A 69622-nucleotide genomic window follows, 5' to 3' on the forward strand; every position below is an offset into this window, starting at 1 on the left:
TTTGGAGGCAAACTACTAGCCCCTTCCTGGCTTTGCAGGCGGCTTGTCCATGGAGCTAGCCTGCCTCATTAGTCCTGCCTGCTAGAGGGCTGAGGGAGGGGTCGTCCTAGTGCTCTCAGTGAGAAACGGCGGCTGCAGGGGGAGCCTGGGGAAAATTCTTTTGGAGTAAAAGAAGACAGAGACCCTGAACAGCTGACCCACTTCCCCCAGACACACAGCCAGCCCTTGCAGGGCTGGGAGCTGAGCCCTGGTGTCCTGGTTTCCAGCCTGCCATGCTGTCTACACCCCAGTCCTGCCAGCCCCGGTTGAGGTATTCACTCCAGAGCTCAAGTTTTCTCTCAGTTCCAAGCTGTGGGGGGAAGGCAGGGAGCACGGGTGAGGAACCTGGAGAGTGAGCCTGGGCTCCTGCCCGAGGGGGCCCTCGGAGCGCCTGTGGAGGTATGGCACGGCCGAGGCAAGCAGAGAGCACTGCGGGCAGTGCGTGTCCCAGCAGATCAGGGTTGAAGTCGGCACCTGCACCCTGAAGGGGACTTAGAGGAGGGAGTAACCAGATTTGTCCAGTTTGAGAGAATCACTTCTGACAGACTCCTCCCTGAGGGGAGGGAATGGGTCAGTGTGAATATTTACAGAGGGTGGAGGGTGTTGAGTGATGGAGAGGAACCACATTTTGGCAGGACTGCTGACCCCAACAGAATGATGAAGGGCTGATGGGGGAGCTTCTAGGGTACGGGGAGGAACTTGGCAGCTCAGAGGTGGCCACACACCCCTCCCCCTCCCTGAGTGGATGAAAAGTCATTGCTGCTGCTAAAGTTCCCTGTTGGAACCCTGAGGCCCACCATTGATTGTCTGTGGCGGTGTCGGGTTTCCTCGGAAAGTCTGGTTGCAGAGATTTCTTTAGAAGTTGTGTTTGTGATGATCTCATTGCGGGAAATGAGGAAAGGAGAAGAGGTGCCAAATATGTTATTGTGCTGAAAGTCCTGTTTTAAGAAAACAAACGCAAGATTGTATTCATTAGCAACTGGGTTTGCCCGCCGCAAACGTGGAAAAAGCAGTTAAGCCAATCAGAAATAATCGCCCACATCTGATGCGGGAACCTTGGGTGAAGTGGACCAGTGGGAAGAAAGCTTGGTTTGCAGCCAGTGGGAAGGAGCAGGGAGGGAGGGACCCTGTAAGAGAACTAAGCTTGGTCACTCACTGGAGATGCGACAGCTCACATAGCTTGTCCCACGTTGTTTTTTCCCCAGGATCTGGTACCGAGGTGGACACCTAGCAGTGGCCAAGACGTGGTCCAAGAGAGGTCACTTCCATCATACACTACATTTCTCCCAAAGAAAGGGACAGTGGGCTGAGAGAAGACAGGAAGGGAAAGGGGGCCAGGACTGGTAATCAGTGGTCCTGGCCCAGCAATTGGGGATTGACAAGACCCATGAGCTGGCAGGTTAAGAATGCCCCATCAGGGAGGGCTGAATAAACTGCTCTCAGCCCTGGGCCAGCGAAGCCTTCCCTGTGTCCACACCAGGACTGGGACTACGGTAAGACGTCCTGAAGACCCCCAGGCACAGTGTCTCGAGCTTAACTAAAAACAAACAACCACAATGAGAACCTGTGACCAAAACCAGCAATATTAATATTTAAAATTTAGCACCTGGATTGAGATTAGGATTTCTGGGCTTCACATGGCCTATCCACTGTCTTCCTTGGGAGGGTCTCCGCTGCCGACTTCACATGCTGGACCCCTCATTCTCCATGCCTTATTCTTCCAGCTGGAACTCGTCCTTGTCCTGTTCTGTGCTCTCTGCTCTGAGTCTGTCAGAAGCCAAGCCGCAGAGCAGGCCTGGGGCTGAGGTGCTGTAACTGAGGCATCTATGACGTAAAAGTGAGGAGGGGTCACTCTCAGGGGCACACAAGTGCTATCTGCACATGATTAGAAGTCAGGGAAAAAAACCCAATGTGATGACAGATTTCCCCTGGCGTCATGGTGCAGTTTCTATGTTCTTGTTTTGCTCTTTAATTCTGGCCCAATCCTCCCATTGGGAGGATCGCCCTGACCTTCCAGCAGCAGGACACAGACTCTAAGATGGATTCCTAGGACTGGAAATGTTGTAAGCCTGGGCCATGGAGGAGGAGGAGGCAAGAGGGAGGAGGCTAAATGGTTCCACAGATAATGAAGAGGGGAGAGTGGATGGGATGGAGGCGGCTAACTATACAAGTCTGGTTGGGGGATATGTGTCATTTTGCAGTGTGTGTGTGTGTGTACTGAGTCTGGGGGTAAGGTGTTCTGGATGATTCTCCCGGGAGGACCAGTTCTGCTCTTGTTTCAGGCTGTCCCTGTTATTTTGCTGGCCACAAGCTTCCAGCTGGAAGTGTTTGAGTCTAGACACCTGAAGTCTACCCCAACACTCAAGTGCCAGGAATAAGAAACTAGAAAGCAGGAACCTGCAGGGGTCACTATGCATCATATTCAACCCTTCTCTGGATCCTTTCATTCGGGAAGCGTGGTTGCCTTGGACAGTCTGGGCTGGCTGGAGGACTCCAGATGGCGGCCCTGGGAGCCCTCCAGGAGTGGGCAGGACGGGTTTGGGGATGTGGCCTTTGCCAAAACGTCAAGGATTTGAGGCCTGAAAACTCAGACGACTCAGGAGGTAACGTGCAGCCACCAGCCTGAGAGGAGGGAGGCCAATACCAGGAGTCTGGTGTCACGGGGGTCCGTGGGAGAGAAAATTGCCCAGATGAGGCCTTAAACCCCCAGGGCTGCCAAGAATTGATTTTCCTTTCTTCCGGAAATGAAAGATTTTGAATATCATTCTTAGATGAAGCATACCAACCTCTCTGAGAGCTGCTTTCTCAAAGAGGGGCTGCTTAGCGCTCTAAAGAGCCAAGAACATCTGCAGAGCCCCCACTTTGAAGCCAGGTGAAGGAATCCAGCTGCTGGATTGAAGCGTGTTCAAACAGATGGGTGAGACCCTTGTCCTTTCGTACGTCAAAGGAGGCAAAAGGAAATTGTCTCTGAATTCCACCATGAACTCAGAATTTCTGTCCTGGAGAAAGTCATAAGAGGGTCAGAACACTGCCTCCCTTTGCCAGAAGGTGGTCTGATGTCTCTTACAGGCAGCCTGGGGAGGACAAGTTACTGAGGGTCATCGTTCCTCCCTCAACAATCCTGAGTTGACAGCGGCAGTTCGGGGGCCAGGCCAAGGGCTGGCAGCAACCCGGGGCCAGGGCGGCAGCTCCGCGATGCCTGTAGGAACCAGGCTCCTTCTGACGTCCTCCTCTGCTGCCCTTACTTAGCTTTTGTCCTCCCGGCGGCGGCCAGACAGCCTCTTCACTGTCTGCTTTTGTGTCTGCACTTCAGGCACAAAGAGAAGGGAGAGCGAAAGGCAAAAAGCAGAGGCTCATGCCAGCTAAGCCTGCTTTTTAAAATTTTTTAATTGAAGTATAGTCATTTTTAAATTTTGTAAATTGTGGTAAATACACATATAATGTATTTTAAAGCATATTGTTCAGTAGTAAGTATATTCACATTGTTGGGCAATCAATCTCCAGTTTCTTTTTATCTTGCAAAACTGAAACTCTGTACCCATTAATCAGTAACTCCTCATCTTCCCTCTCCCGGTCCTTGCAACCAGCATTCTGCTCGGTGTTCCCAGCATTTGACTACATTAGCTAGCTCATATAAATGGAACCGGACACTACTTGTCTTCTGTGGCTGCCTTTTTTCACTAAGTATAATGTCCTCAAGGTTCATCCATGTTGTAGCATGTGTCAGAATTTCCTTTCTTGTTAAGGATGAATAATGTTCCATTGTACACATTACCATATTTGATTTGCCCGCTCATTCATTAATGGATAATGGACTTGCTTTCACCTTTTGGCTACTGTGAGTAATGCTGCTATGAACATGGGTGTACCAACATCTCTGAGACCCTAATTTCGATTCCTTTGGATACACCCAGAAGTAGAACTGTTGGATCCTCTGGTAATTCTAGTTTTAGTGTTTTGAGGAACCACCGTGCTGTTTTCTATAGTGTCAGCCTGTTTCCCTCACAAAGGGCTTTCCCTGAAGCCCCAAGTGAGTTTTACTCCCATCTCGTTGGCCACATTAGATCACGTGACCACCTCTAGCTGCAAGGGAGTCTGAGGAAGGGTGCATTTTCAACTAGGCATAGAACAGACATTCTCTGATCTGAGGAGGTTCCTGTGTGCTGAGATGGTCACTCTAGCTGTCTGCGTCCAGGGCCAAGTGTCTGAGTCTCAGCTGAGCCTGTCCTATAGACGCTCTGTCTATCCCCTGCCCACACTGTTTGCCCTTTCTGGAGGGATCAGTGCCTCTTCAGCTGCTGCTTCCGGGGGTGAGAGCCAGTACTCGTATCTTTCCTTCCCATTTCTCTCAAGCAAGTACGATGCAAGTGTCCCCCAACCCCACACTATAAACTGACCTGTGCTGTTCCTTCACTGTCCATCAGGGCTGTTTGTGCCTCCCCTGCCAGCCTGTAAGTCCTCTGGGACAGGACCTGCATCACCACCACAGGGCACAAAGCACAGGACTGACTCTGGGTGAAGGGAAGGAAAGCACATTCCTCTAGATTTGTTCAAAGGCCCCCTCCAGGGCCCTGCTGCAGGGCTCCTGGGCCTCTCAGCGCAGGGGCCATCTCTCCCTGAGGTGCTCCTTCCCCAGGTTGTGGGGCCTCGTCGGGGCTACTTACCCTGAGACCCGGGAGGCCAGGCCCAGGCTGGACAGGGCCTGACAGAGCAGAGAGGAACAGTGTGGACTGGAGGGGAGGCTGATGACCCTCAGGGACTCTGGACTAGATGGCCTGGCCTTGATCCCCCCCACTCTCCGCCCCATCCCAAGGAGCAGTCAAACAGACACAGCCACTATTACACTTACATTCAGAAACACATGTGCACTTAGACTCAAATACAGATAGTTGCTCACAAGTGTTCACAAATACACACACCCATGCATCACTGCCCCACACACATGTCACAATTACGTTTGAAATCAGCACTTAAAATCAAGGGGGCAAATCTTGGTTCCACCACTTAATTGTTGGATATCCTCAAATAAGTTACCTAATCTCCTTGTGTCTTAATTCCTTTATTTGTGAAAATGAGGATAATAATTGCATTTACCTCACTGAGTTGTTGTGAAGATGAAATGAGATAAAAAGGTAAAGAGCTTAAAACAGCGGCTGACACATAGAGATGCCCTCATTTCCTAAGCCCTCTCCCACATTGGTGCTGCCACTTGGTAGTGGGCCTGGCCTGCAGCACAAGGTTGGAGTCCCTTTATCTCACTGAGCCTCAGTTTTTTCACCTGTAAACTGGGGATAACATTATCTGCCTGGTTGGGCTGTTGTGAGGATCTAAGGAGGCCCAACATGGAAAGCGCCTAGCCTCCACCCTGGCCCACAGGAAGCTGCCACACCTCAGCTGTTACTGTCTGTAAGGGACGGAGCGCAGGCCGGAGAACAGGTGCAGGGGCAGGATGTGCCAAGGCGTGGGCCTGACCCGCATCTCCTCCCAGGCTGGAGCTGGGTCCTGTAAGGCCAGAGCTGTGTCAGAGTTGCTCCCCTTTTTGGAGCCTGGGCTGGCCACTAGCCTGGCTTGGGACTGGGGCCGGGCTGGCCGGGTGGCCGTGGGTGGAAAGAAAAGAGGAAAACCAGCTCAGTGGAAATTACCCTGCGGTTGGCTCAGGCGCCCACGACACACTGTATTTATAGAGAGCTCCCTGCAGCTCTGAATGCCTCACAGTCGAGTTAACCCTTCGCAGGCCTCGGTACCAGCCTGGCGCTGGCAGAGAGCACTGGACTGGGGGTCAGGCGGCCAGATCTGAGCTCCAGCTCTGCCGCCAGCGGCCTGGAAGGGGAGTCGGGGCGGGCAGGGATCAGCCCCGCGCCCCTTCGCCGGAGCGCCCGCGGGGTCCGGCCGCGGCCAGGGGCGGTTCCGGGCCGCCGCCCCACGCGGCTGCCGCGGGGCCAATCCGGCCTCCGGGGCGCGGCCGCACCGCCCTTCCCGGCCCGCGGCTTCCTCCGGCCCGCCCCGCCCCTCGGGCTCCCGGGGCCGCCCCCGGCCCCCCCTTCGGGCCCGGCCCCGCGGCGGCGGCACCTCGGCAGCGCTCGGCCGCGTCCCCGAGGCCCGGGAGTCGGCGCGGCGCGGTGAGTGCTTGCGTGGCGGGCCCGGCGCGGGCGGGGGCGGCCTTTGTCTGCGGCCGAGCTGGGCCCCGCGCCGCCCACGCCCCCAGCCCTCTCCCCGGGGCCGGGCCGGCCTCCGCGCCGCCGGCACGGGGACCCCGGCTCTGGGGCCGCCGGGATCCAACCGCGCCCCGAGCCTGGCCTCGCCTTCCCTCCGGCCGGCGGGGCCTGGGGCGCTGTGGGACCTGCCCTCACCCGGAAAGACGCTGGAGCAGGCTGGCTGGGTGGTTGTGATCTGGAGGCCTGGGTGTGCAGGGGGACAGAGGCAGATGTCATTGTGTTGATTCTGGAAGGCTTCGTGAAGCCGCTAGCTGGAGCTGGGAGGGACGCGGAGGGTGGAGGGTGGGGGGCGGGCTGCGGAGGCTAACACCCTAACCTGACCACCAGCTCTGAGGAGCGGGAGCTGCCAGGGAGGGGAGGGGGAGTGGTTAGATAGGGGAGGGGGGTCCACGCTGCTTGGCCCCGAAGGATGGAGTGGGCGACTGGAGGACTGCCACATGCAGCAGTGGGCATGAGGGGGACAAATTCCGAGGACAGGCAGGGACAGCTGGCCTGGGTGAAGGGGTGAGTAGGTGTCGGGGGTGAGAGGCAGAACACGAGGGAGCAGGTGTGGGGCAGTCTGGGCTTGGAAACCTCAGGGAGATGGTGGGGAAGGAGGGGATGGAGAATGTGGTGGAGGGAAGGCGGGGGGGGGGGGGGGGGGGACCCAGGCTGGGGGCACACTAGAGCGGAGGGGATTGAATCCCAGTGTCCCAAGTTCTCAACTGCTGCTTAGCTAGCAAACTGGCAGGTCTGGGGCCTAAGGCAGTGAACTTCCAGAAAAGGGGATTTACTTCTAAGCCAAACCTGCCCTAATGAGAAATGTGTGATGGATGACTCAGATATGGATCCATCGCTGAAGAAAACATTAAGCAAACAGGAAAGCACAAATGACTGGGGAGTGGGGAGGGTTTGTTTGACTTAATTGAGAAAAACTATTTACCTTCAAATTGTACTTGGATAACTGTAAATGAATCTGATTTCACTATTAAATTAAGGCCCTAGGTCCTTTTCTTGCATGCCTGTCTTTAGCAGTTAGTTTCTATATTAGAAAGTAATGAAGCTTTTCCAAGAGAGTTCTTTATTTAGTTCAGCCTCCTCTCTGATTCTCTCTGGCCTCCCAGAAATCCCTAGGAAATCTGATGCCGTGCAGCCTTGCTTGTAGTCTGGGGGCCTGCACTTTAGGTGGGTGCTTTCGGAGGCTGAGGGAAATTGAAGTCTAAACATGTCTGATGGGTTGGGCTGATCTGAGTGGCAGCGTGGTGATCTAAGTGGAGAGGGGTGGAGGGCTCTGAGGCTGTGGGTATGAGTGGTGGCTCGCACTTCCAGCTCTTTTGGGAATAGGAATATTTGGGGTGAGTACATTTCCCTGACATCTGGAGTTCCTGAGATGAAGCGTTGATACTTTTATGTTAACCATTGAGCATCGGATCCTTCCTCCCTGTGTTACATACATAATGGTCTGATATCAGGGCGCTTCTGATGTCGGTGAAATTTTCCTTCGTGACTTCAGATCCGCCCTGTGAACACCAGTTTTTGCACTAAGGGCTTATACAGCAAGGGGACTCTTGAGGGGGTGAGCTTTGCACTAAGTGGCTTCAGTGGGTCCCACGACTGACTCTGGAGGTCTTTTCTTTTTCAATGGCATCACTGGTGGTTTCTCCTGCCTGCTTTCAGTGAACTTTCCAATTCAGTGCAGACTCCTGTGTTCCAAGAGATCAGACCATCCAGGTTGTTAGAGATGGGAAGCCTGCGTGAAAGCAAGCCCGAGGGAGAGAAGGGCGCTGGGATTTGACGACTGCTTTTGCTTCCTGTCTTTGGCCCTCTGCAGCTCTTTCTGGGCACCCGATGGAAGCAGGGTGGCTGAATGTCTGAGACACTCAGATGCCTGACAGTCGGGCCAGGTGCTTGCATGTTTGTGGAAAGGACAGATAGAAGCGTGGTCCCTTCTGAGGAGGCGGTGTCCTTATTCTGCTGAGGCTGACTTCTGAACCTTCCTGTGGGAATTCCTCCACCCTTCAATGGTACCCTTCTCTGGAGTCGTCAGTCTTCATTCTTTGGAACAGGATTTGGGTTTGATGCTGAGCTAGGCAATACTATTTGGGGTCAGAGACACAGTGTGATCATGGAGCTGTGAGCTGAGATTCCACAGCACCCAAAGAGACCCCTAGAAAGGATGGTAGAACAAGTGCAGGCCGCTTCTTGGTTGGACATGGAGGGTTTGGGCTGTGTGAAGAAAAATGACCCAAATTCAAGCAGCCTCTGTGATTAGGACCACACAGAGCCTGAGTCATGGGGTCAGGAGAGGAGGAGGAAGGGCAGGCAGGATGATGTCACTGCCATGAGCTAGCTTCTCCTCTGAGTGGGTGGGCACTTCCATCGGTGTTCTTTTCCCACGCCCCCAGGGCAGGAATGACAGGAAGGTCCACCAGCACAAGATGGGAGGCATAGTCAGGGCCTGGGGGAGCACAAAGAGAGTGGGAACTGGTCCCTGTGATCTTTGAGAAATTTCCTTTGGTCTCCATGGCTCAAAATGGACCACACATCTGGGAGAGGGCCACATGCTTTATATATCCTTTGCCTGCCACCCCTAGTTCTGCCACCCCTGCAGTACGAGGTTCCAGATAGGAACATTGAGTGTTCAGGCTTTGGGGGTGGGGCTGTGCTGGATGCTTAATTTACATATCATCTCATTTAATCATTATAGCAGCCCTGTGAAGTAGGGTATCATTAGCTCCATTGCATAGATGGGGAAACCGAGGCCCAGAAACGGGAAGTCACATGGCCAAAGGCATGCAGCTGGCCAGTACTGGAGCTGAGCTGTTTTCTGCCTCTGGAACTGGCTCTTTCTGCCACTCTGGAGGCAGGCACAGGCTTCACCCCTTGTTCTGGAGCCTGGCAAGATGTGCTAAGAGTCCCCACAGTGAGGCAGAGAGGAATCGTCTTGGGAGCTGGGAGAGAGGGCAGGCCTGACCTGGGTGTCCCAGACTAGTTGTCCCTGCAGCCCAGCTGGACCATTGCTAAGAGATCTCACTCTTCCAGAGGCCTGGTCCTCAGCACACTCATGCCTTCCAGGAGTCCCTCCTGTTCCTTCCAGTTCTGACCAGTGCTCCCAGCCAGCTGCCCCCATCATCCTTCATTCTTTTTGTGGTCCAGAGGATGGATGCCTCTCATGCCTTTGGGCCTTTGGCTTTCCTGAGCATAGGGAAGGTATGATGGAAGGAACCCACTGGGAGCAGGGACTGAGAAACATTTTCTTGTTGGGAGCCTGGGAGCAGGGAGAGACACTACCTCTGGGAGGCAGGGCTCCCCGGTCACCCTAAAGTCAACATAGGCTCCCAGGAACGGGGCCTTCTGTGGGGGAGACACCGGAATGTGTGCTTGTGGGGGGTCCCGGCAGCAGCAGGGGTAGTAGCCACTCGCGCCCACTGCTTGGTGGCTGTGTCCTGGCTTCTGGGGGGAGGAAGGGGGAGAGGACCACCAGGGATAAACCAGACACAGAGATGGAGCCCAACTGTGCGTTTGCTGCTTTGGAGCTGGGGTGCTGATGGGGTTCTAGCTGGAAAGGGGTTCGGGGACCTAGATGTTTAGGCTGACAGAGGAGGTCTTGGCTGGGGAGACTGGGTGGGAGGCAAAGGGGAGGCTCAGTGCAGAGGGTCGCAGGAGGCCTTGTCTCCATGCCCATGGTAATAATAACAAAAGCAGTAATAATTGTCACCACTGTTCATGTGCTCGGTGCTTTCCTAAGTCCTCTCTGTGTATCGTCTTATTTTATTCTCACAGTAGCCCTGTGGGGTGGAGGTTGTTACCCCTTTTTTAGGGATGCAGAATCAAACCTCAAAGAGGTTAAGTCATATGTACTTGATCATGTGTCTAGCAAGGCTTCTGAGTCAGGATGTGAACCTGGGGCTGCTTGCTCCTGAGCCCACGCTGTGCCGGGTGCAGGTGAGGTGGCCCGATGGCTCCATCTAACAGGCAAGGAGCTGAGGCCTGGAGGCACTTGTGAGCTGGCTCTCAGTCACCTCTGACAGTGACTTAAGACTGAGTGTGGGCCTCTGGGCCGCCCACATCCCCTTTCTATAGGCTCAGATTCCCATCTCTGCAACGGACTCAGGGTCCTACCTGTGCAGTGGGCATGGAAATGGGCACTGGACAGGTGAGCGCCAAGAGGCCTTCAGGCTGTGAGGTCTGGTGGAGCCGGTTAAACTCCTGAGGAGGAACCCCTGGAGGTCCAGAGGGGCTGGTGCTTAGGTGGAGGGGCTCTGCAGGCTTGCTCTGCTAGGGCGAACCTCGTTCAGGGTAGAGACGTAATGAATGTGGAGGTAGGTGTTAGGCAGAACACCTCTGGAGGAAGTGGTCCTTCCTTGAGTGAGGGCTTCTGGAAGGGATGGGATTTCCAGCCATATTTAGGTGGGCACTTGGCAGGACGGAGCGGAGGTTGAGTGACTGCAGATGTGCCCCGCAGGCCTGCCAGGGCCTGACCCGGGACCCGCCCTCTGATTTGGTCTCGTGCTCCCTCATGCCTTCCCTTCCTCTCTCCACCCCCTCCTTCAAATCCTGTCTTTTGGCCAGATGTCTTCTGAGTTCAGGGTTTTGAGCTCCTGATGGAGGGCATGTGTGTGCACATGCGTATAGCCTCTGCATACACTTGTGGTTCTGAGATGGTATCATCTGCCTTGTCAAGTGGCTGTTGAACCCTGGGGGCTGCAGACTCATTCTGTGGCGGCCCCGTAGCCAGAAGAGGGGGTGAGAGGCAGGCCAGCTGCTGCAGCAAAAGCCACTGAGATGTCTGCATTCTCTCTGGTTTTGCCTCCTCCAGTTCTGAAGCCCCAACGTCAGTGTGGAGAGGGTGCCTCGGTGGGGATGGTCTGGCTTGGGGAGGCCAGGGGCTCTGCTCTGCCTGTTTTCCCTCTTCTTTGTTCTTCCTAAAGCCATAAAGGAAGCAGGCCGAGGATGCCAAGAAAACCTTGGCCCCACTCTGCCGGCCTGGCCCTACTGACACACTGCTGTCTTGACTCACACAGAAATCACTTTGAGAGGAAGAATTGATTTCTTCTCTTGGGTGGGATCACGAGGCTGGGGATCGGTGCCCAGTGGACACCCTTGAACATAAAAGGCTCAAACTGACTCATTATCAGGAAAAAGGAAGGCCAGCAGGATTCCCAGGGCACTCTGGGCATCCCCTTGACTCTCCCACAGATGCCCACCCACTTATAGGGCACCAATACCAACGAGGTCAGTGTAGATAATTCTATTCAGTTGGGTCCTATGATCATCCTTTGAGGGTAGAGTTTATAATTCCTGTGTCACAAATGAGCTAACTGAGGCTCAAAGATGTTTTCTCTACATCTCATGACTAGGAAGTGGCAGAGTCTGGATTTGAACCTGTATCTCTTACTCCAGAGTTGTCTTCTGAAAAACAGCAGAGCTCACCTCTTCCATGAAGCTTCTTATGACTATATCAGCCTCGCATGTGATCACGGTCATAGCACAGGATGGTGGCCAGAACCTTCTATTGAGGGTTGAGATGGTGCAGAGCCCAGCGGGCTTGCTCTAGGGAGCCTAGCAAGTGAGTGGCACAGCCTGGTCTAAAACCCACAGGAATCTTTGATGTTACTCTTTCCCCTTTTTCTTGTGTTAATACAAAAGAATTAGATGCTCGTTGTCAGAGTTACAGAACTGCATCAACTAGAAGGTGGAAGTAGATACTTACCTTCATCCCTAAGCCCTAGGGTTGGGTTCACTCTCACTGCTCCAGACCCTCTTCCTGTATACAAACATCCATCCACCCAGCTCTCTATTTATCTAAACACACATGTACTTGTTCACTCACTCATTCATTCATCAAACAATGCACTGAACACTCACTATGTGCCAAGGCTTTGCTAGCAGTCAGGATACAATAGTAAATAAAGCAGACATGGTTCCGTGCTCGGGAGGTAGACGTACTATGACAGACCTTACAGTGGCAGACCTCTGACCCGGCTTTTCTGCCAGTGTGACCCTTATGATGTCATCTATGAAGAAGGAACTGTTTTCAAAAACCCTGTGAGGTAGGGAACAGGGTCCCATTGGAAGAGGCACACTGTGGCGAGGGGCGAACAGGAGGAGGTGAGGCTGGGGAGGTGGGCAGGGCGGGACCAGGCACAGCCCTGAAGGCCATGGAGGAGCTGATTAGATATTGAAAGCGATGACATGATGCACTTTCGTTTTTCTAGCAGTTTTTCTGGCTGCTGTGCAGAGTCTCGGTTGAAATGGAGAACTGGGTATTGGGGAGAAGAGAGAAGGCGGGGAGACCAGTGACGAGGCGCTTGTAGTCATGCAGGCAAGAGGTGATGGCGGATTGGCAGACCAGGGAGAGAAGCAGAGGTGGAGGGAAAGGGGGGAAGCCGTATCGGGCTGGCACACTGTTTCTGTAAAGGGCCAGGAATGTAAGTGGTGTATTAGGCTTTGTGACCATTGCATTTCCTCAGTTCTGCCGCTGTAGAGCAGAAGCAGCCACAGACACTGTGTCCATGAGCGAAGTGTGGCTGGGAGCCAGCGAAACTTGATTTACTGACTCTGAAATCTGAATTTCCTGTGATTTTCATTTGTCACAAGATATTCTTTTTCTTTTGATTTTCTAACCATTTAAAAAGGTAAACCCCGCCTTAACTGGTAAAGGGAACAAAAGTGGGTCGTGGGCTGGATTTGTAGCTTGCAGAGAGCCCTGAGATATGTTCTGGGGTCAGGGACGGCTGTTCCTGGTGATGGATTGCAAGGGTGAGAGAAGTCAGGTTTCTGGCTTGATCCAAGGATGGAGGACGGTGCCTTTACTAAGTGGGAAGGGCTGGGGAGGAACAGGTTTAGGGGAGAAATCAACAGTCTGAAGAGGGACACATTCAGAGGCAGACGGCAGTGAGTCACTGGAACAGAGATGTTTAGGGGGCACTTGGGTTTAAGTTTGGAGCTCAGATGAGAGGTGTGGACTTGGAGAAGTAAATTTGGGAGTTGCCAGCATATAAATAGTATTTAAAGCCACGAGAGTAGATGAAGTCATCTAGGAAAAAATAGTAGCTAGCAAGGAAGAAGAAGGTCTGGGAGCAAGCGCCCGGGGGCTCCGTGCCTGAGCAGGACGGGCCTGCGCTGAACGGTGGGAGATGGGGAGAGGTAGGTGACCAGATATGGGGCCACGGGAACATTTTAGTAAATGTAACACAGAAATGAGGTCATCTAATCTGCAAGATACTTTATTCGCATGACCTGGGTCACAGGCTCATTTCCATGTTAGTGCCTGTTCTTTTGAAAGGCTGTGTGCTATCCCATCACACAGATGCAGCCTAATTACTGTACCAGTTCCCGACTGTTTCCCGTTTGTGTCGCCACCTGGGTGTCTGAGAGAGGAGCTGGTGTTTCTGTTCACCGGTTCCTACCAGCTGTTCCCCGGGCCAGACCTTCTGCCGCTTGTTTTTGTACAGTCCACGAGCTAAGAATGGTTCTCACGTTACTACTGGTTGAAAAAAATCATGTGATTCATGAAAATTTAATTCCGAGTGTCCATAAAGTTCTACTGGAACCCAGGTCTGCTCATCATGTATACACTGTCCCTGGCCGCTTACCTGCTGCAAGGGCAGCGTCGAGGAGGTGAGACAGACATGGGAGGGCTGCAAAGCCTAAGACATTTTCTGTCCAGACCTTCACAGAAGCAGTTTGCTGAGCCCTGCCTGACTCGATTCTACACCGGGACCAGCAGTAGGTCCACACACTGGCCGAGTTGGCTGTTTTCAGCATGTCCAGGAAGATACGATCTAGAAAAAACTCTCTGATGCCTGCAACCTCTCCATCCGCCACCCTCTTATTTTGAATAAACCATTGCCCTTTTAAAATATTATCCTTTAAGATAAACAACAAGGTCCTGTTGTAGGGCACAAGAAAATATATTCAATATCCTATAATGAAAAAGAATATGAAAAGGAATATATATGTATGTACAACTGAATCACTATGCTGTACACCAGAAACAAACACAACACTGTACATCAACTATATGTCAATTTAAAGAATTTTTTAAATAAATAAAATTAGACATGAGAAAAAAAAAATCATCCTTTAAAATTCAAACCTCTTCAGCAAGGTTAAAATTACACATTGATCAGTGCATCAAAGGTTGGGCCTACCTATGGCAATAATGTTACTCCTCTACCTAAAACCCTTTCCCCGTCCATCACCCACAAACAAAACCCCACCATGACCTCCCGCTCTGGCCCTGGCCTGCCCCTTAGCTTCTCCTCCTTGTGTGGCCACCATCTTAAACCCCACGTCAGCCCATCCTGATTTGCTTACAATTCCTCCAGTTTCCCGTCTGCTTCCTATGGCACAGCCTTTGCACGGGTTTCTCCTGCTGCCTGGAATGGCCTTTCCCAGCCTGACCACTTGGGGAACCTCAGGTCAGTTTTTAGGGTTCAGCTTTGGGGCTATCTTGTCTCTGAGGTACTGCCCAGGAGCTCCCACTGTACTGAACTGTGGCGATCCCTGTGCACGTCCCCGTGGGAATGCAGGCTCCTTGGGGACAGACACAGCTTAGTCACCTCTCTGTCCCCTGCTCCCCTGCCTGCCTATCAGGCACTCAGTGAATAGTTAAGTGAATATTTAAATACTCGAATGAATGTATATTCAAGGACTCATTCAGTTGTGGGTAACAGAAACCTAGCTCAAACTGGCTTAAGGAATGAAAAGAAGAGATTACTCCTGTATCTGGGCGGTCTCGGTGTGCAGCTTGCTTCGGGCAGAGGGGCGCAAATGTGTTTTCAGCGCTCTGTGTCCCTCCTGCTTTCACCTCCGCCTCTGTTTATTTGTTTGGATCAGTTCTTTAGATTGTTGCTAGCTGACAGCTTCATTGCTAACAACCCCAGACCACATCCTTTTTAGCCACCTCAGCAAGAAATAGTCTTTTCTGAGAGCTCCAGCAGAAAAGCCCTGGGAATTCTCTGATTCGGTGTGGCTAGGCTCACAGGCTTATTCCCACGCAAGTCACTGGCGGGGGCAGGGCAGTGGTTCTCCAGTAAGTCAGGTCTGGTCACGTGCTGAAGCCTGAGGCTGGGGTCAGCCCCATCCGCACCCTGTGGACGGGGTTCCCTGCAGGCAAGCCGAGACCTGTTATCAGAAGGAGCCAGCCTAGAATGAGAGAGGGGCACTCTAGAATAAAGGGTGTGGAGCAAAGTATCAGTGTCAACACTGACGACTGAAGGCAGAGAAGGTCTGCTCGGCATCCATTTTGCTTCTGTGTCAAGGAAAGGAGGGCCAGAAGCTGTCAAGAAGGAACTGGAGTTCAGGCCAGGTGGGGAGGTGATAATCTGCTTTAAATGGATTTACCTTCTGGCCCCTGGGCTTGCCTGTCCTGGTGCTGAGTGGACTTGGAGGTGAGGTCTCGGAGAAGCTACTGGGAATATTTCAGGACGACTAGGGCAGACAGAAGACGGCATGGAGGTGTGGGTCGCAGCACGCCACAGCCTCCCCCGTGTACAGAATCACCCCAGGATCCCTGACCCACCCCTGACAGCCTCCCTGCCTCAGCTCCTGACAGCCTCTCCTAGCTGTCCCTGTCTTCCAGAGTGTGCTGTGGGGGCTCGCTCCCTGGGACGTGGCTGGTGCTGCCACCTGAGCCAGAGAGCTGGACTGTCTCCTGCTCTGTGACGTCCTCACTGAGCCTCCCCACTCCTCCAGTGAATTGCTCCACTCCCATAATTCCTGCTGTAAGCCTGCATCGTGTTTGTTGCGTGGATGGGTAAATGAATGCTGGAAGACTGAAGATGGCGAAGAAGGTAGATTATGGGAAGCACAGACTGGTAACCGTGCCCTTCATCCCTGACAAAGCCCTGGATCCAATGATCAGTTGAGCCCTTGAGGAAGAGCCCACCCTCTTCCAAAGAGCCCTCTGCCTGGTTCTTCTCGACTCGACTGGTTCCCCGCCAGACGCAGTGACTCTTGGGAATAAGACAGACGGGCAGCGGGGTGGCAGCACAGGTAGGAAGACCTGTGACCTCAGAGCCCTGAATAGCGGGCAGAGGCTGACCCGGGGCAGACCCTAGTGCCGCAGGGTTTTCCCATTCCCGTCCTCTCCCCGAGGACCTTGATGAAACAAAGCAAGGAGAGGAGGGCGACCTTTTCAGATGACACTCATTTGTTCTATTCTTCATCCACCAAAAAATTATTGAGCACTTTCTACGCACCAGGAACCATCAAAACAGCACTTCAAAAGATCACGGCGTGGTTACATAACACCGGACTTGATGCCAGTGAATTACACACTTAAAAATGGTTAAAATGGTAAACTTCATGCTATGTGTATTTGGCCACAGATGGAAAAAAAAAAAAAAAAGATCATAGCAGTTGGAGTGATGGACTTAGCTTACCAGGGAGAATGTAATCGTAACAAATGAAACATCCTGCACAGCTCCTCCCCTTCCCAGATCTTTCAGGAGAGGATGGCAGAGACGTGGGTCTGCAGCAATGGGAGCAAATGACTTCTGGTCGCTGGCCACGTACTGGACAGTCTATTATTTTGGGTTGTCTTGGTGAACAGTGTGGCATGGCTGCCCAGGATGCCCTCCACCAGGGGGAGGGAGAGCTGCCTGCAGGGCGGGTATACGGGAGAGGGCACCATGTTCTGTGTGGTCCACGGGGTCGAACGAGGATTGATAATGGGCTGGCAGGTTTTGTCTCCAAAAAAGGTAGAGGCTTCCACTGATGAGAGCTGCTTCTCTGGGAGGTAGTGGGTGCCCCTGCCTAGAGGGGGCACACAGAGGCTGTGGGAGTGGCTCCCGTTTGGCTACCTGACCGTTAACTTCTGCGGTTTGTCCAGAACTTGTTGGGGGAAGGGAGGGCTTTCCTCATTCTATGACCTACCTCGGTGATCCCGACTTCGGCCTCCAGGGTTAGCTCCCCCATCCCGTCTGGGCTCCAGCCCCATGTGCCCAGGGGTCCGTAGGCATTTTGGCATGGATGATTTGGAACCGTCTCCCACCCTCTGTGTGTGCCCCTGTGCACCCACTGGTTGAAGCCTTCAGCACATCCTTGGCCCTTTTCGCTTCTCCTTCCCATACAAACAACCCCAAGCCTGGTCACAGCTCCCCTTGAAATTTCTCCTAAGCTGGGCCCAGGTATCACTAAGCGTCTCTGATGAGACAGTGTTCAGTTCATACTTTGAAACACCTAGTTTAGTTTCCTTTTGCTGCTCTGAGCAGTAGCAATTTTCATGGGGTGGGAAGAGAGGGAAGAGAAGGCAGGAAAGGAAGGGAGGGAAGGTCCCCTAAATTAGCCACTTCAGATGCTGCAAGAAAGACCCAAAATAACAGTGACGCTAGAATAGATGCCTGTTCTCACCCATGTGACAGTCCAAGGATGTCCAAGGCTGATACTGAACCCCTCGGGGGCCTTCTGTCCTGGGTTCTGCAGTCTCCAGGGTATTGCCTTTGGCAGCATGGCCCTCGAGGGCTCACCGCATCAGCATTCCAGCCAGTGGGAAGAGAAGAGAAAGGGTGTGCGCCTTCTCTTTAAAGGCACTACCCAGACGTGGTACGCATCAGTTCCTCCCACATCCTATTAGCCAGAAAGTGGTCACATGGCCACACCCTGCTGCAAGGCAGGCTGGGATCTGTAGTCTTTAGCCTAGTGGCCATGTGCCTAAGGAGATGTTCTACAGGAGGAGGACAGATGTAAGGGGAACACTAGTGGTTCCTGCCACAGCCCTTCTGTACTCTTCAGTGCAGCCTGCGTGGCAGTTAGCCGGCTGGGCCTTAGGGGTGTAGTACATGAAGTTCCACCAGCATCTGGTGAAGCGCTTCTTTTATAGACAGGAACATCGAGCTCAGAGAGGGGGCGTCACCTGGTAAGACTGCACAGTAAAGTTTCAGAACTGGGGCTGGAACCCAAACTCTGGGCTCACTTTTGACTGTTCCAAAGAGATCTGGCCGCAAGGCAGACAAGCAGTGCCAGGAGGACAGTCTCTTGGGGCTGGAGAGAGGCCACCGTTCCCAGCCTGTCCACCCTGGGGAGCTGCTCGTCATTTGTCAGGACTCACCTTTAGGGTTATCATGTCCCTGAGGTGCCTCCAAATAGCCCTCACCGTTACCTTACATAGTGCGCTGTACTGAACTGGGGTGCTTCCTGTGCACTTCCTCCTGGGAACGCCGGCTCTCTGGGGTGCTTACCAGGCACTCAGTGAACGGTTAAGTGAATATCTAAATACGTGAATGAATGTATATTCAAGGGCTCCTTCAGTTGCAGGTAATAGAAACTTAGCTCAGACTGGCTTGAGGGGAAAAATGTATGATTGGCTCAAGTATCTGGGCAGTCTAGGTGTGCGGCTTGCTTCAGGCATAGCTCGATCCGGGGGCTTAGCTGCTGTTTTCGGAAGCTGTGCTTCTAGCCTACGCTGGTTAGCAAAGACTGACACTGGTTATGTGGCTTGACCCTTCTTGCCCTCTTTGCGGGAAGTGTTGTCAAACAGTCCCTGCAGGGACTGGGAAGAGGCAGGGGGTTAGGAGAACATGAGGTGCTCCTGGTGGTCATGGTAGGGGTGAGGCTTTGCTCTTGGACATCCCCAGTCCGGGGCATCTTGGTACGGAGCCGGGCCTCCGCCCTTGATTTGTGGTTTGGGCTTCATGCGGCCGCATCTTGGGTCATCTCTTGGGGGTTTCCCGGGGCTCCGTATCTGCTGGGGTTGGATGCACTTGCTGCGCCCTGAGGCCGAGGGTGGCCTGGGCCCCTCACTCCTGCTTCTCTGGGAAAGCCAGGGCACCCTGTGGTCTTTCCTGGCAGGGGTCCTTGGAGTTCCCACATTTGGCTGGGACTGGGGCAGGGGGAAGGAGGAGGGAGGACCGACTGGTGACTGACTGGGAGGGATGGCACATGCTGGCCCCAGGGGAGGTCCTGCCTGGGCATGAGAATTCCCCTTTGTAGAAAAGATGGGCCGGGCACTGCGAATGTGGCAAGAGGTCTGTGCGTCTCCAGGAGGCTCTGTGTACTGGACGACCCAACTGTCCCGATGGTCACAGGCCACGCTCTCATTCCCGGCCAGCATCCTGTCTCTGAGGTGTGTTGCTCCCTCCTGCCCTCGGCCGTGGGGGCCCAGCTGTTGGGGTGGGAGTCTCTCTGTGTCTTTGAATCTGGGCTGTCAGGCTTCTCCCCAGGGTAAGCATGAGGGTGGGAACTTCCCCGGGTCCAGAGTCTAGAAAGGGAATTGAAGGGAGCAAATCCAACGCTCACCCCTGGGAGCCCTCATCCTTCCTCTGGAGAGCAGGATAGCTTGGCCCCTGGGGAACCTGATAGGTCTGGCCAGGAGAGAGCTGCTCCCTGACCTCGCAGTTGTGGAGGTGGCAGGCAGGCCCAGGAGATCCTGGCGAGTGAAACCTAGTGGCAGGAATTAGCTTGATGGGCGGAGGAGACAGTCCTAAGGAAGGCCTTGCGTGCCAGGCAGGGGAATGAGGGTTTACTCAGGGCGTAAAAGGGGAACCTACGAGAGATTCTTGCAGGGGGAGGGGTGTGAGCAGATTCCTGCCTCGGGTCCTGAGAGGAGACACGGTGCGGGGGGTGGAGTTGGCGGGAGCAGAGTGGAGGGTCACGGGGTGGGGGGGATCAGAGGGGGCTGGCCGCACAGTTCAGGGTGGGAGGTGGTGGGCATAGGCCACAGTGGGACAGGTGAGGGGGGCCCAGGAGGAACAGACAGGCCCTGGTTCTGTCTGGGGGTGAAGCAAAGGCAGGAGACTTGGAATCTGGGAGCTTCTTAATGCTTAGTCTCCGCGCTTCCCTCAGGGGGCGGCAGGCCCGGCAGGCTGCTGCCTGGCGGCGTTTCCTCTGGGCCGCGGTGGCCCCTGTGGGCAGGATGTAGTGCCCGCCAGGCGCGGCTTTATGAATGGAGCCCGAAGGCTGCTGACTCAGCAGGCGGCAAGGCTGTGAGGCCGCCAGGTTTGGAGCGGAAGTGTCTGGGAAGGAAGTGGCTGCTCGGGGCTTCCCTGCCACCGACAGCTGGGAGCGGGGCAGGATGCACCGGCCGGCTGGGGGACTCCCTCGGCTCAGCTGCTGGTGGCGGGGGGGGGGGGGGGGGGTGTTGGAGGAAGAGGGTGCTCGCCCGGGATGGGGAGGGCTGAAGCTGGGTGCCTGTGACTGGAATTGATTCTAATGGCTGTTTGCTCCCTGGAAGGGCAGAGGTGTGGCAGAAGGTGGGGAACACTGAACCCTTCTCACCTGTGCGGGCTGGCGAATCACATCACATAAACCAAGTCACCTCACTTATCTGGGCTTTAATTTTTTCCTCTTGCAAAATGAGACAAAGTCAGGCACCTTGGCTCCCTGGGTGGTTCAGAGAATGTGAAACCCTTTATATTTTTGTCAAATCGTGTTGGGTAGCAAAAATCGACCCTGGTGGCAGGATGTGGCGGGAAAACTTAGTCAGCAGGAAGGGCAAAGGCAGGCAGCTTGGTGGGAGGTTGGAGAGGGGAACCAGGACGGGCTGCAGGGCTGGACCCCCGGAGGTCATCCCCCCCAAGCTCAGATCCAACCTGTAGTTGCAGAAAAATACCTCTCCCTCCGTCCTGACTCCAGCCTGGGGGGTCAGCCCCAGTCCAGGCCTCTGCCATGTCCAGCCAGTCTTGGCCACTCCGTATACGTGAGCTAAGCTAGCCTGTGTCCTCTCTCTTGAGCCCCAGAGTCATACACCAGGCTGTCTCCTGGAACTGTCCCCGCAAGTGCCTGTGCTAACACTAACTTCACACGCCCTGCACTGAGCCCTTCCGTCTTCTCTCTCTGTGAGCGCTCCACCCACCTGGTCACTCGGCTCAAAACCATGGGCACCGGGACTGTCCCCCCTCTCCCTGTGCCCGACAGTGCTGTCACTTCCCCCAGACCTGCTTGGTCTCTTCCATCCAGCTCTTCTCATTTATCCTGCAGGTGTTGTCAGAGTAATCTCTATGAAGCACAGCTCTGACCTCATCCTTCCTCTATTCCAGAACCTTCAGTGGCTCCCAGCTGCCTTAGGATAAACTTCCAACCTCTTGCCAATCTCTAAGTCTTACTCTCCCCTGCCAGCTGTTGTCTCAAGCCAAACTGATCTCTGCACATCCTTGCCCTGCCTTGCTGCCTTGCCTCGACTTCCTCGTGTTTACATGCCAGCATCTTATTTCTGAATGGGTGGGTCCCAGCTGCCCCCTGACCCGCCTTCCCTGGTCCAGCCTCCCTAGTGACTCAACTCGCTCCTGCCTGCATCTCAGGATATCCCTCAGCAGGGAGCTTTGTGGGGTGTGTGGGGGAGTACCTCCCAGCTGGCAGCTGCAGCCTTGCCCCAGGCTGGCCCGGGTCGGGGATGAGGTGAGAGAGGGCCTGGGGAGGACCTTTTGAGACAAAGGCCTCACTTCCTCTTCCTCGCAGGTGGGGGCAGCCTTCCACCACTGAGAGCCCAGCTGTTCAGCTGCCTCGCGGGAAGATGCCGCATCTGCCTGGCAGCGCGGGCATGCGTGTGGCCACCGCCCTGGGAGCCCTCTGGTTCTGCCTCACAGGTGAGGGGAGCAGAGTGGGGCCTGGAGGTGGGGGAGGAGGTGCCCACTCCCATCAGGGCTCCTGCCAACCCTCTCTGTCCAGCAGGGCTGGGAGGCTTTGGCTAACGTCTTCCCATCTCCCCTGTGCCTTGTCCACACTCATCCCTACCTCCAGGACCCAAGAGGCAACTTACTGTATATTTCTTGGTCTCCATTTCCTCTTCTGTAAAATGGCAATGTGAGCACTAAATGTCATAATGCTGTTTCTTGAACACACTGTATGTGTGCTTCCTCCCCAGGGCCTTTGCACGTACTGTTCCCTCAGTCTGAAACTTTCTGCCCCCACACGTGTATATGACTTGATCCCTTATTTCATTCAAGTCTTTGCTCAAATGTCACCTTCCCCAGGCTTTCCCTTCCCCCAGCTACCTTGTACGAAATAGCACATCACCCCCCCTCTCCCAGAGCTTACTCCATGCCACCTCCCAGCATTTATCCCCACTTGACAGAGTATATGTTTACGTGCTTATTGCTTGCTCTGCTGAAAGAGTAGGGTTTATCTACAGGGCCAGGACTGATGCCAGGCACATAGCAGGTGCTCTAACCATGTGGAGTAAAGGATGTAAATCTTCCCACACAGTTCTTGGCACAGAGCTGGCATTCAGTAATGGCAACTACTTTAATAACATCATCATATTTCAAATCCTAATCAGTTTCTGGGCTGAGGGAGATTGCCTTCTTCCTCCATTGGGAAGACAAAGCTGAGTTTCTGGTGCCATCTGGTGGTCCTAAAGAGGAAGCACCGCTTTACCCAGAGCTACTTTGATTTCTGTGCAGAAAGGGTTTTGTCTGGGTGATTCCTCAGGTTTTGTCCCTTAAATGCCCCATACAATGTGGCACTCTGTTGGTTTCCAACTGGAGAGCTGGCTGGGGCACCTGGCATTGCAGCAAGAGACCCAGGGCCAACTTCACACTGCAAAGATGATGATACCCCCGCCCTGGGTTACGTCACAATGAAAATTCTAACTGTAAAATGCTGTTTTTCTAAATGTGAGAAACCTTTCATGAGTGCTGTATTCAGTTACTCTGTTTCAAGACTGTTCTTCACACTTTTTGACTGCCTGCTTTGCTGATGCCCAAATCACACACTGAATCTAACCATACTCAAAAATGGTGGTGCCAGGTTAGGGGGCACACTCTACTGAAAGAAAGGCTATCCGGGACTCCTGCCTAACTTTCCAGGGCTCTCAAAGAAGAGCCGGTCTGGAGGCAGAGGTGACTGGGAGGGAGGCTGCAGGGCAAATGCACAAGGTAGAGGGCAGGGCCAAAAGCAGGGGGTCCTGCCCCCGGGGGCTTTCTCTGGCTATGTCAGACTCTACTTCATTCCCTTTAAATCTCAGCTTAATATCTCTTTATGGAGAAAGTGGCTCATCACCACATTTAAATGCATAGGTATTCTTTCTTTCTTGTATAAAACTAATCATGTTTGTTTAGGAAAAGAAGAAAGAAAAAGCACTTGTGATTCTTTCTTATCCAGAGAAAAACCACTATTAACATTCTGGTGTATACTTTTTTAGACTCCCTTTTTACAACTTATCAAGATAATATATACTTATGGGGAAATGCAACTAGCATGACAGTTGTAAAATACCTATCAGATTTGTGAAAAGCTCCCTCATTTTTTAAAAAATATTTTTAAGTTGAAGTATAGTCAGTTTACAATGTTGTGTCAATTTCTGGTGTACAGCACAATGCTTCAGTCATACATAAATACACGTATATTCAGTTTCATATTCTGTAAGAAATGAAAATGGAGAGATTACAACTAACACCACAGAAATAGAAAAAAATCATAAGAGAATACTGTGAACAACTATATGGCAATAAATTGGACAACTTAGAAGAAACGGACAGGTTTCTAGAAACATACAGTCTACCAAGACGGAATCAAGAAGAAGTAGATGACTTGAACAGACCCATCGCTAGAAGTGAAATAGAATCAGCAATAAAAAAAACCTCCCTGCAAACAGAAGTCCAGGGCCAGACGGCTTCACTGGGGAAATCTATCAAACATACAATGAAGAGCTCATACCAGTCCTTCACAAACTCTTCCAAAGGACCGCAGAGGAGGGAATACTCCCAAGCTCACTCTATGAAGCCACCATCACCCTGACACCAAAGCCAGACAGACACCACCAAAAAAGAAAGCTACAGGCCAATATCATTGATGAACATAGATGCAAAAATCCTCAACAAAATATTAGCAAACAGAATCCAACAACACGTGAAAAAGATCATACATCATGATCAAGTGGGGGTCATCCCAGGGACACAAGGATGATTCAACACATGCAAATCGATCAACGTGATACATCACATCAACAAGAGGAAGGACAGAAACCACACGATCATCTCAATAGAGGCAGGAAAAGCACTGATAAAATCCAACACCCATTTATGATAAAAACTCTCACCAAAGTGGGTACGGAGGGAACATAACATAGCAAAAGCTATTTATGACAAGCCCACAGCCAGCGTAATCCTCAACGGCGACAAGCAGAAAGGCTTTCCTCATTTTCTATCCATTAACTTGCTTTCGTCCTTTGTACCCCTAAGCACATGCGAATGAGGATCCGTGTGCTACTCTGTCTCTCTCCCACTAACATGTAAGCTCTGCAGGGGTGTGACCGTGGTGGTGTTCTCTGTGGCCTTCCTAACCCTTACACTTGGCATAGTAGGTGCTTACTATGCTGGTGTTGATTGAACCACGACCACAGGTAATAAACTCAGCCGTAAACAAGGGGTGGACAAGGCCTGAAGTTAACACGGAAGGGGAGGGGGACTAGGGAGGCTGGGAGTGTCCTGGCCCCTCCTCACCGTCCCACCCCACTGGCCCCACCCCCAGGCGCTGTGGAAGTCCAGGTTCCCGAAGACCCCGTGGTGGCCCTGGTGGGCACCGACGCCACCCTTCGCTGCTCCTTCTCACCCGAACCCGGCTTCAGCCTGGCACAGCTCAACCTCACCTGGCAGCTGACAGACACCAAACAGCTGGTGCACAGCTTCGCCGAGGGCCGCGACCAGGGCAGCTCCTATGCCAACCGCACCGCGCTCTTCCCGGACCTGCTGGCTCAGGGCAACGCGTCCCTGAGGCTGCAGCGCGTGCGCGTGGCTGATGAGGGCAGCTTCACCTGCTTCGTGAGCATCCGGGACTTTGGCAGCGCCACGGTCAGCCTGCAGGTGGCAGGTGAGCGCCGCGAAGGGGGGCGTCCTCCCCTTGGTTCACCCCGGTACTTCCCGCAGCCCCCTACCCACTGCCCAGCTGACCCGTGTCCTCGCAGCCCCAGGCACCCCTTTCTCTCCACTGTGTCCCCCTGCCCTTGCTTTACTTTGACCTCTGCCCTTTCCTCTGGCCCCCTCTAGCCCCCTACTCAAAGCCCAGCATGACCTTGGAGCCAAACAAGGACCTGCGGCCCGGGGACACAGTGACCATCACATGCTCCAGCTACCGGGGCTACCCCGAGGCGGAAGTGTTCTGGCAAGATGGGCAGGGCGCGCCCTTGACCGGCAACGTGACCACATCGCAGATGGCCAGCGAGCAGGGCTTGTTCGACGTGCGCAGCATCCTGAGGGTGGTGCTGGGCGCGAATGGCACGTACAGCTGCCTGGTGCACAACCCCGTGCTGAAGCAGGACGCTCACGGCTCCGTCACCATCACGCCCCATAGAAGCCCCACAGGTTTTTGTTTTATTTTTTTCTTAAATGTCCCGCTGAGGGAGGAGGGGTTTGGTCCTGTCTGCAGGGGCCACAGGATCTGAATCTAGGTGCTTAGCTTCAGTCTCCCACAGCAGTGAGATGCCTGGTAATGGGGTAATAATGGAAAAGATAACCAAGGGGGATGGGGGAACCTTACCATAGTGGGAGTAGGTGAGGGTGATGATCACAGGTCCTCCCAGCTCTCTGGGTCTCCTGACCCCAGGGCTCTGGAAACCTCTGGAAAGGATGGAGAAGCATTCAGATCTCAGCAGAGCGCAGGGACAGGAGAGGGACCCGGGTCCTGGCGGAGAGGGGAGTTTTGCTAGGGCTGGAGGCTGCCCAGGCCCAGTCCCCTGTGGATGGACCTTGTCAGGCAAGGCCAGGCTACTGTGATTCTTGTCAAATTAGGGAGGCTGTATGTCTGGGAGTGCTGGGACTCAATCTGTTTTCAGGTCTGGGGAGAAAATGGGAAGATGGAATGGGACCTGGGGGTTGATGGAGGAGGAGATCCGGGAGGCTGTGGGTTGTTGGCCCAGAGTGGCCCCGCCCCTCCTCACTGCCCTGCCACTCGAACCTCACCCCCAGGCGCTGTGGAAATCCAGGTTCCCGAAGACCCCGTGGTGGCCCTGGTGGGCACCGACGCCACCCTTCGCTGCTCCTTCTCACCCGAACCCGGCTTCAGCCTGGCACAGCTCAACCTCATCTGGCAGCTGACAGACACCAAACAGCTGGTGCACAGCTTCGCCGAGGGCCGCGACCAGGGCAGCTCCTATGCCAACCGCACCTGCGCTCTTCCCGGACCTGCTGGCTCAGGGCAACGCGTCCCTGAGGCTGCAGCGCGTGCGCGTGGCTGATGAGGGCAGCTTCACCTGCTTCGTGAGCATCCGGGACTTTGGCAGCGCCGCGGTCAGCCTGCAGGTGGCAGGTGAGCGCCGCGAAGGGGGGCGTCCTCCCCTTGGTTCACCCCGGTACTTCCCGCAGCCCCCTACCCACTGCCCAGCTGACCCGTGTCCTCGCAGCCCCAGGCACCCCTTTCTCTCCACTGTGTCCCCCTGCCCTTGCTTTACTTTGACCTCTGCCCTTTCCTCTGGCCCCCTCTAGCCCCCTACTCAAAGCCCAGCATGACCTTGGAGCCAAACAAGGACCTGCGGCCCGGGGACACGGTGACCATCACATGCTCCAGCTATCGGGGCTACCCCGAGGCGGAAGTGTTCTGGCAAGATGGGCAGGGCGCGCCCTTGACCGGCAACGTGACCACGTCGCAGATGGCCAACGAGCAGGGCTTGTTCGACGTGCGCAGCGTCCTGAGGGTGGTGCTGGGCGCGAATGGCACGTACAGCTGCCTGGTGCGCAACCCCGTGCTGCAGCAGGACGCTCACGGCTCTGTCACCATCACGGGTAGGAGGCAGACGAACAGCTGGGGAAGGATGGAGGGGGTCCCGCCTTTTAGCTAGCGCCTGAGCTGGAACTTAGGTAGGCTTGCGTGGCCAGAAGACTTTTTAAAAAAATTTTTCCCCCATTCATTTCAGGTGTCTCAAACTCTCCCCCTAAAACTCTTTAAGGGACTTGCTCTGTCTAGCTGATGAGAATCATGTATAGCGTTTGCCCTCCCAAGTGTCTCAGGGAGACTGAGTACCTGGCTGGGATGTAGAGGTGGGTGTGGGAGTTCTGGGAGTTCTGCTTTCCTGTGGGAACTTCTCCAGGTGCTGGGAAGGTGTTGCTACGTTACCATCTGATGCTGGGCGCCATCTGACCGTGAGGCCCCAAGAGACAGCTGACCCTCTCCTGATGGTCAGCCCCCCTCACCCCATCAATCAATGTCAGCTCTCCTGTTGGAGGTGAGCTGGACCCAGGTAGCAACTGTAATGGGTGGGCTTTCTCTTCTGCCCCCATGTGGTCAAACACTAGATCAGCGCTGCCCATTTGGCGATTCCTTCAATCTCTGGTTTTGGGGTCCTAGCCCAGACACCCTTCCCTTCCTTTAGGACCCACCTCAGTGGGCACCCCTTGTGCCTGGAGGTGTGAGGAGGGCTCAATTCCACATTCAGGCCAGGGGAGGCAGTCTCCATCTGTGTTTGGGCCTCAGTCCGGCTCCTCAGTTCCTCCCCTTGGGCCAGCAAAACTTTCCCAGTGGCCTCCCTGCATTCTCTGGGGTCAGCGCAGCAGGTCTTGTCTGTCTGGTTCTCCCGTTTTCTCTTCCTATGCCTTCCACCTGACCTGCCGCCCACCCAAGTCCTGATGCCCCTGGCGGCCGGTTTCTGTACGAGCCTCGGGATTCAGAGGCTTATTCCTTTCTTCCCGCACCCCATGGGCATCCCTGGACCTCACATGGCCTCACTTCTGCAAGCTCAGAGCCAGTGCCCATCACAGCTGTCTTCTAGGAATTCAGATTCATTCCTCCTTCTCTTTCAGGTGTTCCCTCTGCCCACCCATTCCCCAAGATTGACCCCACCCTCTTCCTGGAGACCCCCTAGGTCTGTGCTTTCTGTGGGGGAGTCCCTGCCCTGGGCTGCTGGATGTTGCAAGAGGTCTCCTTGACCTTTAGAGAGCAGCATATGGTCTGGTGCATCCGCAGGAGAGAATCCGAAATATCAGATGGAGCAGGATTGGCAGAGGCTGAAGCTTTCAGAGGAGGGAGTGGTCAGAATGGGCTGGAGTTTCAGGAAGAGTCTCCAGGGACAGGTGGGAGTCGAGGGGACCTTGAAGGATCGGTGAACTTCGTGATAATTTGTACACTGAGCTGAACTGGGTATTTGCCATATTGTGCAGGAACGGCTTGTGAGTGTAAATGTGATTATGCTCATATACCTGAAGATGCAGGGCTGAGCCCCGCTCTGTCCTGGACTAGTGGAAGGAGGGCCAGCCTGCCCTGTGTTCCAGACACGGATACCCGCCTAGGGGCGAATGTGGTGGGAGCCCCTCCCCCTGCGTATTTCTGTGGCTCTGCTCCGTGCTCCCGGGATCCCCAGGGGTCCGTCCTTGTGCTTCAAGGACGAGCCCCTCTTGGCCCCTCACATCAGCTGGTGTCCTCCTCTCCTCTCCTGCTTACCGGGGACATTTACCCCACCTGCAAGAAAAACCTTTATTTAAAGTTTTAGTAGCTAATGTTTAAAGTGCTTTCATTTCACAGATGAGGAAACTGAAGCCCAGAGATGAGGGAGCACTCCCCCAGGGCCACAGACGGCCACAGTGGCTCTGACTCCTTTTGGGAGTCAGATACCTTTTTGAAAACTGGATAAATGATAAATGCAATCATTTGCATTTAAACTTTGGGGGTTCGTGGCCCCTCTAAACTTTCCCATGGGTGTCTGGACCTTGACTCCAGCACCGTGTGGGGAGCAGATGAACCAGAACCAGAACCAGAGCCCAGCTTTTAGCCTCTCAGCCTAATTTTCTCTCGTCCCCACCACACAGCCTCCTGTTTTTGTTAGAGCAGGTCTGGCCTACTTTGGAGCCCTTGGCCTGTATTTCGCTTAGGGCAGCTCTGTGCCTGGTAAAACATTTTGGGATTCGGACTTCCAGTCCTCCAGCCTGGTCTCTCCCACACCTGCTGGAGGTTAGTGGCGTGTGCCGTATGTGGAGGGGGCTTTATGGAGCAAACACTGGACTTAGAGTCTGAAGATGCAGGGCTGAGCCCCGCTCTGACCTTGATTAGTGGAAGGAGGGCAAGTCGGCCCTGTGTTCCAGGCACCGAGGCGAGCCTAGGGGCGAACGCGGCGGGAGCCCCTCCCCCTGGGTATTTCTGTGGCTCTGCTCCGTGCTCTCCTGCAGGGCCCTACCCTGGGATTCCCGGGGGTCCCTCCATGTGCTTCACGGACTGGCCGTCCTGGCCCTTCATGTTAGCTGCTGTCCTCCTCTCCTGCTCACCAGGCTGGTGGGTCCCTTTGCTTCCAGTGTCCTGAGTGGAGGTTTGCCAGCTGAGCCGATTGAAGGTGACTGCAAATCCCTGTGTCTGTGCCGAGGCCCCCGCTGCCCAGGCGTTCATGGCACCGTCTCTGCTCTGATGGTACCTTCTGCAGGAATGGCTTTCCCCCTGGCTTTTGTGAGATTTATTGTCCCCAAGGTCTCTGCCCAAGACCCCGCGTAGGTCCTGGGACTGGGCTGGAGGGTGGAGCGCTCAGAACAGCCGCTGGCCCTGACCCAGGCGTGGGCGCCTCCACACCCTCCCTGTGCCGTGGGACAGCTAACAGGAGGGCCTCAGTGTCGCCCGGAAACAGACCCCTGGCAGGTCTCCTCTGGGGTGAACCCGGAACCTTCACGCTGGTGCCCTCAGCGCCCACCCTCATCTTGATGCAGGAGCCTGCACACATGCTCTGTCAGGGCTGGATGGTACATATTTTAGGTTTTGTGGGCCACATCTCATCTCTGTGCTGCTGCTGCTTTTCCCTTTTTTGGTAACCCTTTACAAATGTAAAACTATTATTAGCTCACAGGTTGCACAGAAAACAGGCCACAGGCCAGATCTGGCCCATGGGCTCTAGCTGGCTGAAGCCCGATCTCAGGTGGGGGGGTTTCACCAGGTGGGGCTGGGGGAGTCAGGGAGGGCCTCCCGCGGAGGAATCTCAAGCTCGGAGGGGAGTTAGGGGGCATGTTTTAGGTGGAGGAAACTGACAGCTGTGGTGTGGGGGCTGGGAGGGGCCAGCTGTCTCTGCAGAGTGGCTAGGACACCAGTTTGGCTGGTACAGTGGGATTGCAAAGGCGGGGGTTGGGGGCAAGGGGTGACAGCAGCCAGATCTCAGAGGTCCTGGAAGCATCCTGAGGAGATTGAAGCCTTATTCTCACGTCAGCAGAGAGCCCTGGAAGGTTCTTGAGCACCATCCACTGCAGACTCTTCAGCCCTCCCCGGAGGAGGCACGTCTGCAGCAGCCACGGCTGTGTCAGGTTGGGAGGGCACGTGGACGTGCGGGGAAGGGGCACGGGAACTCAAGTAAGCTCTCTTCATAGTCTGGGGGCCCAGTGAGGGAAGGAGCCCCCCGTTCACACTTTGGAGCCAGAGGTGCTGTCCTCAGGGCCACTCGGGGCCAGGCTTGACAGTCTCTCTCCCTTCTCCCCACTTCCCTCCCAGGGCAGCCCATGACATTCCCCCCGGAGGCCCTGTGGGTGACAGTGGGGCTCTCCATCTGTCTTGTCGTTCTGCTGGTGGCCTTGGCCTTTGTGTGCTGGAGAAAGATCAAACAGACCTGTGAGGAGGAGAATGCAGGTAAGTGAGAGGGGTGTGTGCGCGCGGGTCTTTGGTTTTGTTGGTGTCCATGGCATCAATGTGTGTGTCACTCTTCAGTGACAGAATGCATGTGGGTGTGCAAATGGGGCTAGAGTGTGTGAGCTTGAGGCTGAACATGTCCTGTGTGTGTAAACAAGTGTGAGCCTGCCCCTGAGTGTGCAGACGTGGCAGGAAGAGTGGATATGAGTGTGACTGGGAGTGAGTGGTGCGTGTGTAAGGCTGAAGTGTGTCAAGGGGGTGAGTGTGTCCACGCAAACAAGCATGATGGTGAGTGTAAGTCATGTGAGTGTGTCTGTGAGTGGGCTTGTGGAAGGATGGGGATCCTCATGCGGGTGGGTGTCTGCTGGAGGTGGTGGGTGACTGGGCTGATGAGTGAGTGGGTGGGTGGAGGGGTCAGCTGAGTTGGGGGCTCCAGGCTGGGGTCCCTTTCATCCTGCCACAGGGCTCTGCTCCACTGGGTCTCAGGCTCCGAGCTAAGTCTGGCGTTTGGACCACGAGCCAGGCCTGCTCAGCCCCACTCACCGGCTCCAGCGCCCCCAGGAGCAGAGGTGTGATGATGAAGGTGGGGTTGAGGAAGCTTTTTGTTCACTCTTCCAGGAGCTGAGGACCAGGATGGGGATGGAGAAGGATCCAAGACAGGTAAGTCTGAGCCAAGAGCTGGCACTGTTGGCTGGGGGATGGACACAGGGATGGGGAGAGGACTCCAGGGTCTGGAGGAGCTGCGTTTGCTTGAAGGTTTGAATGACGTGTGTCCCGCGGACTGAGGCCTCCCAGCCGAGGTGAGCCTGGTCTTTGGTCGGTGTTGGACCTGGAGACGGGTCCAGGTGCTGCTTCACTCCTCCTCCTCCCTTTACCCACCTCCCAGGGCTGCTCCACCCTGAGTGACCTGCGCTGTGGGGTCTGGTGGCTTCCTGGGGGAGGAGTGAGGGCGTGGGAGACAGGGCTCCAGCTCTTAGAAGCTGAGTGGCTTTGAGTAATCCATTTTCCCTCTCTAGGCCTCAGTTTCCCCCTACCTGCCTCCCATCATAGGCTGTATGGGTTAAATTGAATGAGATAATGCACATAGAGGGCCCGGCGTCACGGCTGGCACCTGTCAGGGCTCGGCGCTCTGCAGTCCTGGGGGTAGGGCTGGGTTTGCAGTCTGACACTGTCGCACTCTGGTTACAGGCCGTGTGACTTTGGTCCACGTGCTTTGTTCCTCTGGGTTTCAGTTTCCCGTCGGTAAAATGTCATCCTGACCTGCCCGGATGGCACCACAGGCCGTTCTGAAGCTCTCTCGAGTGACTCTGCAAAGGGCACAGCACTGTGGGGTCGCAAGCCTGGCTCTGGTGCCCTGTGGCCGCTGGAGGCCTTGCCGCCTTCCCTTTCTTGGCTCCTGGGCTGGGAGGCAGGGTCCCACTGAGCCATTTGGGGTGCTGCCAGTTGACATGGGTTCCTTCCCCAGCCCAGCAGAAGGAAGGCAGGAGACTGACCCCTGGGGGCTGCTGTAAATTATGCCAATTAATTCTGTCCTGGATGTCTGGGTGTGGTGGGTGTGGTGGGTGTGGTGGGTGTGGGGCAGCCCTGGGATGAGGCCTCATTTTTCATGCTCAGAGGCAGATGTCTTTTGCAGAAGGGAGGGAGTGGGCAGGAGAGGGTGGCTTAGAGCTGTGGTCGGTCTGGGTTCTGCACAGTCCTGGGCCCACCTGGGGACACCTGCAGCCTCCTTTAGCCCCCCACGTCACCCTTCCTTGTAGGGCAGGCTCACTTCCACACCTCTCACTCACAGCAGGGCAGGGGAGTTGTTCCCACTGTAAAGGTGCAGAAAACTGAGGCCCAGGAGGAGGCGTGATGAGCCGCAGAGTCTAGCTGGGACCTGGGACAGCAGCTGTGACATCACCCATACCCTCCCAACCCCGCACTCCTGCCTCTGCCTCCTGGGTCCGGGTCTGTCTAGCCCTTACTTCTTCCTCAGCTCCTGTCCCTCCGCCTGAGCCCCCCCCCCCCACTTTCCACGGGTCCCCCCTCACTGTGTGTTCCTTCCTTTTTTGCAGCCCTGCGGCCTCTGAAACACTCTGAAAGCAAAGAAGGTAAAGACACGTGGTGCTCACGATTGTGTATCTGTGTCTGTGCACCTGTGTGCTCACGACTGTGTGTATCTGGGGAGGGTTGTTGGCGGTGGGGTGCCCTGAGGCTCCCTCCCAGGAAAGCAGCCTAGACTTTCTGCTGGGCAGATGGCAGAAGGCTGAGAAACCAAGGTCCCAGCTGCTCTGATAGGATGCAGAGATGACAGAGGCTTAACCCGGACAGGACGTTAGGTGATCTTAAGGCTATTGATGTCCTGGAACCAGCTTCCATTTACCTGGTTTCTGCCTCCTTCTACTCAAAGCTCCCATCCCCGGGCCCAGGGTGGCGGCGTCAGCTCCCACAGCCCCTCTAGAAGTAAGGGGGAAAGAGGAGAGGGAGGGGACATTCCTTTCTAGAGCTTGACTATAAACAGCGCTGGTCACTCCTGTTTATATCCGTTAGTCGGAACCCAGTCACATGACCCCTAACTCAAGTGAGGCTCGGAAATGTGGGTTCAGCTGGGCAGCCACGTTCCTGGCACACAGTAGGCGGTTAATAAATGGTAGCAATCATTAGTATTCAGATTATTGTAACATCAGCAGTTACTTTAGGAAGTAAACATCTGTGTGTATTTTGAACAAAATATTCCTTGATGCACACTTGTCACTAAATATGAGTGGCTTCCACTTAGAAAATCAAAGGTTTTGGAACCTTAAATCTTTTGCAGGTTGCCTTGGTGTCCCTCTTAGGAAATACACTTTCACCAAATTCCTGGAGGCTCACCCCTGCATTTAGCTTTTCTCTGGGGAGAAGGGGAGGAAGGACATAGGCCCTGTGTTCAGGAAACTTCCGGAGACCGGGGTCCGTGGGGCCCTCAGGAACCTGCATAGAATTCATGATAAAAGCTGGGTGATAGACTCTCATGAAAGGCAGCATCACGCAGGAGAAAGACCCCCCCAGGTTGGGAGGGGAGACCGCGCTTTTGGTCTCTGCCCGGGACCTTCCAGGGGGAGTTTCCTGTCTGGGGAATGGGGTGAAATCCTGCCACACCTCCCGCACGAGGTGCCCCGTTCGCCAGTGCTCTGTGAAGCAGGTCCCAAGTGCTGCAGAGTGCTCGTGGCAGGAGTGGAGGCCTGCGTGGGGGTCTGCAGGGTTGGAGATAAGTTATCCGTCTCCCTGTTGTTCTGAACCAAATGAGGCATAGAAGGGTCGAGCCGATGGAGATCAGAACGTCAGTGTGGTTTCTGACGTTTTGCTGGAGAGTGTGGCCTGGGTGTGCGGAGCCGTGGGCTTCCTGGTCCTGCCCCGCAGGGTGGCAGCCTGGAGCCCCTGTCTCTGGCCAGGCTGGACAGGCACAGAGGCAGCCCCAGAAGGGAGAGCTGCTCTCCTGGGGACAGACAGAGCCTAAAGGATGGGAGAGGGAGGGGGAGGGTCACACATGCCCCCGTCCTTCTTCTAAATTCTCCATTCAGGTCAGGGAGCAGAGCAAGGCCAGAGGTGTGAGTCCATGGGGTACTGGGCCATGTGGAGACCAGATGCCAGAGGGAAGGAGGCTCCGTAGGCTCCCTACAGCGCTGCTCTTGGAGGAATCAGCGTGGGAAGGGGTCGTTGGAAAGGGTTTCCAGCTAGTGGAGGGAAGTGGGCCAGGTCAGGGAAGATGGGTCAAGGGACAGACGAGGCAGGGAGTGGGGTTGGGAGGGGAAAAGCGTGCCAGGTGGAGGGAAGTGTGCAGGGTGGGTGGACCCATGGGGATCCAGAAGAGGCCGGTGAGGACTGTGCTCTCCCCCAGGCACCTTCCTGGTCTGTCTTACGCCAGGTTCTGGAACATTCCCAAGAGTCGAATTCCTGCACTTAATGCTTTCTCCCCCTTTATCTCCCTTCCCATCATGGAATGCAGATGATGGACCAGAAATAGCCTGACCACAAGGACCAGGGAGCTGCCGCCCCTGCCCCGGGGCTCCCACCTCTGGCTGCACTGGGGCCTCAGTGTGAGCCCTGGGCTGGGGGCTTCCCTGCCCCCACAGATGGCTCCCACTCTGGCGGGTCTACTCATTCTGCAAAGGACACGATACACAGAACCACCCCGCCACCTTATTTCTCCGATGAACACGACACACAAACCATCCTGCTGCCTTATTTCTTATGGACACAATACACGGACCTCCCTGCAACCTTATTTCTCCGATGCACAAGCAACACGGACCATCTGGCTGCCTTTTTTCTCCGAAGCCGTGATCCAGTCACCCCTCACCTTGTTTCTCTGATGGCCCTGACAGTTATCACTTCTCAGCCTCTTCTCCCACCTGCCTGTGATTCTGTCTCCTCAGACAGAGCGGCTGCAGCCTGAGCACCTCCTTGCGTCTAGAGGCGCCTTCTCCCTCCCCAGCTAAGTGAAGACAGGGCCCCTCCCCCAGGCACGGGAGACAGCAGGTGCACGTGCTGGAACACGTGAGGACCACCCCTGCCCCGGCTGCGCCCTGGGAGCCCTGCCTTCTGCCCGCCCTCCCCACGGGAAGCACGTGCTGGTCACACGGGGTCTCGGCAGGCACGGCCCCCCTGGGGGGCAGCTTCTGTCCCTCTGTTTTTCCTGCCTTTCCTTTCGTTTATCCATTCAAGTAATGTTCACTGAGCACCCATGGGCTGTCAGCTCTGTGTTAGGTGCTGGGGACCCGACAGGACAAGACAGGCCCTTCCCTTAAGGAGCTTGCCCTTCAGCTGGGAAACCCGTGAGGAAAGAGTGGTCCATGAGGGGGCTCCTGCCTGCTCCCTAGTGTACCTCTCTTCTGTGCCCACAATTCCCTGGATACCTCACCCCCACCCCATCCCTAATCCTTACCCCGAGCAGAGGGTGGGGGCAGAAACCTGGAGAGAGGGACGGAGCCTCTCCCACAACTGGAGAATCTGATGGTTTCCAAAGTATCTTTCCAGGCAGGAGCAGGCAGCCAGGCCCAGCAGGGCCCCGGGAGCCTCGAGCCACAGCATGGGGGAAGCCTGGGAGCAGGGACCCCCATCATGGTGCTATTCTGGGGCTGGGCCCACACTTCCTGGCTTGTCTCTGGCTGACCTCTGGCCCCCAGGGGAGTAACCTTCTGATGTTCTGACGTCCTCCCGCTGACATCTCTCCCTTCTCCAGGAATGGAAGACATGGGGCTTTCTAATTTAAATGTGAGACTCTGAGGAATTTTGTTAACTGGGGGGGTGTATTGGGGGGAAAATAAATGCCTTTGTAGAAAGCTTTTTCTCTGCAAAATGTGTGGAAGCAGGATGGGTGGCGGGACTCTGCAGAAAGGTTCCCTCCCGGACATTTGAGGCTGGAGTCGGGACACCTGGGTCTCCTTACTCTCCCCGTCCTTAAGTCACCGGGTCTGCACGGCCCCCTCCCTGGTCTCCATTTCCCCCTTGGTAAAGTGAGGTTGGCCTCCAGGAAGCCAAGCCCCTTGGTCACTGTATGGGGCTCCACCCACTCCTACAAGTGTCATCTGATATCTTTGTCTCAGAAGAGTCAGACCCTAGGCCTGTTCAAGTCCTCCCTGATGCCCCCACTTCACAGATGCAGAAGCTGAGGCCCAGTAAGAAGCTGACCCAGGAAGGGAGCTCTGCTGGCTGTTCCTGGCTGACCTAGTGGGATGGGCACCAGGTCCTGCCCTGTGACCCTGAGCAGGGCATTTAGCTTCTCTGGGCCTTAGTTTTCTTACATGAAAAATGGGCCTGAGGTTCTCACCACTTTCTAGCTCCAAAGACCGAGAGGAGGGGGTGAACGTGGTAGCAGACAGTTTCGGGGGTTCAGGGACGAGGGAGCCTGCAGCGCACACTGCTGTCATTTGCCCCTGGGTGCCAGGGTCTCAGCACCATCTGCCAGTCAGTCCTGGGGCGGCCAGAGGAGCGGGGCCGGGGGTCAGGACACTTGACTTCTGTTCCCAGACCTGCTACTCACTTGTGACAAGCCCTTCATCCCTCTGAACCTTAATTTCCTGATCTATTAAGTAGGGGTGACGAGTCCCCTTCTGAAAAGTATGTGGCATTCTTTACAAACTGGGCTGCTTGTTGTAAAGTCAGTGTGGCTGGTCCCCTTGCTTGAAGTCCCACCACTGGTGCTCTGGGTGGGTTTTAGAGTCGAAAGCCTTGGGTTGAGGCTCTGCCTTTGCCCCTTATCTCCCCCTGTGTTCTCACCTCCCCAGGCTTCAACCCCGCCTGTAAGGTGGGGACAATACAAGTTCTTGTTTTATAGGATAGTGTGGGGACTGGACAACAGGAAGAAGACACTGTGAACTGTGAAGTGCTGGGGTGCACGCTGATGGCGTCTCTCCCCCTCCCTGCGGTCGGGTGGCATGCTCCTGCTCCCTCGCTCCTGCTCCCTCGGTGGTTTTGTGGGTGGAGCACAGCTGTCTGAACCTCAGTTTGCCCGTCTGTAAAGCAGGCACGGTGACCAGGGCTTTTTCCTTCTGAGAGGGCTGGGACGAGGCTCAGACAGGACGCTGTACCAGGTGCTCCAGGGGGGTGCCCAACAGGTGTGGGGCCTTCCTGGGGGCTGAAGGGTGAGGAAGGTGGCCACTCAGTCCCCCAGTCACTGGTGCCCCAGAGAGCAGTATTTTTAGCTGCCCTTCCTGGGCAAAGCTCCAACTCCTTCATTTTAGTGGAGAAATAATTCCTACCGGGTGACAAGCGGTAGCCTGCAGGTGTCACATCCATATTAAAGAGGGGACAGAGCAAGGGTTCGTTTTCCTGGCTCGAGGTGTGACCGGAATTCACCTCCAGGACCATTTGTAACCAAGGCCATGGAGACCAGCTAGTGGCTCTGGCTACTTAGAAGGAGGAGGCAGGTTGAGGGGTGCAAACGGAGCAGCTGGGGGGCCTGAGTCAGCCTGCCTTCTCCCCCGGCTCGCTTCCTCTTCTAGCACGCGCTCTTCTGCTCACAGGCATGAGGGGCGCCTTCCGTGGGGTCTGTGCGGGGAGAGGCACCTGACCTCGCCCATCCCTGGAGGCGCCTGCCAAGCAGGATGCTGGTACGCGTGGGCCCATGAGCAGACACCCCGGCAGAATCTGAGCTGGGCAACATCCAAAGCTCTTGTTGCAAAGCCCAAGCCTTACACTGAGACGTGAAGCCAAAGTTTGCCCCAAGGATCCCCAAACCCAGGCCTCCACGTGCAAGGCACCCACCGAGAAGCAGGACCAGAGGCTGCTGTGAATGAGCGGCGGGAATGTGGGGGGCGTAGGGGACAGCAGTCTTCACCTCCAGCCCCCCGCCCCTACTCGGAGGGGAAGCAACACGAAGGAAGGGTTCGCAATCCTTTGAGACTTTCCCCCAGGCTCACACATCGATAAAAATGAAATTGTACATACTGTCCTGCAACTTTTTTTCTGTTTTCTTTACCATTTTCTTAAGTCAGTTCTTTTTCTTTACCTTCTATATTGAGGTGTAGCATACATCTGGGGTGGAAACGATGCTGGCCCTTAGTGTATGGCTCCGTGGATTTACCCACGTAAGCATCACCCGGGGATCCCCCTGGCACGCTCTGAGGCCGCTCTGAAGTTCACGAAAACCCCCACTCCTGGGCTCTGTGTGCCTGGAGCCATTGCTGGACCCTTTGCACACCTGCATTTCTGCAGGATAAAAATGTCTCCTGTTGTGTGTTTACCCTGGCCGGACTCCTCACCCCAGAAGACAGCCCGGCTCACAATACCCTCGGTGGACAGGACTCACACTCTGCCCTTCCCAAAGTAAAACCTACTTTACAAAGTAAAACCTAATCAAAGTAAAACCTACTGTTCAGAGAGTCCCCGACAGATCTTACAACCAATCAGGGACCTGTGCACCAATTCATCATGCAGCCCCCTCTTCCTTGTGTGCAGAGCCCCCTCCCCCCAATAAAAGACCCTGCACGGCCACCCTCGGCGCTCAGTGGCACTCGCGCAGGCACCTCTTCTCTGTGTGGCCCCCTGTTGCCTATAGCAGAGTAACTATTAAACTTCCTTAAACTTTTCTCGGTCTCTGGTGATTCTTTTACCAACCCACGTCACCGGCCCATTACTGCGTTGTGAACACAGCGTCACGCAGTTCAAGACACAGAGCACTTGCAGATCCCAGGAAGCTCCCTCCTGCCCTCCCCAGGCCACAGCCCCACCGTGGACACTGCTCTGGCTGCTGGCACCATGATTTGTTTTGCTTGTTCCTGAATGTCATATAAATGGAGTCCTGCCGTATAAACTTTTCTGGGTCTAGCTTCTTCCAGAGACCTCCCTCATTCTTTTTAAATGGCTACATAGTATTTCATAGCGCTGCTGCTCTAGAATATATTTTGCCAGTTTCTATAGTTTGGATACAAATAACGCAGCCTTGTGCTCTGGAGTCCACAGTATGGAGCCCAGAAGTGGGATCACAGGGTCACAGGCCTGCACGTTGTAAACATTGGTAGAGCTTCCACGTGTTAGGGCTGCCTTTTTTTAGCCAGTACCTGTGGCAGTAAGAATGTGCGAGCAAAGAACACATAGGGCCACTAGCAAAACGGACCCAGGGCAGCAGTCGTGCTGGGAATCCCGCCCCAGCCGGGCTCTCGGGGACCTCAGCGGCGGAGCCCGACTCAGCAGAAGGCGAGGCCTGTGGCCATCTCTTCCTCCCCCACCTCCTCTGCACTGCCTTCCCCTTCACCACCTACCTTGTGGCAGCCGCTGCCTCAGCTCGCCAGGCCAGGACCTGACGGTCTTCATGTTTCCGGGACCCCTGTCCTGGAGTGGACTAGGCCTGCCTCTTCCTGGGCTGGGGAGAGCAGCCGTGTAAGCGTGGGCTGAGCCCTGCTTCTGACCACACCTGACCGCAATGAATGGGGCGCCCAGGACATTCATTAGCATCTCATTGGCTGCAGGTGCCTGAGGGCAAGTTAAATGTCCTGCACTTGTGTCTGAGGGTGTTTATGACCTGCCGTTTGGCTCCACCAGCTCCAGGTAATTATGGTGACACTGTTGCACCACTAATGAGGTGGTGCTTGTTAGAGCACAGGAAACACGGGTCTCCTGGGGTAGACCCAGACCAGCCCTAGACACAGAGGGTCTGTGACCTTTGTCCCCAGCCTTTCCCCAGCACCTGAACCGCAAAATAACCCCTTCCCCTCAACTTCCCTCACCTGACATGGTTTCTTCAGCCCCATCACCCTCCTTGGACATGTTTCCTCTTTGTCCCTTTCAGACTGAGGCCCTGGCATGGATCGAAATGTTTTAGGTCATCATAGGCCAGTCTCTCACCTCCTTGGTCCTGAGCACTATGCTCCTAGTGATACAGCCCCGGGTCCCCTTAGTCCAGTGGTTCTAAACCCTGGCTGCACCCGAGAATCACTTGGATTTTTAACAATACTGATGTCTGGGCACCATCTCCAGAAGTTCTGATGCAGGTGATTGGGATCATTGCTAAATATTTGATGTGCATACCCCAGGGGCTCCAGCCTGGCTTACAAGTTAATGCAAAATAGAATTCAGAGGAACAACCCTGAGCAGGGGCTTTTGAGACCAGGCACCTGAGACAAGCCAACTGTTTTAATTGTCACTGAATCAGACCAAGGGGTGTTTGTTTTCCGACTAAAGGAAGCACAGAAAATACAAGGACAAGGAAGGTTAAGGGAAGTGATCCTGTTTCGTGTGGAGAAAAGGGGGCCCTGTTCCCTGTGTTGTGGGGCCCAGAGGGGAGCAGGAACCCTGAGTTCCTGCCCTCGGTCAAGTCAGACCAAGCACCTGGGCTCTGGGGAAGTGAGAAAAGATGGGGGGCACCAGCAGTGATGGCTCAGCCCCCTTCAGCCTGAGTACTGGAAATAGGGGGCTCTTCCCTCTTCCTCCCACTGGCTCCCCTTCTCCCTCTGTCTCCCTCCCTCATCACCCCCAGGCTTCCAGATGTGCAGTGCCACACGGCTGGTTCCGGCTCCCTCCCTCCAGCACAGTGTTCTCTGCAAAGGGAAGGACCATCTGTCCTGCTCCTTGCAGCCCATCAGTCTGTGCGCGTGTGCCAGGCTCAAGGAAGTAGCCTTCATGCCCTTCTAATTTCTTCCATCCCTGCCTCAAATTTGCTTCTGCCCCCGGATATCCTGCGGCCTCCAGTGCTCTGTAGACATGCCGTATCCAGAATCACCTGAGCATAGCATCTCTTTTCTACCACTTCCTTCCTGCCGCCCTCCTGCGGGGTCTCTGGCCTCTAGTCCTTCCTCAGTCTCAAAACTTACCTATCTGGAGTCCACCTGTCTAGTCCCATAATTCACAGACTGTTGGGCTCCCCGAGTCCTGGTCTGCACCCTGTTCACTCCCTTCCTGCCTCTTATGTTTCAATATCCTCTCTAAACAGTTCCTACAGAATGTGACCCCTACTCTCCGAGCGTTGGGAGTAAGGACCAACGTGTGTCTCTTCCAGCCACTGAACTGTTTTGCTTTATTTGCCAGGAGAATTTAGTGTAATCTGCTGCTGATGAATGAGCACATTCCTTCTTGTTCCTATAGCTTTCATAATTGCCCTGAAGTCCCTGTGCTCACTGTGGCTGCTTCAGCAAACATTCTGAGAACCCGAAGCTGGCCAGGTGGCAGGGGGAGCTCGGCCTCCTTGGCTGATGATGCCGAGGTCCTTGGTGACCTGGGAGGCAGGGCCAGGCTGCTGATCTCCTTGGCATCTACCCGGGCTGCCCTTCAGAGTGTCCGCCCACCCGCTGCAGCCAGGAGGATCTGGGTCAGCCCCAGACTGTGCTGGCAACCAGGGCCTCCAGACCTGGGGCATTTGTGGAGCTGGCTCTGCCATGCTGGGAGAGGGGTGCAGTTTGCTCTGTCTGGAGGGTGAGCGATGAGGGAGAAGGGGACAGAGATGACTGACGGAGTGGCAGAAGTTGCACGGACCACGTTCTATCCTGTTTCTAAGCTTTGTTCAAGCTCTCCTCCCAGCGGGTCTGCCCTCTGTCTTCTGTGCCTGTGCGGATCCTACACACTCCCTCCCGTGCGGCCCTCTGGGTTCACCTCCGTGTTTCACAGCCGTAAGAAAGCACCGGCTCCTTCACTGGTCTCTGGAAATTCATCTCTTCTCCCCAGATCAGGTCTCGATTTCCCCCACCCAGCCCAGGGCACAGAGCAGCCCCTCACCTCTGGAACACTGCAGGCAGGGAAGTATTCAAACCACCTTAGTCCAGTGTCTGAATGGGATTCAGACTGAGGCTGAAGTTTGCTTCTGCACTATCCCTGAAAAAAAGGATTTTCCAGCAAATGAAGAATGTAAATGAGGCTGTCAAAGGGTGCTTAACCTAGTTAAAGGAATAATCTATTTTAAAAATCTCTTAGAAGCCCCTATTTACCCAGAAACAATTGATATGGTAATTGCAAGGCACTCTCTCTTTTTATTTACCAGAGAAGATTCCCTAGGCTCCATTAGCCCACTCCCACGCTCTGGGTGGGGGACGCTACCTGCTAACCCTTGGCGTGCTGGGTACTCTGTGCCCTTGCAGGTTGTGTCTGTAAAATGGGGGCAAGAGTAGCACCCCCTTCCCTGAGTGACTGAGATGGAGAGAGATCGCCCAGAGGACAGAGGCCTCATGGGGCCCCCTCACCTGCACTGTGCAGTGTGAACGGATGGGCCTCAACAGATGGCCTCAGGCTCAGGCCATACAAAGGAGAGAGATTTGACCTGAGACAAACAGAGAGGGGACAGGCAGGCAGTCAGAGGGTGGGTGGCGGGGGTGAGGGGGGTGGTAGAGGACAGAGGTGGGTGGGGAGGGCTGCTCACCGCTCAGCTGAAGACAGCAGTAGAAGGAGCTCCAGGCGTGAAGGGGAGGCAGCCATGGCCCCCTGGGTACCAGCACTGCAGATCAATGTAATCCCTTGGCCTGCAGATTGATTTGCTTTCTCGGGGTTTAATTGGCTTGTTGGCTTTGGCTTGGGGAAGAGAAAGAGGCTCTTTCCCAAGGAGAAGAGCTGTGTCAGAGGCAGCCATGGCACCTCCATCCCTGCCCCACCCCCACAGAGGGAAGCTGGGGCAGGAGACACCATTCTTACCCCCTCCCCAGGCCACAAGCTGGGCTCTCCCTGCCCACTGGAGTGGGGCAAGGCGAGGCTGAGAGGCCTGGGCTGAGGGGCTCCTGGGATGGTTGTCTGGCCCCGTGCACCTGCTCGGGCTCTGCTGCAGCCCTGGATGGGTATGTGCATGGGGGGAGGGGAGCAGGTGAGGGAGTGGGGACAGGAGAGAGGAGGAAAGCATCGACAAATCTGGGCACGTCAGCCTGTCCGGGAAGGGACCTCCCAGCTCTTTACCTTGTACCACTGAGTCAGAGAAGGGGAGCAACTGCCCAGCGGCTGGGAGCTGTGCTCGGAGGAGAGCCCCCGAGGCTCCTGCCCCAGCTCAGCACTGGGTCCATAAGACTCTGTTATATCGCCCTCTGGGGTTCAATCCAAGGACAGGAACATGGCCTTGGAGCAGCCACCTCCTGCAAGGGGGGGGGGGCAGCCCAACAAAGTGGGCTTCTCCTCTTTGCAGCCCCCAAAGGGCCAGGGCCCCCGAGGGAGACGTTGCGCTGGTGGTGGCGGCAGTGGCGGCTGAGGCCTCACAGGACATGTCTCCTCACAGCCTCAGCAGCCTCCTCTCTGCTCCTGTGGTTTTCCTAATAAACACTTTTAAAATATTTATGAAGGCAACTTCAATGAAGCAACACAACATTGCTTTAAAGTGAATTTCTTCTCCTAATAGGTAGCTTTGGCATGAGCTCTGAGTGCCAAGCTCCTAAGGGCAGGCCCATCAGGGTGAAGCCCCAGGGTTGAGCACTTGGGGTTCTCCCTGAATGAGCTAAGCAGGAAGGGGGTCCCCTTCCTTCCTCAGGGGGCCAGGCCTGGTGGCAGGTGAGGAGGCAGGGTGGTTTGACAAGGCTCAGGGACTGTACTCTGGGGGAAGGGGTTGATGAGCCTGGCTGAGGCCCTGGGAGAACTGACAGGGGAGGAGCCTGAAAATTAGAAGCGTCTCTGGAACCAGAACCATGGACAGCACCTCCAAGCTGTGCCCCCGGGGATCTGGGATGCCCAGGGGCTGGGGCCTAGGACTGCTGGGTCCGGGCCCCACTTTGTTGATAGGAAGAGCTGTGCTCTAGAAGGAAGTGATGGGTGCCATGGGTTGATAGGGAGGGGCCTGGGGGGCCCTGACCCCTGAACTCAGGTGCTCCCCAGCAGCCCTGGGAGGAAAGGCTCTGACAGCAATACCTTGTGTACATATGTTGGGGTGGCACTTGGGATCTGCAGCTGGCCCCAGATTTGTGTCTGGCCTTTGAAAGTCCAAGGAGTCCCCTCCTGCCCTCCTCCTTGCATGGACCCCCATGCCGCCCTCTCCTGTCAGTTAGGATGTCACCTGGCCCAACCTCCTCCTGGTGCAGACAGTGGGGAAATGAATGCTCCTCCCCACGCCTCCGCCCCTCCCCAGGCTGGCAGGAAAACCCCTGTCTGTATCTGTCCGGAATGCAGATGGAGAGAGGCCTTGACAGAGAAATCTGGGGAGGAAGGTTCTATCCTCACCCGGCTTATCCCCAGAAAAGTCTCTTTCTAACAAGAACTGTTTTCATCACCATCGCCTAAAGCCTGGAGCTGCTCTAATTACGTGTCAGGCTGGGATCTGACAGGAAGCATTTTAATTATTAATTTGAAGTGTGCCGAGCGTCGAGATGGAGGAGGGCTGCTTCCCTAAGCTTGCTCATGCCCAGCCCTGTCTGCTGGGGCCTCATTAGTGACACCCCAGGCCTCCCAGGCCTCCCTCCTCAGCCGGAGCCTCCTTCCTGCCACGGTGCAGGATCTGCATCTCCCACTCCTCTGCCCTGCCTAACCTCCTACTTTGCACGGTGCTTTCTTGTTTTCCTTATTTCCCTAAGATCTTTGGCACAGAGTCTGCTATTCCCACTGTACAGATGGAGGAGACTGAGGCTCAGGAAGGGCAGGGAGTCTGCCTGATGTCACGACATGCAACAGCCACACGCAGGGCAGAACCTCTGAGCTTTCCAGTTTGGGCCTGTTGGTTCTTGCTGGCCAGGGAGGCGGGGATGTCTTCTGCAGGGCTATCTCCCCTACTGTCCCATCTTCATATGCACGTCCTCTAAGGGGTACGCAGAGTTCCCTTTGATTTGTTGCATGCAGCTGAAGGGACAGGTTCCTTGCTCCATGTACACCCAGGCACGGGCATGCCCTTCTGGGTTCTGGGGTCAGACTGCTTGTCCCATCCCAGGTGAACTGGAGTCACGGCCTGGTCGTAGACTGAGGACATCATTTGGCCTGTTTCCTTTTTTGCCTCCATCCAAGGAAGATTCAGCCTCTGCTCATTGGTTGTTTTCTAGATTTGACCCTTCACATCCTCCTGTGGATCAGGGCCTGCCCCTTCCATCACACACCATTGTTTCTGCATTTCTGCATTCAGAGCCATGAAGTCCCAGACTGGTCAGCAGCTCTGGAGCAGAAGAATGTACTGTTTCACATCTGTTCAGCTGCTGACTTTCTTCTGTATCTGAAAATTCCTTCTGCTTTCCCTCTGAGCCCTGGGGGTTTTGCGAGGTTGAGGTGGCACTCCTATCCCAGGCTCCCCTTCTCGTGTTGCTAGCTGCCCAGGCAGCCAGGCCCCACCCTGGCTGATCCCCACCTTCCTAGGCCATGCCTGTCTCTGTCCACCCCCAAGGCTTAATGCTCAGACGGTTGCTTTCAGCTGATGGCCTCTGGTTCAGTTCTTTATGTAGCCTTCCTTTATGTTTGATCCTGTGCTGTAGTTGCACGGAGAGGTCATGATCCACCAGGGAGATTTGATCTAGGAGGAGCTGTGGGGTCCAGAGTTGGGAGCAAGAAACCTTGGAGGAATTGGGGAAGGCTTCCCAAATATGTGACATTTGAACTGAGACGTGGAGGATGATTGGTATTTCAGTCATGGTTGTGTGTAGGAAACAGAAGCTACTGGATTCTAAGCAGAAAGGGGTTGCATGCAGGGTGTTTGCAAAATTGTTGGAAGGGCTGAAGGAGCAGGCTTGGGGCTGGGTCTCCAGGAATGACTCCCAGAATAGTCCAGAAGGGACCAGCCAGGAGGCGGCTACCTTGGCCACAGTGAGAGGCACTGTGGGACGCTGGAGCAATCCCCTCGCCCGGCAATGCCCACGTCCTCATTTCTGGAACCTGTGAATATTACCTTATAATGGTAAAGGACACTTTGCAGATGTGATTAAGAGTCTTGATCTCACCAAAGTGGGTACAGAGGGAATATATATCAACATAACAAAGCCATTTACAACAGACCCACAGCCAACATAACACTCGGTGTGAAAAGCTGAATCCTACTAAATTCAGGAACAAGACAAAGATGCTCATTCTCACCGCTTCCACTCAACATAGTATTGGAAGTCATTTTATGGAATCTTATGTCATTATACATATATACACAGACACAATGGATATATATATATATATAATGGAATCTTACTCAGCCATAAAGAAGAACAAACTATTGCATTTGCAGCAACATGGTTGGATCTAGAGAATATTATATTTAGTGAAGTAAGTCAGAGAAAGACAAATACTATATGGTATCACTTACATGTGGGATCTAAAAGTAACACAAATGAATCTATATACAAAACAGAAGCAGACCCACAGGTGTAGAAAACAAACTTGTGGTTGCCAAAGTGGGGAGAGGGAGGGGAAGAGGGAGAAACAAGTGAGGAGTATGGGATTAACAAACCACTATACATAGAGTAGGTAAGCAACAAAAATGGGCTGTATAGTACAGGGAACCTTATTCAATATCTTATAATGAGTTATAGTAGAATGTAATCTGAAGGACAAACCTGAATCGCTTTGCTGTACACCTAAAACTAACACAATGTAACAAATCAACTATACTTCAATGAAAAAAAAGAATCTTGAGATGGGTAGAGTGCCCTGGATTATCCAGGTGGGCTCAATATAACCACAAGGGAGGTTAGATAGGAGGGAGGCAGGAAAGGAGAGCCAGGGAAAAAAGAAAGAAACAGGGTGACAGAAGCAGGATCTGGCTTGAGGATGGAGGAAGGGGCCACGAACCAAGGAGTGCAAGCAACATCAAGCAGCGAGAAAAGCCGGGGAAACGATTCTCCCCTAGAGCCTCCAGTGGGACACGGGACTGCCCACCTTGGTTTTAGTCCAATGAGATTGATTTTGGACTTCTGACCTCCAGAGTTAAGAGAATCAGTTCGTGTTGTTTTAAGCCTGTGAGTTTGTGGCACTCGATTACGGCAGCAAAGAAACACGGGGTGTAGGGAGGAATTCCTGGAGGCACTGGGTTCAGGACCTCGCTGCTGTGGCCGGGCCGGGAGGCAGGGGTCATGCTGCTGCCTGCCAGCACCCGTGAGTCTGAAGACTCAACCCTGCAATGTGGCTGCATTTCCACAACCAGGCTTGCAGGCCCAGAGCAGCCAAAGATGGCCTCCAAATTTGCGGCCCGGGTCTCGCCAAAGTGCCTCGCGTTGCTGGAACTGAGCTCATCCTCAGCGGTAAGGGGCCTAGTAAGTGTCATTTTTAGCTTTCCAATCACAGCAATCCAGGAGGGCCACCAGGAGAGGGGTAAGAATGGGATGCCCAGTGTTCATCAGACATAAACACAACAGGGAATAACGGAGTGATTAAAATGAGTATTAAGTGTTATACCCTGTCTGTGGTTTTAGCCCCAAACCCTGAAAACCTGACCCCGGCCCATGCCTGGGTGCTGTAACTGTCCTCTGTGCTCAGATGAGGCTAAGCTACTTGCCCCAAGTCCCACAGTCAGCAAGTGATAAATCAGGGATCAAACCCGGCTTTGCTCAGCGCTAGAGCTGGAGCTTCAGGGCCCTGCACAGTCCTGAGGGGAAGCAGAGTCAGTCCCGGGAGGGGAAGTGGCCTTGGGAACAGAGAGGCCAGAGGGCAGCAGCCACTTCAGGGACTGCGAGCAGCTCACCTGCCTTGAATGAAAGCTGCGTGGATGGGAGTGGCCAGGAAGGCAGAGAACCAGCAGAGACCAAGCTAGGAGGGTCTTAAGTGTGATCCTAAAGGCCACGAGGAACCGCTGAAGTTTTTTTTTTTTTTTCTTTTTTTCATGGGAGGTTTTAAAACAGGAGCGGGACACGTTGTTTTGCATTTTTGTATGTGAAGGATGGTTTACACTGGAGATCGGGGCGCTGAGTCAAGGAGAGCAGGCTGAGCCCCTCCCTTGCCCTGACTGTGTCCCCTCCTTGGCCTCTCCCTGAGCCCTAATTCCTAATGTAGACTGAACCTGCCCCGCAGCTGAGCCCCTACCTCATCCAGCCATCCTAGGGGTGCCACTGCTGACAGGGGCGATCCGGTGAGAGAGTGATTCACTCCACACAGCCGTTCGCCATTGTTCTGTCCGCAGCCCAGAGCTCACACCTTAAAAAAGCAGAGAAGTGTCGGCTTCCTCTTGAAGGAAGACCGGGCAATGCTTGCCTTGCACTTGCGAATCGAGGAGGACTAGGAGGAGTTGGGGGGTGGGAGGTGGGGGAGGAGAGGAAGGTGTCCTAGGACATGAAGCTCCATTCTCCATAGTGAAGGGGGCTCTCACTGCAAACCCGGAGCTTCCAGGCAGCCAGATGCGAGGGGAGCAATATATAATGACAGCCTGGGTCCAGGTGCGCTCTGCTGGGCCTCCAGGAGGGAGGTCTGACCCCAGGCTCTCCCACAGCCGCATCCCAGCAGGGTCTTACTTAGGAGAGAAATGAGAAGACCTGGTAAGCCAGGCTAGCCAAGCCCATCCCTCCCTGGCATCCACTGGGCCTTCAGAATGTATAAATGTTATGGGGGAAAGGCACTTGATGAAGCAAAAATTCACTTAACTGACATCTCACAATGTCCCATCCTCACTCCGTTATTTCATGAACGAGTTATCTCTGTGGCTAGTGCTCCAGTGGATTGATGCAACAGCTACAAGGGCTATTTGATTTGAAGATTCCTTTATTGAAAAGCATGAATTCATCCCTCAGTCTTGCAATGATGCCTTTAAATTAAAAAGCAAACAAAGCAAAACAAAACTGAGTGGATGCTTCAGTGCTTCCAGCAGAGGTTGGTGCCTTGAAGAGCCGGAGGGTCAGGCAAAGTGCCCTTCTTGCCCTTTGGCTCCTTCAAGACCCAGAATGACACCCCCTCCTTCTGGGAGGACTTTGGGGCTCAAGGCCCCCACTGTGGACCTGAAGAGGGATTTAGGTCCTGAGGGCAATGGAGGCCTACCGAGCGCCTGAGCTTGAGGCATGTTCATTCAATGTACATTCACTGAGAACCTACTGTGTGCCAACCCTGTGCCAGCTCCTGGAAGCACACTGATGATTCCTGCCCTCAAGGGGCTTGCAATCCACTGGAGGAGAGGCTCCAGTGGGGAAAATCCATCTCAGTGCAGTTATGAAGGTGGAAGGAAGGTATGTTTAAGACTTGCAGTGGGGAGGGTATAGCTCAGTGGTAGAATGCATGCCTAGCATGCATGAGGTCCTAGGTTCAATCCCCGGTACTTCCATGTAAATAAATAAATAATAAATAAGTAAACCTAATTACCTCTTCCCTTCAAAAAATAAATAAAATAAAAAATAAAGTAAATTAAAAAAAAAAAAAGACTTGCACGGGCAGAAGGGAGGGATGGCATGTTGAAAGATGAATTGGGGACAGGTCATATCAACAGAGGAATCAGACTGCTTGCAGGAGCCACTGTAAATGTATGAGGGCCCCTGGGGGTTGCTGGTGATGCCCACCCCACCTGGAGGGGCCTTGCTTTTCAGTTTCTGCTGACTGTTTCTGTGTGGGGTAGAAGCCCAATGTTGTCAGATCAATTGATTTTTTTAGAGACAGTTTTTTTGCACAAAATTGAGAGGATTTTCCCAAGAAACATGAAATCTGTGTTTTTATGTGATATCCTCTTTAAAACAAAATTATATGTGAGAAGCAAACAAGTTTGCAGGCCACCCATTTGCAATGTCTGGATGTGAAAAAGAGAAGCACCCAAGCAACTGGAGGGCAAGTAGGGTCAGCGAGGCCGGAGAGGGGTGTGTCTGGGCTGGAGAAGTTCTCGGCCCCCTCCACCTGCCGTGGGGCAGGAGGACCACGAGCAGCTTCGCAGGCAAGCCCCCAGCCCCTGGCTCGATCGAGCACAAGGGGCTCTTCTATGAGGCAGCCAGAGGGAAGGGCCTGGATGGGGCCTTCCTTTGGGGGAGGCAGGACCCCAAGGGAGACCCAGATGCTGAGTGGGCAAGACTGGACTCCATGTCTGGGCACACACCCTAAACGGCAGGCCTGGAGTGAAGTCCATCCTAAGAGGGCAGCACCTCATTCTCAGGCACCAGGGACACTCAGTGTGCCTCACCCATGAAAGGGGTCTCAGGCTGGTCTCCTGCCTCATGCTCCTGGCTTCTCCCCCAGGGACCTCCTGCCCTGCCCCCTTGCTGCCTCTGGGATCACAGACTGCCCCAAACATCCTGAGGCTCATCCTTTCTCATTGTTGGTCTTATGGATTTAACTCTCCACACTCACCCTGGGTCCCTGGGGCAAGTGTACCTCCTCCAAACACTGTCCCCTGAGGGAGTGGTCAATCTTGGGGGCAAAGGGGAGGGATGGTGCCAAGACTGCTGGCGAAGAGCAGGCGCCAGGGTTTGGGCCCTCCCTCTGCACTCCTGGGTCACCAGTGAACTCTTTTTCTCCCCAACCTCTCCAAAGGGACGCCAGCACGGTCTACTCCTCGGCTCAGGGAAAATTCTGTCCCTACAGGGGTCTCCTGGAAAGGCCCTACCACTGGCCACAAAGAAATCCCATAAAAATCAGGACCCCAGGCCTCCTACCACACTTCCTCCACAGGCTGTGCCTTGTAATGACCCCTGGCCAGGCTTACCTCCGTGGGGGTGGAGGATGGGTCAAGTAGAGAGAAGGCAGGTGAGCTGGTGTCCGGAGCGCTTCTAAGAAGGTGGTGGCGTGAAGGATGCCCTGCTGGGTCTGCACCACCTACTGTGCCCCCGGGGAAGCTTCCAGTCCCTGCACGTCCCAGCAGGGACAGGAGAGGGAGCAGCCCAAACAGGGAACTGAGAGCCGCAGGCAGGTGCGTGAGCCTGAGCGTTCCTGGCAGGGCGTCAGATCTCATCAGGCATGGGCCCAGGGTGTGGACAGCACGGGCCCGAGGTCACCCACTTTGGTCTCCTCGGCTGACACGTGTGGGGACAGGAAGGTGGGAGGGCTGGGTGGTGATGGCGGCTACGCAACCGTGTGTAGTGGAGGGCAGGGCAGGCAGGTGGGCAGAGTCAGGGCTCATCAGGATCTCCGCTGGCTCACCTGTAATGGGGCGGTGCAGTCCCAGTGCCCCCACCCCCACCCCATGGGGGGAAAGGTTCTGGGAGAATGCCTCGTGGGAGGGGCGTTTAACCTCCTTGTGTGACACACTGGGGCTTTGGCATGTCTGTTTGACTTACCAGTGTGCTGATCGTGTGATGTTCTTCCCTATTCAGTGCAGCGGGGCCCTATCATGATGGTCCCTCCTGGATAACACATTCTTAAGTCTCTTCTCCTGGTCTCAGACTAGCCGGGAAACCCCGATTCCTCCTCCCGCAGTCAAGAGGAAGGAGTGGGTCTGAGGGCGCCACGGGGCTCTCTAGGCCCTCACTGCATATCTTTCTCACTTTGCACCAACGTGCATCCTCTGTTGCAGCAAGGCCCCTCTCTGCTGTCCCCTGAAGGCCACCCCAGCCATCTTTGTAAAGTTCCGCCTGACCCCAATGTCCTTCGTTCCCACTTCCAAGTGACCAAGTTCTACCCCATTGCAAATGAATTCCATTTCAAATCCCTCCTCCCCCCCACCCCCACCCCCCAAAGCCTTTCCCAGATACTCCAGCCCCGAACTAATGCCAGTTCAGCCCAGACCAGAGAGGGGCTGGACATTTATTGGGCTGAGGACAGCGTCGTCTTCCTGGCTCTGGGGAGACATCAGAAGGGGAAAAGGACACTTTGGACCTGGAGCTGTTTTCTGCTGGTCACCTAGTCAGTGACCCAGACCCACTGGTTTTAGAAGTCTTGCTTCTGGGGGCCTGCGGCCTGGGCTGGAGGAAGCGGGGCCTGGCCCAGATGAGTGCTGGTCAGCTGTGCCGAGGGAAATCCGTGCTCTGGCAGTGCTTCTACTCCCGGGGGTTCCAGATACCCTGAAGCCAGGAGTGTGGGAAGCATGGCGAAGTCAAGATCCAGATCCCATTTCTGCATTTCAGAGCTGGCTATTTGGGGAAGGATACACCTCTCTGGGCCTCAGTTTTCTCATTTGTAAAATGGTAATAGTCTCAGGGACTTGGAGGGTTGCTGTAAAGTAGGTAAGATAATTTACATAAAGTGACTAATGCATCAAGTAATAGGTATTCCACGAACAGCAGCTTTTATGTAGTGTAAATAATAATAGCAGCGTGAACCCCCAGCTCCACCAGTTTCCTGCTGTGCAACTTTGAACAAATTCCTTGTTTGTTCATCAGCTTCCTCACCTGTAAAATAAGGATTGTGGTTCATCCATTTACTTAATGAATAATTATTGAGCAACCTATTATGTGCCGGGCACAACTAAATCTGCCATTTAGTGCTGAGATGCAGCCCAGTGCCCAGGCGCAGGTGCATACTAGGTGGCTGATAAATGTCAGCTCCCTCACACAAGCCCCAGCTGGGGGATGGGAGGCAGGGGAGGGTGGGGAGGGGTCGGAGCAGTGAAAGGGACCTCAGGAAGGGCAGAGGAGAAAGGGGTGGGAGGCTGGGCCTGCCTTGAATTCCAGCTTCCTCCCCGCCCTTTTTTCCTCCTGTTGACAGGGCCTCACCTTGTCTCTAAGAGCTGGGGTCTCTGTGTGGTTTGCCACCCTTTCTGCCTCTTGGTCCCATCAGACGGCTTCTGTAGACTGGCTCATCTGTCCCCTGCCTATAAAATAGAGACAGTGGTGCCTCCTCATTCTCAGACATTGGAGACACTGCAAGGAGCATGAGGGCTGAAAGGACTGGGAGTGGCCCAGGCTCTCCAAGCAAGACTCCACCCGGCGCAGCCCGGCCCTCTGGGGGCTGTGCAGGCCCAGCTTCCCAGCACGGAGGCCCGCCCACAGGAGCCGCTTGCTCCTTCTCTACCCGCTGAAGCAGGGCAGGGCGGGCTCGTACACATCCAGGTAAGTCTGCCTTTGGGAAGGAGAGGCAAAAGTCTGCCTCGGAGGAGAAGGCACAGGGGTGCGAGTGATCCTGGGCCCAGCTAGAGTGACGCCAGCCCCAAGCCCTCAATCCACACCGCAGGCTGCAGATCACGCCGGCTCTCAGCCCTGGCCCTGGACACTGCTCCTTGAGAGCCTGCCTCCTGACGAAAGCCCTTCAGGACGTAGCCCAGGCCGGCAGCCGATTCCACCCCGGCGCTCAGGGGCCTGCACGAGGAGTCCCAGGTTAGAGCCCCACCTCATATGCACACTTCTGGACACTCCTGTCAGGAGCCCTGACAGGAGAAGGAAGGTGGTTCTGGCCACACCTCCTGAGACCTAAGAGGTGAGCAGGCATCTCTGTGCCTAAGATGAGCTCTGTGACAGCTTTGGGACCTGTGGGGCCGGATCCTTAGCATTTTAAAATTTTATTATGACTGCATTTGTTTAAATATATATATATTTATAGCTCTATGTGCCCACAGCCCCAAGCCCCTCCCGGGCCCCTAGTTTTTCCCCTTGGCTTTCTGTCTGGCCGTGTAGGGCAGCACCGTCTGAGTGCTCTTGTCTGACACCGTTTGGGTGCTGCTGTTCCTCGTGACCCTTCGGGTCTGCTCGGGGGCCAAGGTCGGGCCCGAGCAGCGGCCAGTCAGCGGCGAGCGCCTCGGCTTGTAGGGAGCCGGGGAGGGCTTGAGGGCGCCAGCCGGGGCCTCTGTGTGGGGAGGCTCTGGGGACAGGCCCGCCTCCTCCTCTGCCGCCTCCTCCACGCCATCCCCCTCCTCGTCGTCACAGCACAGAGCATGGTAGAGCACTTTGTCGCTGAAGCGCACCCTCTCCCGCGTGCCCGGGGTCCGCTGGGGCAGCTGGCCCTTCGGGGGGCCGGCACTGAAGGCCTCCTCGCTGGAGGAGTCCGGGGTCTCCACCCGGGGCCCGTTGGGGATGGGCGTGCCGCCGTTCATGAGCCGGTAGTCAGGGCCAGCCCCCGGCCGGGCAGGCTCGGGGCCGTCCACGGAGTCTGAGGGGGTGGGGATGTCCAGGAAGGAGCAGAACTCCCAGCTGTCCGAGAGGATGTCGGCTGTCACGAAGTCCAGGTGGCCCAGGTCAAAGGGGCCGCCCACACCTGCTTTGTCGCTGCTGGAGGTGCTGCTCACAGTGGCTGTGGTCCAGTCATCCGGCTCCAGTTCAAAGTCGAAGTCTGAGGTTAGCTTATCGATCTGGCTCACCACCTGGCCAGGGAAGGGGAGAGGAGTGACAGGGGCCAGGCAGCGGCCAGCATCACCTAGGTGAGAGTGCACCCTGTCCCCACCCTGCTAGAGCCCCTGGCTGACGACCCTACAGGACACAGCTGGACTTGAGGTCACAGGTTGGTTTGCCCTGTTGAGGGCCCAAACCGGACCAGGGTGCACAGAGCTGGAACCGGCCATTTTCATTTTCCACTCCTCAGTGCTTCTGGGGGAGGGAGGAGACTGCCTTCCAGCCCTGCACCCATCCATTCACAAGCCCCTCTCCCCCAAAGCCAGCTGCTGTTCTAGGGGGCAGCCCTGGTGCTCAGAGCTTGATCTTTTGATTGACAGGGGTCATTTAAAAAGGGCTAAGAGACTCCAACAAGTCCATTCAGTGGCGGGATGACCCACCCTCAGAAAGGAAATGACGTGTGGTAACTGCAGACTGCCCAGGCTTTCTAAAGCATCCTGGACTAGCCCCTGCAGCGGGCCAGCAACCACCCCGCAGAGGTCTCCATCTCCCCACCCCGACACAGCCCCAGAGCCTCCTCCTCTCCCCCTCCCTTCCCGGCCCCTTGATGAGTGGAGATCAATCCTGGCTTGCTGGGGAGGGAATAAAGCAAGCATTATTTGGTAAGCAGTAAGGAAACCATCCATCCTGGGCCCAGAGCTGCCTATTAAATGCACTCGGGGTAGCTCAGTGGCGGAGGTCACTGCGCCCGCCTGTCCTGCCGGAAGTGAAGCCCTGTTCCCTGCAGGCGGCCCTGCCTCAGGACAGCCCCTTGCCGAGGCCACTGTCGGCACATGCATTAGTGACAAAGACAGTGAGAGAGAAAAGGAGACCCAGTCGGAGACACAGGGAGAGGACAGAGCAAGGGGAGGAGTAGAGATTCAGGTCAAAATCCAAACCAGCAAAACAACAAAAGCAAAGCAGAGGGACAAAGAGACCCAGAGACGAAGATGTACGCGGTGAGTCATCAGGCCCAGGAGCCAGCTCCCGGCCCTGTCCAGTGCTCTGTCCCTGGGGTCAGAGCGGTCAGTTAATTCATTAACTAATGAAGTCCCTAATTCAACAAACCTTTACTGAAGACGACTGCTGTCCAGGGATGTGCAAGGTGTTCGGCAAGGAGTGGGGTGGTGAGTGGCCCACAGTGCAAGTGCAAAGCAAGGGCAGAAGCAACGGGTCAGGAGGAGTCCAGCTCAGTGGGACACCTACTGAGTCAGGACTCCGGGGCTCCGATGCAGGTGGACTGGAGGTCATTTTCCCTCTCTAGGCCTGTTTCTCAATCTGTAAATGGGGAGTTGGGTGACGAGCTTATCTCCAAAGTTCCTTCTGCCTCTGAGATTCTAGGACTTTGTGTTTACAGGAGTGACTCGAGACGCTGTTCTGGAATGTCAGTGTCGAGGGATGCCCACCGCCCCCACCCCAGACCAGGGATGGAAGGAACACTTGGCTGAGGCCTATGGCAGAGCTGGGGGAGTCAAGACACCTGGGGTCCTGATTCAGCTGAGACACTGAATGCTCTGTATGTCTTTGAGTAACTCACACAACCTCTCCGGCCTTCAACATCACTCACCACCCAGTGGGTATGGTCATCTCAGCCCTGCCAGCCTCACCAGAGCTTCATGAGGAACAATGCGAAGTCAGTTAAAGGGCTTCATGGGGACACTGGTATAAAAGCGACATCATCTCCCATCTCTGAGCACCTACTGCGTGTCAGGCTTTCCACTCACAAGATCATCACCTCCTGAGTTTACAGATGACGGCCCGAGGCCCAGGGAAGCCGAGGTTCCAGCCACCCCAGCCCTGCAGCACTGCACATAGGGAGTTGCTGTGATTCTGGGCTCGGACAGGCCACGAGGACAGGGCTCCGCCTCCAGTCTGGCCACCCCTTCTTATGCCCTCCCTTGCCCTAGAATGACTCCCCCACCTCAGAGAAGCTCACATTCCCCCCCAAACCCTTGCTTAACCCAAGCCCCACTGGAAGCTGGCGGGAGCCCTGGCCTAGAGTAGGGGCTCCCAGCCCGGGGCACGCAGCAGCCCACTCCCCGGGGTTTCCGATTCCCTGGGCCTGGTGGGGCTGGAGAGGCACTTATCCAACACGCTCCCACGAGGTGCTGCCGCTGCTGGTGGTGCAAGGACAGACTGAGAACCACTGGCCGAGGGGACTGCGGACTTAAGCTGTGAAGAAATAGGAGCCTAGGGCCTTGCTGCCCTCAGAAGAGGCCCTGAGCCTCTGAGACAGCCACACCCTCTAATCAGACTCCCCTGATCAAGCAGAGCAGCTGAGAGTCCGCTGCTTTGAGGGTGGGAGGACCTCAGTGGTAATCTGGAGTTTAAGGACTCGGCTGTGAGCTCACAGGGTTGGCTGAGGGCAGGCCAGGCCTGAAGCTGGGCTCCCAGTCCCCTGGGAGGAAGGTGCAGGGTTCACAGGAGCAGGAGCCCCAGAGCCTTCAGGCCTGGATACACACCCACCCTGCCCAAGAAGCCCTTGCCGGCCACCTGCTCAGGAGGCATTCACGTTTGGGCCCTTCCTCTTCTCCATTAGAATGTCCCTCTCTGGTCCCATCCTTGGAGTGTGGAGGGGAGGAAGAGAGGGTGGTATGGGTCAAGTCCCAAGTCTGCCCTATCTTGGTTGGAGGCCTGAGAGGCAGGTAAGTTCCCTCTCTCATGTCTTGTTCCTTCCCCTGTGAAACAGGGGGATGCGCCTCTGCTCATCAGGCCCCAGGGATCTGACAGATAGGAATGTGCTTTAACTGCAGAGTCAGCACAGCCAAGCACTTAAGAACCGGGGCTCTGGAGCCAGACCTGAGGTCCAGCCCTGGCTTTACCACCTAGAGGCTGTGTGACGTTAGCCAAGTTACTCAACTTCTCTGGGCCTAAAGTTTCTTCATCAAAGGAGAATTCTAGTAATACCTACTTGATAGGGCTGTGGTCAGGCTTTAATGACTTGATGCACAGAAAGCATGTAGAACAATGCAGACCACCAGTATCCACTGTGCACCCATGGGTGCTAACACAGGGCCAGGCCTCTGGCACCAGGCCCAAGAGCTGATGGGAGTCAGTTCTTCACGAAGGAATGACATTGTGATGGGGACAATTCCAATGCTTGTGGCAGAATAATGGGACATATTGGCTCTTTCAAACCCCAGCACATGGGTGGCACCTATGTTCCCTATAGTAGGGTTGTCTCCCGACAGAACAGGAGAAAAGGTTTTAAAAGCCAAACAGTTGAGACTCACAGGCAAATCTAGGCCAGCCTATTAGGTGGGACAGGTCACAGCCACTCGATGAGGATCAGAAAGGGGAGTGATGTACCATGGGGACCCAAACTGTATGCAGGGACCAGGTCAGTCCACAAACCCCGCTGCCTGTCCCTGGTGCCTCATTCACGGGGCCAGTGGGGAGGGCAGATGGTGGGCAGGCCCCAGGCTACCTGCCTCTCTGCTTTGACTGTCTTGAAATCTATGATTTCTCTCTGAGATTTAATAATCATTTTGCCTACATGTAATTTGGGATTGTCTTGGAGTGCAGGGAAATAATTATATACACAGAAGGAAAGAGAGGGGGAGAGAGAGAATGGAGAAAGAAATGGAACAGAGAAAGCATAGAACCTCGAAGCCGGGAGCGGGTGGAGACACCGTGGAGACCACCCTTCTCATTGTGCTTGCTGATGGCAAACTGAGACCCAGAGACAGGAAGGAGCTGAGCTGAGACCCGGAAGTCAGGGGTCCAGGCTCCTGGGCCCGGCCCCTTAAGAACAAGAATTGTCTGCTCTAAAGGGAGCAAGAGTGAACACTAGAGAGGAAGGGCTAAGGGCCATGACAAACCCTCTGGGGGTCCCAGGCCCTGTGCCAAGGGTGTCCACAACCTGTGTCCTGGTCACAGCCTCAGCTGCACCCACCTGAACACCGCACTCATCCAGTCTCCCCACCGACAGCAACTTCCTGTCTAGCTCCTGCTGCACGAGGCACCCGGGGAACTTCCAGCCAGCAGGACCACATCACCCCTCTGCTTCCAGCACTTCCCTGTTCCCCAAACTCCTGAGCCTCCCAAACACAACCCCACACCAAACCTGGTCGCAGGTCCAGTTCTCTCCAGCAATCAGCCTCCACGCGGCTAGGCCGGCCTCCTCACCAGCCCTACTCCTCCACCAAGCTCACTTGTGCCTCTGGCCTCACCTGGAACGCCTCCTTTCTTCCCTACTCACTCCACCTGACTTCCATAAGGCAGTCTTCCCTGATTCCAGTTGAGGATAGGTTCCCTGGGAGAGGCTCTCAAAGCACCCTGCACCTCTCCTTTGTCTTCCAGTATTTACCACTGCTACCATTTTATGTGTATATATGTTATAATGCAGTTGATGTCTGTCTTCCTATTAGACAGGAAGCCCCATGAGGGGCAGGACTGGGTCTGCCTCGCTCACCACTGCATCCCCAGTTTGGCACAGGAATTGGCACACCCTTTACAAATACAGCTTTGAATGAGCAGATGCGTTGAGATAGAAGGCTTACTTAATAAAACCGCTGGGGGCTTCTTTTTCGAGAAAGAGTTCCTTGGTCCTGGACACCCCAGTACTCCCTGCCTCAGCCTGCCCTCCGGCCCTGGGTGAGACCCATCTCCAAGGAAAGCGTGTCCGTATTCCCTAAGTCCCCAGGACTGAGGACCTGGGAGTCCTAGAACCTGTTAATCCTCTCGCTCCTCACCTCTGGCCCCTACCTCCTTTGACAAGCTGCTACCTCCTTCCCTCCTTTCCAGCTCTCCGGGCAGCTGGTTACATAACTGGGGATTCTGCATTATTTATGACCACTGATTATTTTTTAATTCTTTATTATGTTACTTATTGTCTTCCTGGGGGGCTGTGGATTTGGGGAAGGGGTTGGGGGGGGGGAGCGAGGTGGCCATGATTCACGATTCTCATCCTGAATTTGGCTTAATTGGCCAGGGAGCTTCGTGAATCTGTTCAGAGGAGGAGAATGCAAAGGGAAAAGGGTGGAAATGAAGACGAGAAAAAAAAAAAAAAAGAAAAAATCCGCACAATTCTTGCTGAGCGGCGGGTGATGGAGCTGACCCACTTTGGCACAGCTCCGTGGTCCCCAGCCTCGCCTGCTCCAGCTGCTTCCTGACTGGGCCACATTTATCTTGTGCCCGCACGGCCCTTGGCTTTCAGCGCCACCTCATAGGCAGCATCTTGCCCAGGGGACTGCACAATCACCACTGGGTCCGCTCCCCAAGAACACTGAGTGTGTGGGGGGGTCCCCCACCACTGCCCCTGGCTGTAGAAGGTTTGTGCCCAGCCTTCCATCCTCCTGAGGTGTTCAGGCCAAAGTGGGCAACTGTGCCCGTAAGTTATGTCCTACCCAAGAGTCAGTGATGATGTGAGGGACACCAGTGATCAACACAAGAAACACTTTTGAACCCCCGTGCTGTGCAACATTTTGGAGAGGGGGAAACCGTGCAGGAGGAGGCCAAGTACCTGCTCAAGGTAAGCGCAACATCTGAGAAACCAAAGGCAAGGCCCTTATCCCTGGCCTTGAGGGCCCCTGTAGGTAGGGAACAGGGGGAGCAGTGGGGAGGCAAGATTCCCACCCAGAAACACAACCAGATTTCCGAAAAGCGTGTGGGATTCTCACTGAGGACAAATCCAAATTCCGCACAGTGGCCCGCAAGGCTCCGTGTAATCTGACTCCCTGCTCCCTCTCTGACCTTTCTCCTGCTTTTCTCCTCCTCCCTCACTTCACTTCTTGCTGATCCTGAACGTGCGGAGCACATTTCTTCCCCAGGATCTTCGCACAGGCTGGTCCCGCCTCCTGGAAGGCTCATCCCCTAGACATCACCCCCACTTCCTTTGGTTCTCTGTTCAAAAACCATCTTATTGGAAGCCCCCTTCCTACCCTCATCACAACCACCTTGGGGCTGGGGGGTGGGATGGGGAGCACAGAGCTCATTACCCTCATTTAGAGATGGGAGAAAAGAAGCACAGGGAGGTAAAGTAATTTTCCCAAGTTCACATAGCTAGGCAGGGGCAGAACTTGGATTTGAACCAGAGGTGTCTGGCGGCAAGGCCCATGCTCTTAGCCCCTAGGCTGTGCTGTGTCTCTATGTTAGGATTTTGAGGAGCTTAGAGAGCCTGCTGGAATTGGTCTGGCATCCTGGAGTATTGGGGAACCTAGGAGAGATGAGGGCTAATTAATGATTGACCGTCACATCCCTCTGCAGCACAATTTTAGCTTTCAAAGCACTTTTACACTCCTCATCTCTTAGTCCATTAAACTACTTGCCCCATCCACGGGGCAGAACTCGCTCTCTATCGCCCAGGCCAATGTCAGGGCTGCAGCAGGGGTTTGGGAGGGTGCGGGAGGTATGGGGGTGGGGACTCCAAATCCTTTAGGGGTGTGAGTAGGTATTGTCCCCCTTAGCACATGCCAAGCCCTGTGAACCCTTCTAAGATCGCACTGAGGTGCAAATGAGCATCATCCCCGTTTCAGACATGAGCAGACTGAGGGTCAGGGTCCTGGGGAGGGAGTGCTTTAGTGTCTCTCATCTTTCTGTGAACTCCAGGCTGTGTGCTCAAGAGGGTGAGGAGAGTCTGCCATGATCAGTGGGGTCTGGGGTGGGGGAAGGGAGCAGCAGACAGAGGAGGCTGGCAGAGGGGGTTACGGCTGAGCCGGTCCTCCCTGCTGGCCTTGCTCCTCCATCAGGCATCCTGTGCTAGCCCCCAGCAGTCTCACACGTGAATCTTGTCTGCCCGCTGAGATGAGTGGGGGTGGGGAGTGATGAGGGAACAAGTGTCTGCCACCCTCTCAACCTTGAGCCTACTACCTTGTGACACCCCTGAAGGCAAATGCCACACCAAGCTATAGCAAAGGAGAGCCTGACAGATTCAGCTTTATGGCCCCCTTGGAGGTTCCAGGGAGAAGAGGGACTGCAACCCTTTACTCCAAACTGGGGCCTGGCACCCCCCTCTCGTTAATCCCTTTCTTAACAAATCCCATCCCACAGGAACTCAGTTATGGCATCTCCTCTTCTGCCTGGGCCTCCCGGAGACTCATCTGCCTTCTGCAACACTTCCCTTTGCCCATCACCCCATGTCCAGACCCTGCCTGGGGGGGTGGGGGAATTCTGAGGCCTGTCCCCCCTCCCAGCTGGGTGTCATTGGCAGCGGGCAGGCGGTGGCATACGGGGTAGACTCTGGTTGCTGTAGCAACCTGCCAAAGTCTTGGGTGGAGGCACATGGCCTCCAGGGTGTGTGTGGGGAGGGGACTCATCTCTCTCTGTCCCAGCTCAGGCCTCTGGGCTGCAGAGCCTGGGAATTTGAAGCTCTGCTGTGCCAGACATGGGAGTGGGTGAGTGTTTGTGCTGGGAAGGGACTGCAAATAAATCCTAGCACTTTTGAGCTCCTTGACTTGCCCCTAAAAGGTACCCCTCAGAGCATCACAGTACAAGCATAAGGTATCACCTCTAGAAGGCCCCTGTCAAAATGCAAAGAGGTCACCCATTAGCCCACCTGCTGAAGCTCCAGAATAGGCATCAGAAACCTGAGTTCTAGGCTTCGTTCTGCCATTGGTAGGCTATGTGACTTTGGACAAGCCCTTATCCCTCTCTGGGCTTCAGTTTCTTCAACAGCAAACAGACAGGGCTGGTCTAGATGACCTGTGAGATGCCTTCAAGCTCTGGACGGCTATGCTAGGGGGAAGATGAAAGGCAGGTGCTGGAAGATGCTCAGTTGGGAGTAGGCTCTGAGCTTATCAAAGCTGCTTCCCAGGCTGAGAGTCAATCCTGGCTCTTTCTGGGCAGGCTTGCTGGGGCATCAGTCCCACGCCCCTGCCAAAGACTGAGACTCTGGGCCGTTCCCATGGCCTTGGTGGAACCACAGAACATCTGAAATAAGATGGGGGGTGGGGAGGGTCAAAGAGGGGGACTGTAGTCCTCTGGACCAATGAGGTTGGGGGAGGAGGGGTTGCTCAGGGGCATCTGGCCTTTGACCTCTAAACTGTATTCCCCAAAGATGTTCAGCCCAGACCACGGGAAGAAGTACCATTTCTCTCTACCTACAGCAACAGGCATTTCCACCTCCTGAGAAAGGACTTCCGAGTAGGCTCCATGAGGCTGACTCTGGGCAGAGGGGCTGCCTTGCCCAACCTCTCCTCTTGTCCCAGCATCTCCACAACCCTCTCTACTCTGAACACAACTCCCTTCAAACACCCCTTGCTCCTTGGCTCTCAGGCCAGACTGGAATGCCACTTTGCCAGTCAGGAGTTGGTGGAGATAGTCCACCATCACCCCTTCTCCCCACCACTCCCAGTGCCCCCCTACAGCTGGCTGGGGAGAGCTCAAGCCCATAACTCCAGTTCAATCACTCCCCCTGCCATCTCTGCAGGGACCCTGGTTACAAGGAGCTGAAATTTGCCTAAAGCCCACCTGGCTGGCATAATGGCACCCAGCAGGCATATTCAGGCCAGCAGCTCAGAACGCTGGTCATGCATTTTGGGCTCGAACACAGCCCAGGAGGCAGGGCTGAGGACATGTGTACCTCATTACCCTGGCAATGTGGGAAGCAGTAATTAAACTGGGCTCCGCTTAGAGAGACAGAGAGGGGCACACATCCCAGGTTCTCTTGGTGACTTTTCAGCCTTGGCAACAAACGTTCAGAACTGTTGGACGTGGATGTATCCCTTCTGAGATTCCTGACCCTGCCGACATACACAGGAATTTTGACACCCACGAGCAGTCCCCTGGACCCATTCCTCCCTCAGGGCAGAAGAGGCATCGCTGGCTTTAATTTCTTCAGGATCGAGGGTTCTAAGTATCTGCGTGATCTCTGGGGAATGCTCTGCGCTGGGCCTCGAGCAGCGGGGACGGCCTCAGTAGAACCATCTACATTCTCCCAGGGCTTCTTATAAGCCAATCAGAGTCTGGGAGGCAGATAGTGGGGTCAAAGGTCAGCTTGGGTCACAGAATGTCTTCCACTAAGAGGCTGTGGCGGGATTCGGTCCTTATTGGCCACCTTGGCAGCTCTGAGCGTTAACCCCTGAGTCCTGTGCCCACAACATGCTGCCCAAGCAAGCAGTCTCTGGATCACAGGCCCCTCCAGCGCTGGGGTACAGTGACATTTAGCAAAGCAGATTTGGGGAAAGGAGAATAAGAGGAAGGAAGGACCCAGCAGAGTGACACAGGTGCACACAGCTTTGCTGGCCCACACACACTTAAACACCTATGTGTGAGTACGACTTTGTGCCAGGCCCAGGAAAACTGGTCTAGGGGCTATCCGGCCCCTCACTCACCTCCCTTAGCTCCTTGGCCACCTCCTTGAGCTCTCGCAGGATGCCCTCAAGCTGCCCGATGACCATCTTCATGCGTTGTCGAATCCGCTCCCGCTCACCACCACTGCTGGGGTCGTCACTGGGCTGCCCGAGGTCCGGGGTGCCCCGAATGTTCATCCTTTACCACGTGGCCGCAGGCCTGCCCATACTCCCCCCAGCCGGGCACACGCTGCGTCTGCCTCCACGGAGCCCCCCTCGGCCAGGCAGAGCTCCACATCTTAACGGCCCCCCAGCCCACCCTGGCCCTGGGTGGTCCTCACCCAGCCCCTGCCCCCTGCCACCTCGCCTCCTCTACCTCTGGGTGGGGAATGGGACACCCAGAGGGAGACAGAGTCTGACAGAGGGGGTCAAGGTGAGGACATAGAAGGGCAGGGGGAGGGGCCTTGGTTCTCAGGAGTGGCCTCCAGGACTTGAAGTGCCTGTGGGTGTGCTGAGCTGGACACAGAGGCAGGGGGATGACTCTGCAGGGACTAAGGGTAAGAGATGCCCTTGGGATGGGGGGAAGGCAGCAGTAACCCCCTCACAACTCCTAGGCAGTTGCAAAGGCAGAGGTCTTGGGATGCAACTGACACCTGCAGAGGGCTGGTGGCCAGGGTCTTCCAGATGTGTAGGGGGCTCCAGGTGTGGGTGGCTCTGGGAAGGGAGCTGGATTGGAGGAGGGCAGCCCCCTGCAGAGAAAGCGAGCCTGGCGTCAGCCCTCCCAGGCTGCAGCACCAGCCGGCAATGCCGCTGCCTCCCTCCTCACCCCAGCCTGCACCCTTTCTCGCTGGGGATTTGTTTTCTTTCTTTGTGGGGAGGGGTGGCGGGGGCAGATGCTCTACAGCACAGCCCCTCCTCTAGAGGGAAAAGAGGGAGCCCCTGCTTTAGAAGCAGAAGTCCTCAACCTGTGCTGGGGCACCCTGCCCCAGCTCCCCTCCAAACCTCCCCCATCAGCCAGGCCTGGCCTCGCTGGTTCACCAGAGGGCCTCTCAGTCATCTGTCCTCACTCCTGGTACCCCTAGGGTGCCCTCATTCCCAAATGGACCCTCCCTTCCCCAGCCCCGCCTTCCGTCAGAACCCCCACTCCGCTCCCGGACTCACCGAAGGTGGGGGCACCGGCCTTCCTTCCTAGCAGCGTCGGGGGCCAAGTCCCAAGGCGAGGTTGGGGGGCCCCCAAGGCTCCCTAGGGCGGGCTTCCCTCTCTGGACCCTTCGGCCCCTGGCCTCAGGGAGGTCCTCAGAGCCGCCACCGGAGACATCTGGGCGGTGGGAGGGGGCGGGGCCTCCCCGCTCCAAGGAAGAGGGCAGGAAAAATCTCCTCCAACCCCCGCCGGGCTCCCGGTGGGGAATGAGCAAGGGTCCGGAGGGTCCGGGGCTCCGAGGCCACAGGTGACTCGGGCACAGGGCGACCCAGGCGACACTGGGCCGGTCCCAGCGCGTGAGCCAAAGTCGGAGGGATGGGAGGACGCCGGGATCCCCTTAGCCCACGCCCAGCATTCCCCGGGCTCGGCACCGTCCGGGATTCGCTTTGTCCAGTCCAGATCCGCCGGCTCCGGTCTCCGCCGGGGTCTGCCCTGCCCTGCCCGGAGGGAGCAGGTACCCGTGGGCGCCCGGGACGCTCTCACCCCGGACCCAGAACGACCGCGCTCCGGCACCTGCGGCGTCCGCGCAGCCCCGCGGTCCGCCGGGGGCGACAATGCTCCTGCCGCTCAGTCCACGGTCGGAAAGGTCCGGAATCTCCGGGTCCCGGGGGGAGGGGCCGTGTCGACCGCCGGGACCAGGTCCCGGCCGGGCCGGGCCGGGCCGAGAGCGCGCGAGGCAGGGGCCCGGGCGCAGGAGCGGCGCGGGGCGGAGGAGAGGAGGCGAGAAGAGCGAGAGGAGGCGGCGAGGCGAGGCGAGGCGAGGGGAGGGGGCGCGCGGCGGGCCCGGCGGGGGCCGGGGCGCACGGGGCTCTCAGCCTCCGCTCGGCTCCGCTCCGCCGCCTCCCGCCCGCTGGCTCTCGGCTCGCCGCCTGGCCAGCACCCCCACCACCCCCACCACCGGGCGCCGGGTCGGGCCGGTGCGGCCACCAGGCGCCGGGTCGGGCTGGGCCTCCCTCGGCCGCCTCGCCCTGCCCCGCCCCGCCGGGCTCCGCGGGGCCTGGGCCCCCGCGCCCCGAGCGCCGCGCCGCCCGCGCCCCGGCCGCCCCCGGCCCGGCCCGCCCCGCCGCCGCCGCCGCCCCCCTCCCCCCCGCCGGACGGGCCGCCCGGGCGGGCGCTGGCTCCCCTCAAAGGCCGCCCGGCTCGCCCGGCTCCGCTCGCCGCGGCGCTGGCAGGGAAGGGGCCGGCCCGGCGCGCCGGGAGGGATCTTTTAAAGCGACACACACGCCTCCCGGCGCCGAGAGCGAGCCGGGCGGTCTCGCCACCCCGGGGACCGGGAAACGTCCTGCCCTTGCGGGCCTGGGGCGGGCTGGCCCGGGCGCACTCCTGCTGACCTCGGTGCGCGGAGGGGCAGCGGCCGAAGGGCTGGCTCCGTGCCTCCCCACCTTTCCGAACGCCCTCACCGCCCCTTCCCCCACTGCGGTGAGCCCCAGGCTAGCCTTTTGGCTAAATGTCTCGCATTCAGACTCTCTCCCTCCCTCCATCATACCTCAGGTACTCCGGACAGTACCTTCAATCAGATTAATTCAGAGAATAGAATACTGACAATGTTTAGTGAGCACAGACTGTGTGCCAGGCTCTGGGCTGGACAGGGCTGGGAGTCGGAGGTTCCGCAGATGACAGGGACAGCTCATTTCGTTCAGATATTCATCCATTTACTCTACATTTATTCAGCACCTTCTGTGTACCAGACCCCAGGCTAGCCTCTGGGGTCACAGGAAGGAAAAGCATTTCGGGAAGCTCACAGCTGTGGGGACACTCCGGAGTAAACTCGGGGGTGGTGAATGCAGGACAGAGGCTAGTTCTAGAAGCAAAGGTAAGGGCGGGAGACTGGGAGAACCCAGGCCAGGGGCCCGCAGGCTCTCCTTGAGGCAACCCCTGAGCTGCATCTCAAAGGAGAAGCAGGAGCTACCCAGGTGCCTGTCAACACGGGGGAGGTGGGGGTGAGCACTCCAGGCCGGGGGTGGGGTTGGGGGGGGCGAGAGCAGAGGTTCAGAAGCAGAGGTGAAGGCAGGAAAGTTTGAACCAACTGTGGCCTTTCTGAGATGGCATTTTGACAGCTCTGTGGAAAGTGGACTAGAGGAAGACCAGGTCCTGAGAGGCTCAGAGGCCATGGTTAGAAGCTTGGATTTTATCCTGAGGCAGAGGGAAGGAAGCTGTGGTGTTGGGGAGGAATCTTCTCCTGCTTGTCTCTCAGGAGACCCCTCTGGGGCATTATGGATGGAGGATCTGAGGGCTAGGCCACTGGGAGGAGACCAGTTACAAGAATCAAGCTGAGAGGGGAGGGGCCTGCATGGTAGCAGGGATGGAGTGGAGAGATGCTTTGAGAAATAATTTAGGAGAACATGGGAAGACTTGGAGACCTTGAACTTGGAGAGGGAGTGGGAGGCCAGGATGCCTCTAGCTTACAGCTTGGGAGACTAGGTAGGTGGTTGTGCCCGCAGCTGAGTTAGAAGGACAGGCCTAGGGTGAAGAAGAGGAGTCTAATGTGGGACAGGTGGAGATGTCCTGAAGCCCGTCGTGCATATGATCTATGCCTGGGCTTCAGAGTATTTTTTTATTTGAATCATCCTTAAAGGGGATGAAATTAATCAGGAAGACTGTGGAGACTGGTAGCAGTAGGTCCGGGCTGGGGTCTTGGAAAAGAGTCTCCAAGAGAGACGGAGCTGGAGTGGGCGGGGGGGTAGGAGAGGAACCAGGAGTGTGGGCATCAAACGGGCTCAGGAGGAAGGAAGTACTCAGCAGTGTTAGGGCTGGACGCACTCAGCAATGTCAGGGCTGCAGAGAGTGGCTGTGAGAAAAGAACGGAAAGCATCTACTGGTCTCAGTATTTAGGAAGTCAGTGGCGGTGTGGCAGGAGAAAGGTTTTTGTCTGTTTGGGGGGAAGAAGGTGGGAGGAAGCAAACTGTTGGGCATTGAGGGTTGAGTGGTTGGTGCTGAATGGGTGTTAGAGAGTATAGGTGACATTGTCAGAAGTTCAGATGACAAAGGAGTAGAAATCTTGAACTAGAGGCAGATGAGGGGTCAAGGGAGGTGGGGCTGGATGGTGGTTTGAGGCTGGCCCACAGGGTCTTGAATTCTGGGGACAGTGATGTGATATGGGTCCTAATGGTTTCACTTGTTCTCCTAGTTCTCTCAGAGGTATGTTCACAAGGGTCCTCTGGAGGCCCTGGGTGCTCCAGAAGCTGGGAAGGTGTGAATCCAGCTGCCTGGGGTGCAGGAGATGTTCTCCTGGGAAAGTGGCTCCAGAGGGCCCACCAGTCACTTTGTTAAAAAAATTATGGTAAAATACACATAACATAAAATTTTCACCTTAATCATTTTTAAGTGTACAGTTAGTGGCATTAAGGGCATTCATGTCGTTATTGCAGCCATCACCACCATCCAACTCCAGAGCTCTTTTCACCTTGTGAAACTGAAATTCCGTACCCATTAAACAGTAATGCACCGTCCACCCCCCTCAGTTGCTGGCAATTACTACCAGCCTACTTTTTGCTTCTATGAGTTTGACTACTTTAGATACTTCATATAAGTGGAATCATACAGTCCCACCAATCACTTTCATGGAAGCTATGATGCTAAGGGATAGCCAAAATACAAAATGGACTGAGCCTGAGAAAAAATGATTTTCTCATCTTAGGTCCATGGAAACTTCTGCCCATATCCAGGATGGGGGAGATGTATTTCAACTTTGCAGTGTTAGGAGACAGTGCACTTTGTTTGAAAGGATAGGATGTAATGACTTAATAATACCTAATTGAGCTTGGGTCTCATTAATAGAAATATGGTGTTTAGAAAAAGGGAGGTGAGATTTCTTCTGTCATCTGTGTGGATAAAACTATGTCTAGGACCCCCATTCACTGGGTATGTCCACAGGAGGGCAGCCAATGTGGAGGAGGTATGTGTGGATGGGGAGAGGACTGGTGTGTATGTCCTGTGAAGAAGGATTAGGCTGGTCAGGAAGGACAATAGATGAGTTAGGAGAAGGGGTCTCTGTAAATCTTCAAAGGGCTGCCACTGGGCGAGGTGGTGCTCAGGCTCACCTTCCTTAGTATATCCATCCATCTTCCCTTCCTCCTAGCTTCCCTGGCCACCTGCCCAGATACCCCATCCTTCAGATCTCTGCTTAGGTCCACAGCCCCAGCCCCCACCTCCAGACAGCCTTCCTTAGTCCTTTAGTCAATAGGGAGAAACAGAAGTACTCTTTTGGCCCTTAACCAAATGTTTCCCACGGTGTTCATTTAATGTGCTAGCTGTGTGACCTTGGGCAAGTCATTTAACCTCTCTGAGCAGGGATAAGGAGCCCATAAACATTTTTATTTTTTCCCCTATATTGGCCATCTTGCCAAAAAAAAAAAAAAAAAGGTTGTTTTCTACTGACTCTTTGACTCAGAAAAATAGAGATGATAATAGTACCTACTTTCCAGGGTTATTGTGAGCACTTGGAAATACTTGGCCCAATGTCTGGGACCTGGTCGGTGCTCCATAGATGGTAGCTGCCTTCAGCTCTTGTTAATGGCTTTGTGTCTATAAGCCTTATTTTCTTGTGAGGCTGTGAATTCCCAAAATGGTGTCGGCCCCTGCCTCTCACGTGGACCTGTGTAGTGAGTGGAGTGTGACAGCTAGTGACTTACTTTGGCCTGTTTTCCATCATCCCACTGCAGGCATCCCCTTCCTTTGGGAAATTCCTCTGTCATCACGTAATCCTAGTGGGTTATCCGTTAACGTGCCCACTACTCCCACCCATCCCCACCCCACTGCCAGCAGGTAGGCATGCGACCCAGACTGCACCAATCACAGAGTGCCATCCTCCAGCACCAGTGAGTGGCACAAGGGGTGGGCACGTTCCCCAGCAGAGCCAGTGGAACTCTTTCCCTAGAATTGTTATGTGGGGGCCAGGAAGAGGCACAAGCTGGATGCCATAGGCCCAAGGCTGCAGACAAGTCATCTTTCCCATTAAAGCAGGATCCAAACAAAGTCACGGGGCCAGGGGTGGGGTAGTTTAGAGAGCTTGCTAGCAGCACTGCTGACAGTCCCAATTTGGGCTCT

At 55.4% G+C, this 69622-nt stretch overlaps 2 protein-coding genes across 2 annotated transcripts; one reads left to right on the plus strand and one right to left on the minus strand.

Moving 5' to 3' along the window:
- Positions 1-5763: 5763 nt before the first annotated feature.
- On the plus strand, positions 5764-35998 carry CD276 (CD276 molecule). Its single transcript, XM_032469281.1, is given in 11 exon segments — positions 5764-6158; positions 21636-21763; positions 24648-24986; positions 25163-25477; positions 26081-26280; positions 26282-26420; positions 26597-26893; positions 30561-30695; positions 31314-31355; positions 32750-32785; positions 34660-35998. Coding segments are annotated over 10 exon segments (1599 nt in total). The 5' UTR covers positions 5764-6158; positions 21636-21690; the 3' UTR covers positions 34683-35998.
- Positions 35999-53300: 17302 nt separating this feature from the next.
- INSYN1 (inhibitory synaptic factor 1) lies at positions 53301-65714 on the minus strand. The gene is made up of 3 exons (XM_032468878.1): positions 64537-65714; positions 63418-64124; positions 53301-54138 (listed from the first exon to the last, which is right to left on the minus strand). The coding sequence occupies exons 2-3, from the start codon at positions 63571-63573 to the stop codon at positions 53419-53421; spliced, it is 876 nt and encodes a 291-aa protein (XP_032324769.1). The 5' UTR covers positions 63574-64124; positions 64537-65714; the 3' UTR covers positions 53301-53418.
- Positions 65715-69622: the final 3908 nt, after the last annotated feature.

This window comes from Camelus ferus, chromosome 27 (genome assembly GCF_009834535.1).
Source record: "Camelus ferus isolate YT-003-E chromosome 27, BCGSAC_Cfer_1.0, whole genome shotgun sequence".
In the NCBI taxonomy this organism is placed as follows: Eukaryota; Metazoa; Chordata; class Mammalia; order Artiodactyla; family Camelidae; genus Camelus; species Camelus ferus.

Bases quoted from the DNA above. Each gene is read 5' to 3' on its own strand.
- INSYN1 (XM_032468878.1), bottom strand. From the start codon at position 63,573: ATGAACATTCGGGGCACCCCGGACCTCGGGCAGCCCAGTGACGACCCC. The intron at 54,139-63,417 runs GTGAGTGAGGGG...TTCCCTGGCCAG, and splicing joins TGGCCAAGGAGCTAAGGGAG to GTGGTGAGCCAGATCGATAA.